The following is a 52514-nucleotide window of genomic DNA, read 5'->3' as shown; positions in this document are numbered from 1 at the left end:
ATTAGTTTAACAATGTTTTTTCTTAGAAATGCACTACTCTTCAATCAAAATTTTCTACCCTTTCTATTTTTCGTTTTTTTTCTTCTTATGTTTTTTTTAAATGAACGTGAACGGAATAAATTGGAAAATATCTTAATTTCATGAAAAGAAGAAGAAGAAGAAGAAGCTAAGCTATTAGCTATATATGGATTTTTAAACACAGGGACTACCTTTATACTATTTTAAACTACAAGGACTGATGGAGCTGGTTTAGCTAAACTAAGGGATGGAGCTATTATTAACTCCCCGGGCTCACGCTCTGCTCCTAGCTGTGAGGAAAAAAATGTCACCCGCTATCCTGTATAAATACACCACACATCTCATTTAGGGTTTGGAGGCTACACTGTAAAGGCAAAAGCATGTATTGTGTTAGCGGCGTCTAGGGTTTGAGAGATCGATCTGTTTTCATTGCAACAATTTCTTCTGTATTTGATATTTTTTTGCACGAGGGCTGAGGCAAATAGGGGAGAACAAGATAAGATCAATCAATGGCTCTCAAATACCGGTAGGTTCTCTACTGGATGCCCTGTCCTTTAACAGCCCTTGAAATCAAAATCCAATGGCATCATAGTACGGGTTTTGTGCTTTGATCGGTTATTCATGAAAGTTATTTTTGAGTTCAGAGTTTTCTTTGACCAAATCTCTCTTTCTGCATAATCAAATCTTTCCCTTCTCACAAGCCCGCCTCCAAACGCCATTACATAACCCATTTCATTATACTTTTCAATTCTCTTTATTTCTTATTTTACTAATTTTTTAAGCTACCAAGGAAGACAAGATTTGGGCATGAGCTTGCAACAACTATAATTTGCGCACCATGTAGAGAGACATGGGTTGTTGTTAGCTAAGAGTAATGTGCCAAAATGCTAATCTGAGGTTTTTTTTTTATTTGAGGTTTCAAGCTTAAGAAATTCCTATGATCTGAACTTTGTAAATTGACGGGGGATTCGTCCAAGGAATCCTCAACTTGATTGGAGCAAACAAGTTTCATGTTTGTATAGTCCAAAGTAAACGTCATATATAAATGCCCGGATACGTTGAGGTCCTCCATGGGGTGCTCCTCCGTTGAAGGGGGGTCTCATATTCCATTGCCTTGTGTAGCAGCGTCGCTGCCTTTACATTTTGGGACTGGCCATGAGACAAACATTTAAATAGGATTTTGCATGCCCATTAGTTCTAGAACTTCTTTTGGTAACAAGAAACTTGGAGAATAGCTTCTGGTATTGTTAAATAATTGCATAGACGGGGATCTCCCCTGGCGGAGAAATGCTTGCCAGCAAAAGCGAATCGCTGCACAAAAAAGCCACTGAAAATGAAACGATTAAGCTAATTACAAACTCACTGAATGATTAAAAGTTTCTGCGAATGATGTAGCAGAATAAAAAATTGTTCTGTAGTTCAGATTTCAATAAATCCAGAAGTGAAACTATAAAACTGTGATTGCGCACCAGACATTTCTTTTGCAGCCATCAGATATTAGAATGGCGAATTTCCCACAAACTATAAGGCTCCGTTTGTTTGTTTGCATCCGTTTGTTTGTTTGTTTGCAGGAAAATGAATTTCAGAAAGTAAATTCCGGAAAAGTATTTTCCAGTGTTTGGTTATATTATAAAAAATGAACTGGAAAATAATTTATTAATGAATTAATTTTTTTTTCAAAATTTATCTAATATATATATATATATAATATTTAATTACTTACAATAAAAAAAAATGAAATCTAAAATGTATAATGATGAATTTTTTTTTTATTATATTCTATATTCATACATAGCTTATTTTATAAAATATAACTATATATATCATATCATATTATAGAAAAATAAGCTTGTGAAATTGTTTTTTACTATTCCATGAAACTATTTATAATTTCATTACGTACGAAATACATCCGATAAAAACTATAGTTTTAATAATATTTTTAAGCATATAATAAAATTGGATAAAATATTAAGGTATAAAATTCACTCTAAACTATTTTTTTTAAAATATTAAAAAAATAGCACACTTAAAAAAAAAAAAAATCTCACAGGCAAGTGAACAGTGCAAGAGAACTACACTGTTCACTATTTTTCAGTGAATAGTATACGCAATACACTGTTCATGTTAATTGCACTGACATGAAAAAATGGTTGTTTTTCATCTTTGGCCACTGTCGGAAAGTGTTTTCCTTTATTTAAAAAAAGAAAACACTTTTCTTTGTTAACACTAATTCATTTTTCATTGATTGAATTTACTTTCCTTTAACTTTTTTTTTATTGTTTGCCAAACATTGAAAACGCAGCAGGAATTCCCTTTCCTGCAATCAAACACAGCCTAAAACTTCTGATGGTAAAAGATGAAATGTATGCCCACCTCGTTTCGTGACAGTTCATATCACTTTTCCAACTTGTTTAGATAGCATGGCAGAGACGATAGAGAAGGAATTGCAGAGGCGACTGGGTAAGATTTTGGTCCGGTTTTGAATGACGTTTTATTCTAATGGAAAAAACAATGGAATTTATTCAAATGCAAAGTCAATGCTGCAACAACAATAGTAGCAGTAGCTACTGATTTCCGACGGCAACCCTGAAATCTGACGCAGAATCCTCTCCTTGCACAATAGCAAAGACCCCCTTGTCTAGGACCCAATCCTCCATCATTGCCGGAGAATGCACTGCCTGGTCAGTAGGGACAAGATGCCCAGCCTCCACCGCCGCAGTATTGCTAAAACTCCCCCACTTGTGCACATACCCAGCAAGCACTCCTTTCACTTTCCATGCCTTTCTCTCAGCCATCAAGTACTTCCCTGACCCTTCCCATTCCATCGTCCTAACCCAGGCCTCAGCAGAAACCACTCCATCTCCCAAATAAAAATGCCCTTGATACAACAACACCTTACTCTTCTTAACCAAGAATTCCACCATATACTTAAACACTCTCCATCACATCTCCACTCAGCTGCAATCCTCAAAAACCATAGATTCATTTGCCCTCGATGCCTTCTATACTTCTGCTATTCGCATCAGTTTAGAAACTAATCCTGTTTGGTAAGGCAAAAAAGAAATTTTATTGTAATTAATGACATGTAAAGCAGTTCAGTAACTAGTCACATGTAATACATGTGATTTGTTGATTGCTTCGTGGAAAACAAATAAAAAATTAAAACTTAATTTTAAATTAACTTGGTGTTAAAACATAAAATTAAGAGAAATAACTAAATTTAAAATTAAAAGAAAAGGATCCTCAAAAATTTGGAGAAACATAATAAAAAAAAATCATGACATTTAATTGCTACAGTAAAATATCAAATTCTTTAGTAAATATTAATAATATAGAAAACTAGCATTGTTATTATTTATTTCGCTCTTTTTTTTGTTCCTTTGAAAAACTACAAGCAAGTAAAATAAGCCCTTATTATAATTAGTGGTTCTAGTTGAGTTCCAGAATTTGAAGTAAAACATTATTGTAAAACTTGTTTGTTTTTATTAAAACTACCGGTCATATTTAATCAAAACTTAATGGTTTTTTTTTTCTACAAAAAAAAAAAAACTATTAGCATTACCTCAATTGTTTTTCTTACGTTTTTTTTTTTGGACACACTCCGGTGCTGAACATACGTTTCGAACAGTTAAAAAAGAAGAAAAATTGGTAGCAGTATTTGCTAGAGAGTGTCAAATACCATGAACAAGCACTGCATCTCCTTTTCACTTCTCATATTACGTCTACAAATTTCGATCACTTCTCATTAATAGAAGCTGCATTTTTTTTTCTGTCAAGTTGTAAGTTTTCAGTCTCAAAACTATTATATCAGACCATGCACGCAAGGTGTTCGATTAAATGTTTCTTTTTTGTTATTCCTTGACCATAACTGGTGTCTCTTCACCTTGCAGCATAACTTATAATGCCGATGCTCTATCATGGGTTAAAAGAAAGATTAAAGATTCAAAAGCTTCGCAGAGTCGTTTCTTATACTGGTTTCTATTGCTTTGTTGCTGTCATGAGCTATGCTTATACAACCAATACGTCAGTCAAATGCTCTTTTACTCAAGTCTACAAATGCACGTGTTGTGATTTCTAATTTTTTTTTTTTTTTTTGCTCCTCTTCTCCGGTGGGTTTTTATATTTAAATATTTTTTTTGTCTATTTTTTGCTTCTTTTTTTTTGTGGCTTTATGGTTTTTGTTCTTCCTGTATTTGTTGGGTTTCTTGTTTTTGGGTATTGTGCAACTAAAAAAGCTATATCTGGACTTGAATCTCAATGCTTATTTTGATTTTCTGTTGTTACCAGAGATTAGTCTGTTCATTTTGGTTCTGGAGTCATACACACACACATACATATATATGTATGTATGTATGTATTATCTGGACCTTGATTCTTTTTTATTTTTTTGGATGTTGTAGAACTAGAGCTGGATATTCTAGAGGTGACCAATTCTACGCAGCTTATCCTGCTGGGACTGAGCTTTTAACTGACGCCACCAAGGTCTGCGAGACTGTGATCGATGGTTGCTGTCAAATAACTTTTGTGGTTTACACGTGCATTTTATGCTTGATTTGGATTTAAGAATTTTTATATGTGCTGTTTGATTTTTGTGATGGTAGCTATATAAAGCTGCACTTGGCAATTGCTTTGAATCAGAGGAGTGGGGTCCAATTGAGTACTCCATCATGGCCAAGCACTTTGAACGCCAGGGGAAATCGCCATATGCCTATCATGCAGTAAGTTTCACAATGCTGGTAATTGAATACAGTTACACTTCATCCTCTCATCTGTATACTCAATGTTGTGTTTGGGAGTTGAATTCTTTATTACACTGCATATATCATATAGTGTTTCTGTGCAAACGGATAGTCATGAATGCCCTTTACAAGATTGGAGTCTCATCAATTTGCACTGATGGTGAAATTATTAAATTGTGTTGTCTTTCCAAAACCCTAAAAACTGGTTATGTGATATAAGTTGTGTGACGTGAACTCTTTTACATCATTCGTTCAAATACTAAACAAAAGAATGTACATCATAGCATGTAGTTTTCTGTGGATTGTTAGGCTGTCGAGATTTATTCTGTAAAGATACTGAAGTATAAGCATTGTTTTTGGAATAAATAGTGCAGAAAGGGGCAATTAAGAGCCTGTTCTACTTGTGACTGCATCTTTTAATACCAGCAGTACTCAATGGATTGATGAATTCAGTTTGGCATTCTTGAGAATGGCTCTTCATTTGGTATTCAGAAAAGAAGGGTATGAATCATGATATCAAAACCCTAAGAACACATATATAACGGTTGGAAACCATCCTGACTGCTCTGAACATCATGTTCATTGCACATTGATAGGTGATGAAAGTTGAAGAATCTGGTGCTATTGAATAAAATTTCTTTCTTCAGCTGTTATTTTAATATAGCCTTCAAGTTTTGACCTGAAAAAGAGAGATTCTCGTCACAATTATAGAAGATATTTGGAGTCGATGTTTTGTAATTGCCAATGCTTCAAGCATTTGCTTTCTCTCTCGAATAGATAATACCAATTATGAGAAAGTGGAAATTAAGCCTACCGAGTCTGCATTAACTTAAGCCTGAAAGTTCTCGTGATCTTTCGTTTTCTGTGTGTGAACTGACGTTCCTGTGCTCTTCTGCTTTTTAACCCAAGCATTTATATCTTTATATTCTTGCAGCAATATATGGCACACCTCCTTTCTCACGGACAGCTTGATGGAAATGGCTAGCGTAGAAATACTACAACACCTCCTGAATGAGTGAAGTTTCAACAGTAAATATGTAGAACTAAAACCATTGCAATATTTAGTTTGTTGAATGATGAGAAGGCCATTGGAATTTCTGTCTTGGGATGCCAGGAACGCGTTCCAATTTTTTTTTTTGAAATGGAGCAACAGCAGAGTTGCTCATTGGATCCATGCTGTATTTGTTCTGTGCCACATCCTGAATCAGGTGGCTTTTTTTTTTTCATCTGGTCTTTTCATTCTTGAAAGCTAGTACTTTGTCTCTAATATGGAAATAGATACCAGTGTTCTCTTCTCTTACTTGTTGGGGTGAGGGAAAACAGATCCTGTATTCATTCACAAAGTTTGTGGGAAATGAATTTATTATCCTCCTGTTTTCATCAGGTATATCTGGATGAATCGGCAATAACTATTCCAGGGTGCATGCAAATGTTGCAATTACGCGAGAAAAAAATGCCACCCTGTTCAACTTTTTTACCGCGCGTTGACATCGACACATTGACATTCTGGCAACGGATCAAATATGGTAGGGTTATTTGGGAGTGTTGCAATAAATTAATTTTTAAAGAGTTTTTTATTTAGAAATATATTTAAATAATATTTTTTTTTATTTTTAAAAAATATTTTTGATATTAGCAAATAAAAAAATTTAAAGTAAAAAAAATAAAAATAAATTTAATCTTTTTTTAAAAAAATACTTTTAAAATATAAAAACAAAAAGACATAATCAGTAAGCAAGGCTGTGAGGAAGGCGGCTATTGCCCCCACAGTACCACCACACACACACACACACACACACACATCCTCAAATCTTTGATAGATGGAACAACCTCACCTAGAATGTGTTTTGTGGATGACATTTTCCAATGCTTTTGGTTTGGTAACAGATCAACTAAAGGTTTTCCATTGATGGTACAGCAATATCATCAGTTTTTCCCAGTTCCACGGATGTGAAACTGCTGTCAGTTCATGTACAGTAACAGAACTGTCCTAAAAAATTACGTGTTGTTAGTCAGTAAAGTAATCTGCGAACTGTAAAGCGCAACATTTGATGCTACTGTGGATCTCCACCCAACACTACAGGTAGAACTTTATCTTAACCATTGTTGGAAAACCATCAAGGAAACATAAGCTAAGATCAGTCATGATTTCTAGGATTCCCTTCTTAACTCTCAACGATTGGGGCAGAACAGTAGCTCAACCTCAATCGTTAGCTTTGCTTGAATAAAATTCGCAACCATGTAAACAGGAAATGTTGATTAAATGGAAGAAGCCAGGGAAAGAAGCATGCACCCGCTGCTACCTAATCAAATACCCAGCGATCACAACCCTTTCGGTTGCAAGGGCCAACCGTTTGTTGTTGTTGTATGTAATCAAACAAATGGAAGGCCTCTCAGGCGATATATTAAAAGAAAAAAAAAAGCAAGTTCAGCCACACACCTTCCGTGCAGGCACCGGGAGCAAGTTTGACCTAGAGCAGAACTTAAGCCTGTGCCTTCCGATATTTTGTCATACCATATCCATGTGATTTAGCTTTAGCCATGCTTTACTAACCAGAAAGCAACTTGTCAATCTCATCTAAGTATTGCAATCACCATGATTCTTAAACTTGATATTTGTATTCTGAAGCATTAGTTTAACGTCCTCTGAAACAAGTGGAGGAAGTTCTCTCTTTTCTTGGAACAATTATATGTCTGCCAAAATCACTCATGTATGGTCTAATCCATTGGTAATGCCAGTTATATTTACTTCCTTGCATTAGACAGGTAGCCTGTTGTGCTATTACCAGTGATTCATTTATATGATTCCGAATTGCCATGAATAACAGCCAAAGATTCTATCAAATCCAAAGCGGTAAAGAGAACAGCACTAATGCAGCTCTAATATCATTTAAGGAAAACAAACTTACACCAGTAAAGAGAAGGCATGCAGCAAAATGAAGCGATCCTATTTTCAGCTTGTCTGATAAAAAAGTACAACATTATACATGCGGAACTGTCGCCTAAAATAAACCAGTGACCATCTATTTAATTTCCCCTGCACAGAGAGGTAACAATAAACCGGAGATGCATACCATGTGGGGGTACATTCTTCATGCCCCTCTTTTTGAGGCATGATTTTCACATCATTTGTAGCATATGCAAATATTATTAGAGAATGCAAGGAATAAAAGTGTTAGTGGTAGTAAATTTAGTGAGGAACATACCAAGTAGTAACCTATACTAAAACCTCCAGCAGTTTGTTAGCTGAATAAATTCATGCTTTCTGAACCACCCTCCAGTAGATACCCTCCAAGATGTGCAAGTAGGATCCCAATACTGATCAGAGAGCATGTACCTGGCGATCATTTGCAATTAGTCCCACAGATGCTGACGCGCAAATGCTGTCGCTTTTCAACAGAGTACGTGGGCTACACTTGGGTTTGGTAGAGCTGGTCTGCATGGCTACAGCATTTCGGTTAGCAGATTGTAGTTCTTCAGTAGCTTGCGACTTTTGGGGGCTCTGCTTAGTTGCACGAGAAAGAGAAGATGTACTGCGCTTTGCAGTATTCTCGGTTTCATCAGCTGTGCAGATTCGCTCCCTACAAAAAAGAAGGGGCACAAATAAATATAAATCGTTCGATCAAGTAAACCATGTAGAAAAAGAATTGTTTCCACCACATTACCTAGGCAAGGATGTTGCATGCTTCCTGTGGTGGGGGCTGTTTCTATCACTTTTACCATCTCCTTCCTCGAGATGAGCAAATTGTTCCTTAAATCGATCAACTCCACTGGACAAATGAAATCCAAATGAAATAATAATCAATGACTGCTCTTTGAACAAACAAGGAGAAACCATGGTATTATCAAATGATGCAAAGTTCTGAACTAATGCAATTAATAAATCTAACTTGCAAATGATATTTTCATTTGGAATCAAGCTTAAAATTGTCTCTCACACAAACTTTTACTGCATAACACACTCTGCTACTTTCTCATGCACACTAGCAATCTTGTTTGGTATCATCATTTTGTTGCATGCTAGTAGTGAAATGGATCTCTCATCTCTATAATGAAGCATCAACTGGATAATATAGTACCTAACAAACATGCTGCAAGAAAAGACAGTATCCGGTGTTTTCCTGAATTCCCAAAAGGAAATTAATAAGTGCTTGTCTCTCTACATGTAATAATGTTGTCGACATCCTAGGGAAATTGATTGATGTTTTTTTAATGACAGCTACAGCAGGTAAGCTAATCACAGATTTGGGCAAGCATGACTGACTCTAAATAGGGTGTTCCATTGTTTTATGCACGTGCATTTTCCTTTTTCATTTCATTTCACTGTAATAACATTTTTGTTATTGACCTTGGATACACAAAGTGAGTCTGATCTGTGCCCTGAAGGTACTCCTTCAGCATCTCTGGATGATACTCCAAAATCTGTTTAATTGAAAATAAGATAAATCACAATTCAAAACTAAGGAAGTAGGGTACCACCGAAACAAGCAGAGTAGCAAAACTGAAGCAAGCATCACCCAATATCATCTTACCTCTCTGTAAATTAGCTCTCTCACATCATCTCTTGTCAATTTCCTCCTTTCAAATTCAAACTCAAGTTTTGAAATGGGTTGTCTAGAAGGTTCTTGCTCCTTATCTGCTAGCCCGTCAAAATACAGATCAGCTAAAGCCTGGAGAGAAAATAGAAACCAATATCAGGATGTAAACTGTATAAATCTAGATAAGAGGATCATGAATAAAAGGGGTGATATAAAAAGTTCTATGTTAAACTATTTTTTTGCTAAATCTTACCTCTTCAGCAGATGGACGGTCTTTAGGATCAAATGCCAGCAACCGCTCAAGTATACATAAAGCTGATCGGTCTACATCTGGAAATTTTTTAGAGAAAGGAATTGGCTGCTTTTTCCTCATGCTACTCAAATACTTCCTAGCCTTTTCATTCCCAACCTGCACGTATCACAAAAAAAAAGGGTGATGAGAACAGGGGCATAACCAGAATTAGGAGAGGCTGCAGTTTCTAAGATAGCAAGCGAAATTGTTTGAGAAAGGTAACAAACTCGTGCAATTGTATCAGCAGCAGGAGTGCCAAGCAAATCAGTTATGAGTTCCAATTGATGCACCACATTTTTTCCAGGAAATAAAGGTTTCCCCGTCAACAACTCTGCAAATATGCATCCTATGCTCCAAATATCAATGGCAGGAGTGTACTGCAGAACACAAATTTTAAGAAAAAATGTCAAACAAAATCTTGAATGCCAATTGAATAATGGCACGAGCAATGCAATTTAGGTCACATCCAAAAGAAAAAAAAATGAACCATGGTGCACCAAACATTATTGAGCATTGGGAAATGCTGGATAGCAGATGAAAAAATGCAAAAAATGAACCACCACAGTTGATCAATCTGTCATGTCAAACTATAGCTGCAGAAATACTTATCGAGTATCTGACATGATTTTCTTAACCAAATTCAAATTTCAAGGATAACAAGCTGCACATTGATGCGATAGGTGATGTTGGAGGGTTGCAAACTTTGCCGTTTGAACTTGTGGAACATCTTTCATTCTTTTAATGATATTGAAGGTGGGAGGGGTTCGAATTAAAACCAATTCATCTACATTCTTGTGCTCATATCAAAAAATTCTCCATAGATAATTAATTAGCATAGCAAAATGCAAGTGTGAAACCTCCAAAACACTAAGCAGGGTTAAAATAATAAAAATCAATAAGTAGACTGAGCAGAACTTAAAAGCTGGATTTCAAAAATAACACATACCGACAATCAGTTTTATTTTATTTTTTTCAATCATGAATGCAAAAATGAACTCAGTAAGAAGGAAAAACAGTTCATATTTACATGCCTTGGAGGAAAACGAGCCGCAGAGTTCAGGGGCACGGTACCATCTAGTTGCCACATAATCCTTAACAAAAAGAAAACATTCTGTAAGCCAGCGTCGATACCATAAAGAGTATAATCTAACTAATGTTATAATCCACGAACATTACAATTAAACGGTATGATATAATACAATTAAGCACTGAAAGGTGAAACCGAGCTTCAAGAAGACACTTACAGTCCAAAAAATAGCAGAAGGAGCATTAGTAAATGACACACGAGCCAGCCCAAAATCACAAAGCTTTACTTTACAATCTGCATTAGCCAGAATATTTTTGGGCTTCAAATCTCGATGAAACACATTTCCTGCAAAAACCAACATGACAAACAAAAACATTTCGGCAACGAGAAGTCCGCAATTAATGATGTTCAAAAACCCAAAAAAATAAACTAGAAAGCAGTCCTTCTAAAAACCTGTATGTATATATTTGAGACCGCGAAGAAGCTGGTACAGGAAAAACTGATGATGTTCAGGAGTGAGATCGTCATTTAACTTGATAACTTGATGAAGGTCAGATTCCATCAACTCAAACACAACATAAACATCTTTAAACTCTCTTGGAGAAGGAGGGAGCATAATATGTTTGATTTCTACGATATCAGCGTGTTTAAGCAGCCGAAGCAGCTTGATCTCACGTAGAATCCGAGTAGCATCAGAGACATGCTCAAAGACATTGTTCATCTTCTTGATAGCAACTCTCTCTCCCGTGTGAGTATCTATGGCGGATGCGACAACGCCATAGCTTCCTTTCCCGACTACTTCTTGAATTTCATACTGGCTTGCTTCTCCATACTCGGTGAAAAAATCTCTGTCAAGCATGATCTGAACAGGCAAAAAACAAAATTGAACAAGACCAGCAATCTATAAGAGAAATCCCAAATCTAAATTATGTAAGGAGAGAGAGAGAGAGAGAGAGAGGAGCTACCTTAATTGCTCGACGGTGAGAGAGGTATGGAGAGAGGCAAGCAAGAACATAAATGGGATTTTTAATCGAAATTCATAAATCTGTTCTGTGTAACACGAGCAAGCGTGTGGACACGCATTTTATAGGAAAGAGCCGAGTCAAGGGAGATTTTTGAACCCGTCAACTAAAGCGTGGAAAAATTATCAATTTTTAGTAAAGTAACACCTCATGTTTACTTTTAATTCCAGTTTTTTTTTTTAATAATAACAAAGCAAAAGCTCGTGTTTATTTTATTTATTTGCCTTAACCAGTCAAACAAGGATCGGATAAATTATCTGGGAACAAAATCTCTGTTTTAGATCACGGACGAAAGGTCAAGATACTTATAAAATTATAATCTCATACCTATAGATTTTCTATTTTCCCTTTTGTAGTCGTTCCATTTCCTTTGTTTTTGCATTCACATAGTTACATTTAAGTGGTTTTAAAGGGTGTTTATTATTAGTTGAAATTATATTAAAATAATATTTTTTAAAAAAATTTTTGATTTAATATCTTGAAACTATTAAAACTATTTTAAAAAATATATTTTTTTTCTATTTTTATTTTTTTATATAATTATAAATATCTGTATCAACTTACATGTAATTTAAATAATTTTTCAAGATCTTAAACAAATTAATTATTTATTCAGTTAAACTACAATTAGAGTTAAAATACATTATTATTATTATTATTAATACTGCTAACTGGACAGGTTTTATCTGACAGGGGAGGGTAAGGAAGGAAAACAAAAGAGACAGGGATGAAATTTAATTAAAATAAATAAACAAGTGAGATGGTTCCTCGAAAAGCGTGCCCTATCTTATCCACCCCTACTTTAACGGAGAATTGTTAAAAAAGAGTATCTAACACGTAAGAGAGAGAGAGAGAGACTATTATATTATGTGGTGATGAATGATGGACTGGGTTGGTGGCAGCGAGGGGTACCGGTCCATGAAGGGTGTGAAGGTAATTGGACCTCCTCAGGAACTCCCTCCACCACCAGATGGAACCATCTATCTAGCTTGAATTGAAAGGACATGTACCGGAGGAGTGGGTTGTCTGGTTTTCTTTAATCTCTCCTCGTATTTATTGTGTCCAAACTAGTATTAATGGAGTACGTCCCTTTTTCTCGAAATTTTAGTGGCGGGTATGTTGATTTTGACCATAGCCACATGCATATTGTGGCTTGGCTACGTTTTATTTTTTAGTTTTATTTTGACATTTCCTTCCTCCCTCGCCATTATTATTATTATTATTAAAATTTAAAGTATGAGTAAAATGTTGTATACATGGTATTTTTTTTCATTTTATCCCTTTCAAAACAAACCAGTGAAATAGCTTTTTTTGGAGTTTTTTTTTTTTCACACGGGTCCATTAATTAATGAAAGAATAGATCATTCTTTTTATGTTTATTGTGCACAATAAAATAATTAAATTATTATTGTGGTAAAAATTTTTTAAAGATAGGAGCATTTTTATCTTTTTAATTTTCTATACATGGTAAAATGGATAAATTAATCATAAAAACTAAAGTCCCATTCACAATGGTCAAGGTATTTTTATATTTTTATTTTTGTAATAATCAAGGCTTTATTGAAAATTTAATTTTTAATGCACATTTAAATTACCTAGCTACAGTCAATAAAAAAAATCCAAAGCTTTCTTATAGGGGCTTTTTTTGTCTTTTAAACTTGACTTTTTATCTTTTAATGAGTATAAAAATATTAATAAAAATAAAAAAGTTACTAGACACAACAATGGACACTGTCTCAGATATTTTAATATTACATATATTTTTTTAAACAAATATCAATTTGTTTAATTATACATGTTAAAGCATTCAAATTATAATTAAGAATTTCTTATTTCCATGAATGCGTTGGAAAAACCTATATATTTATTTTTTTCACTAAAAAATATCACTTAACTAGTTAGATTCTATTTTTTTTTTTTAGTAATTTTTTCTAAAAAAATAAAAGATGCTAATGTGAAAACCAATCTTAAATATCACTTGTGCCAACATGTAAAAAAAAAATGGTAATGTGAATAAAATCGAGTCCTTGTTCCTTTGTTTCAAATTTAGTTTCTGGCAACCGGATGACCTAAAAAATTTCAGAAACAAATTTGAACTCTTTAAAGATGTGGATAAAAATAAGTCAAGGGGCAGCTAGAATCATGGACGTGTTTATAAAAATTAAGAGGCCTCGGTCTCGTCTCAAAAATAAGGACGATGTCGGTGCATGGCGGCCCGGTCCACTCTTCTTTCATTGAAACGGGCGAGTAGATAAATGACCGGTATTACCGGATAAATAAAAAATAAAAAATAAAAAAATACTGCTGACAAAGCGGCTCATTTTTGGCGTTGATATTGAAATTCATTCATAGATATATACAGTGCACATACGACGAGGTTTCACTTAATCTGTTAATGAAGATGCTGAAGAGACACGCTAATTATCAGTATTTTTCTTTTTATAATTTCTCATATTCTCCTCACAACTCATAACCGCTCTGAAAGAATTAATTTTGTTTCAAAGATGTCACGTTCCATGCGTCTTAATGTGAATGATAGTTTTTAGTTTTTAAAATTTGTATTTGTTTTTAATTATTTTTTTGATATTTTTAAATTATTTTAATATATTTAATATTAAATAAAAAATAAAAATAAAAAATATTATTTTAATATATTTTCAAATCAAAATACTCTAAAAAAATCAACACCACAGAACGAAAATCTAGAGTCCTCACGATCTGTTGTAGTGTTACATCAAGATTTCCTGCTTTTCTATCCCACAAGCTCATTCTTGCATTAACATCTTGTGTTTTTTTTTTTTTTTTTTTTCTTACAGGGGGCTTTGGATACTCAAAAGCTCAATTTGCTGCTTACTAGGACAGTAGGACCTGTGTGTCAATTTGGGGGATCGACCACTGATTTTTTTTAGGCTGCTTTTGTGCAGTCAGGCCACAGCCAATGAGAAATTCCCTCTGCCACGCTGATCTTTTGTGGCTGCTCTTCTTGCTTTTTTCTTTGCCAAGAATGGAAAGGAAGATCCCAAAAATGGAGCTCTCAAGTTCACAACACCATCACCTTCACCATCACCTTCAGCATCACAACAGGAGGGCATCTTGGCTCTGATGTCAATTTTCTGTTCCCGCGGTTGACTATGTTCCGTAATCACACTATTTTCCCATCTTTTAAGTTGCCCTTGATCCTCTAGAGATTCCTCTCTTTTAATTTCCACCATTGACCCAAGATTGTCATCCTCGGGCACGTGCACTCCCCTCCAAAACAGTGAAAATTCCAGAAGCTGTTCCTTGAGTATATTCGTCTTCGTCACTGAACCCATGCACACATCCTATCAAGATAAGGAAATCCACAAACACGCACAAAAAAAGAAATATCAATGTGTGACTGCGGTGGGGATTTGTTGATGCATTTTCAGTTAGTTTAAAATGGGGAATGACGATTTTGAGCACATATCTACTTTTTTAGATGGAGGGAGGGGAGGGGCAGTCTTGATGTGACTGCGGTGGAGAAACACTGCTCATGCAAAGCTGAAACTCGCAACTGTGTTGTATTGTACGTACCTGGAAACGAAGCCGGGGCTAAGATAGTTTTTAATGTAAAATATTAATTGAAAATTTTAAGGAAAATCCCTGTTTTTCTCACCGTATTTCTCTCTCTCTTTTTTTAAAAAAAGAAGCCAAGTACATTTCGCTGCATGTTAGAAATTGAATTAATTGCAACCTTATTTGGTTAAGTATCAAATTTTATTTATTTATTTATTTCAAAAACACTTCTAAATCACAAAAACAAACATACTATTAAACTAAAGAAAACACCAATATCTTGCTATCATCCATGCATGCTGGAAAAAAAAAAAAAAAAACTATAATCGCCAGATGCTTTTGTGGAGAAAATCTCGTCAGTATGTCGTGGAAATTCCATCAACATGTTACTAAGTAATATAGCAATTGCGCCTAAACCCCCTTGAAGTTTCATTTAGTAAATTTGTCTGTCCATTTGAGAAAGCGTTTTTGATATCCATTCTCTCTGATGAAGTAACACCAAGCTTCTTGAGCAATCCCCAAAATATTCTGGGATGGACTGTAAGGAGTGCTATTCTGTTCTCCATACTTCTCGTATTTCTATTAGCTGAAATCCGTGTTCATAAACATAGTAACCCCTTCGTGGACGCTTAGGAGAATGAGTACAGGAAAAAAAATTAAAACAGCCCCGTGTTAACAATGAGTTGCAGCTCAATCAACATTAGCCGTTCCCTCTCCGTTCAAGAGACCTCAAATTTGAACCTCTGCTTTGTTTTATTTATTAATTTATTTATTTTAAAAAACAGCTGTATCGGAGTATAGGTGAAAAAAGAAAACCCTGCAAGTTTTAACTTTTTTCCTTCTCTAGGCCTACAGTATCATCATAAAAAATGAAACAAAAATGATTAATCCTCGACGAGTTTCAGAAACCAAAACTTAGTTTTTCTTCGTTTACGGCATGGTTCACTAGAGTTAAAGCTGTACACATTGCTTATCTAACGCCTACCGTGCCGACATTTAAATCACAACAGCTATATTTCTATTGATTTTAGCTTGTTTTGCAATTTAAAAAGATCATGGACGTCAACTCTTCAGTATGCAAGTAACTTACACAAAATTATGAGAATTAATTGAACAAGGAGTTTTATTACAGCTAAGCAACCATCTAATGTTGAAATTCTAACTGACACTTCCATTTACAAAGGACAGAGTCCTACAAAGTCCAGATTTCATGGAGAGACACCTACAAGAGCACACGCACACCATTTACCACTTTGAAGATTTACATTTAGCAGCTATTCCATTTTCATTCAAGTAAGGCCTAAATGTCCTCATAACTTCTTCATAAGTTGGCCTCTTGTAGTCCACTGCCTGTGGTCAATCGCTTTCTTATCTCAGTGAGGATTCAAATGTACATAATATAATGTTATAACATCTTAACTGTTTTCTGCTCCATACCTGCTCAATAACTTCTTCGGGGCTAGCCCATTTCCACTCTGCAAATTCTGGGTCTGCTTCGCCACTTGCTAAGTTGATCTCACTCTCATCTTTTGTTAATCTCATGAGAAACCTGTCATACAAAACTTTTTAGAGAATTATATAAATTATATCTCGAGTCTTACCTAAAAGTTTAAGTTTTTTGGTTGAAATAGTTTTCGGACAAAACTCATTGGTACCCCTGAAACCATATGCAGAAGCAGCAAGATAGAACATTCCATTTCTCTTATACTATATTACTCCAACTATTTCAAAATCATCATTATTTCAGACACACAAATAAATCTAGTTGCAATTAGCTTAACAACACATGTATGTAATCATAGGATAGAAATAACTGAGTTTTTTCCCTCCTTTAGATTCACAAGATCAAATGAAATTCCCGATCATCAGAAACATATTGGGGTTCAGGTTCATTTAAATATAGTTAGATACTCACAATGATAAAAAGAGATTTATAGTACTAAAAGGGATTGGATTTGGGATCAGAAAAATGAGATGAAAATGTCACGAAAGAAAGGTCCTGATATTTTGGTGCATTTTGATTGCAATTCACGAAAATTGTGATAGTGCAGTCATCTTAGATACTGCACATTTAATTGCTCCAATTTAAACCTAATGTTATATTCTTTCACAGTTGTAGAGTGTCTAATCGACGAGACAGATAAAGAGGTTCACCACTTTTGTGCCTGTCCGTGCCATTCACCTCCCCAGAGACGATTCACCTTGGCCTTCACAGCAGGGGGGAAGTCATAAGTCAACCAATTTGGAACCTGTGATTACAGAACCAACAAAACAGAAGGATTGATCGTGAATTCAAGATTATAGCTTAAAAGATGCATTCTCAAGGGTACTTGAGAGAGTGTTTGTTTTCAGTGCATGAAAAAAATAACTAGTTGTCGTTCTGTTAGCAAAGTTGATCACAAACCTCGGCAACAATTTCAGCAGAGACTATCCCTGTTTCTTCCATCAATTCCCTGATGGCTGCAGACTTAGGCTCCTCACCATCTTCAATGCCCCCCTGTCATGGGAAATCACAAAGATGAACACATAAGCATGGCTGAAGGGTGGAAACTATAGTCGAACGAGAACTAATGTAAATTCAGAGATGCTGATATAATAATTCTTCTTGTCAGACATCTGCAAAGGTTGGTTCAAATGAATCGCGTGAATAACCTACTCAAGTGTCAGGGCCACTCATTATCTAAACTCTAGGAAGTTACCTGCAAATAGGTGGAATCCTATAGCATCACAAAATATTTTCATCACATTTATCAAATAATCTGAACTTGGAACAGAGTGCCGGATCTTGTCCGAATGTAAACCAAGACTGTGATCGGTCGGAACACTCCCTTCGGTGGTCAAATTAGAAACTAAGCTTACTTATCATTATAGAAGAATTGGAATCGCAGTTTTATTCTTCCACTCACTGAATAATAGTAGAAGATACGCTCGAGGGCGGGAACAGAAATAATAAGAAGTAGAACAATTCCTGCACATTTCTTAGGAATTAATTACCATTTCAGAAAAATCAAATCCAACGTGGTATTACCTGAGGCATCTGCCATGCTCCTGGAACATTTAATCTTGAAGCCACAAAAACCTGCAAGTAAATAATTAACAAAGGAACATTATCATGTCTTCTCATCAAACACCAATTTCAGAGAGCGAGGGACATTTGGAAGGGGGAAAAAAAGAGGTCAAGTAACAACTAATAAGTGATCAGTTGTCCAAAAATCGAAACAATTTTTTTTTTTATCAATTAATTAAAAGAAAACAACCAAGGTAGTAATCAGCATAAGTTATAAATCAGAAGAAAGAAAAAAGTGGGATGAGCAGACCAGGTTATCAGAGTTGATGAGACAGACACCAACGTTGGGGCGATATCCAGAGGGCAGACCATCCATTTTGTGCCTGCCTTGCCTTTCTGATTGGTGATGATGGTTGTCGGTAATAGTATTGATTATAGAGAAGAAACACAAGCACTGAAAGCGATTAAATGCTTTCTTTGCCCAGTGTCGTCGAGAGGGAGGGGGAGAGAGAGAGATCTCAGGGAAATGATAAAAAGGGTAGGTTTTATGGGAACAGGTGACGCTGACCATGACAATTGGCTGACTCTTTTTTTATAATTTATTCATGGACAGACTGGGACTGAGGGAAGTTTTAGATTTTGTCCACTCTTCAACTTATCCTGCGCACCCCACTTCTACCCACCCAGGTTCTTTTTTGTAGGGCCATTGTTGATTCATTATTTAAATTGGCTTCATGTTAGCTCTGCTATGTTAGGCTGTCGCTAACCTTATCTACCTTCTTGTAAGCTCGCACTTCGATTCTTTGATGCCTTTCTCATGGAGTGTTTGATGACTTCTATTTTTTATTTAACTACATGAAAAAAAAAATATTTGATTAGTTAGATACTTTAAACATATATAATGACATTTTAAATTTTAATTGTTTTAAAAATAAAATAATATGTTTTTTTTATATATGAAGATTTGTTTTTCATTTATTTTGCATGTCAAATATATATTTTTAAAAATTATAATTGTAAAATCTATCACATTACTAAAACGGATATTTAAAAACAATTATATCATGAAAGTTGCTATGCTTTATGTTAATATATAATATCATGCATCATCCCTTGCGACATTAGCTACTAATATACAATTTCGTACCACATTATTTTCAACTAATATAGAAATGGGATGTATAGGAAGTATTGAAATTTCTAACCTTAACTAGCAAAAAGTCTCCTAGTCAAAGGAGAAGTGGGTTGAAGTTCAGACCAGCAGGCAATTAACTTCAAAAAATACAAATTTAGAAACAAGATGTTGAATGGGATGCTTAGGAAGTTATTAAAATAGTATATATGTTGAATATTTTAGACTCTTGCTTTCCTGTCTTTTTTATTATCAAAAAATAAAAATTCACAAATGGACATTTATACAGGGTTAGTTGTTATTTGTTTTGTGTTACTGTCCCATGCAAATTGATTTGTAAATATATTGGGAGTGTGGTTATGATTATTTTAAAAAAAATTATATTAAAATAATATTTTTTATTTTTTAAAATATTATTTTTTAGATTAACATATTAAAATTATTAAAAATATAAAAAAAAAAATTATTAAAAACACAGCCAATCGACTTTTCCAAACACAGCAAGAGAGATCACGTTCTATCCAAACTCCAAAGAGATTGAAAAGAAAAGAAGGGTCGGACACATGACGATTACTGTGAGGGCGGCTACTTTTCATGAAAACTCACAGAAGGTGATGGAGGCGCAGGATAGCAGATGGACGAAGAGGGTGACGTGGTCAAATGAGTGAACACGCGGGGAAGAAAACCTGTGAAAAAGCACTAACTGACAAGACGCAAACCAAAAAGTAGTGGGCGAGAGAAGGCGTTGACTTTCAGTAGAGAGAATGCCCAGTAGTCCTACAACTAACGAAATAAGTGGAGGCAGCATCTTTTTTACATGAACCACGTTAATCATTATCATCAAGTGCAATTTTTTTTACCAATTAAATATTGAAAATGGCCATAGGTGAACAAAACCGACCTTTTTTTCGAGGATAGGAGAGAGAAGAAAATTGGAAAAACAAGACTAGACCCGGCTTGGATATTTTTTTAGTTATATGGATATATCGAGTGTTTTTTAAATTTTTTTATTTTCATAATTGTGTCTTTAAATTTTTTATTTATTAAATAAATTTTTCGTTTATTAATAATGATACAATTAAATGTCTTTATAAACATCGTTTTTCAAAAATATATTTCTTGAAGCCGTGTTATAAATATAAAACCTAGGTCGTAGATGTATATTTTTTTTTTTCTTCATGCGTGATGCGACACACCTAGAACAGCATCAATCTTTTTTTTTAATCATTTAAATGATCATTTATTAATAGATCATTTATCTGTTTTCTTAGAGCCATCGTTTTTTTTTTTTGTCTTACTTAGTTTTTACATGATCATTCAGTAGATAAGGCAACAAATTCTCAACGAATATTTATCAAGATACTCGATTGTATGTCGTTTAATGATCTAAATAGTAAAAATTGAAGTTAATACGTCCCATTATAAAAAAAAAAAAAAAAAAGTTAATTTATCTTTATGTATCCCTGACAGGATGAGCATTGCACAATGTGATTATACATCTATTTGTGCCGTTGGATTTGAATAGTGTAGTAAAAAAGAAACCTTCTATATATTTAATTTTAGTTTCTTTAAAGTGTCAACTTAATTTGCATGTAGCACCCTATATATATATATATATATATATATATAATATATATATAAACTTCTCAGCCGAATCCAATGTGCTATATATATGGTTTCACCTTTATAGAACACGTTATTTGACTTGAGAGAGCTTGGGAAAGTTCTGAATTAAAATATATGATCAAGAAGCTTTCACCGTAGTCACCGGTGGTTTAAATATATTTTTGTAATCCCGGGGACTTTTTATTCTTTTTAGATGATGGCCTGAAAGGAGAAAAAGTTTGACTTCCGTTCGACGATAGTGGAAAAACAATTTTGCTAGTGCATTTAGGAACGCGAAAAAAGCCGTTGCACCATTGAGTTAGCATGTTAGATCAATTCAATGCATTTAAAAGCTTCATTTGATTTTTTTCTCTTTTAAAAAAAATATAATTTCATTAATAACATAAATTAAAGAGATGCATCATTGTGCGGTGTCAATGGCACAATGACATCAAAAACCAATACACGAATTGCAATTTATTACATTAAAATAGCTTGAAAGCTATTCATGATATTAATGAGTCACGAGAGATAAATAATATTTTCATTAACATCACCAAAAAGTTCACTGTAATTTTTTTACGAGAATTGTTCAAAAAGAGGGGGTTTTTTCAAATCATACATGCAACTAGGCTTAACATCACCATAAATTAATCGAGAAACAATCACCGATCATAATCATGCAATGGATACTAAAACCTTATTTAATGGACCAAGCATGCATTTTAATAGTATACAAACTTCATGTACAAACCAAATTTTGATGAACATCCAAGTCCAAGTTTTAACTAAAAAACAAAATTAATAAAAAAAAAGTTGTCGGGTAAAGTCACCAATAAAGATTACACTTTTCTTTAACGATAAGCTAATAGACAAAAAGAAGGAGAGAGCTTGGCTCATTTTATTATCAACGAGTTAAAATTTCATTGGATTTAGTTCTCTTGTAATGAAATCAGATCAAGGTGTTGTTCTACGTTGTAAGTTCTTCATGTTTTATTGATTGAGTTGTGATTGATTATTATTTTTTAGATTAATATAGATATCCGGGCTAGTTTGCGAACACCTCGATTAATCCTACGAACTTTGAAGTTAACAACCATGCAAGCATCTAGTGGTTTTGGGGTTTATGAAACTCGAATTGGTGATCTCTAGAGAACAAATCCAAAACTTGACCAATTAGGCTACACCTCTTGAAGATAAATTGTGAGTTGTGATTGATTTTTACCACAGGAGCATAGTTTTTAAACCTGGCCCGACCCGGTAGGTCAACCCGGGACCCGGTCGACCCGGTGGCTGGACCGGTCCAGGTTTACTAAAAAACCGTCTGAGGCAACAACCCGGAAAAACCCGGTCGACCCGGCGGTCGACCCATGACCCGGGCGACCCGGCCAAACCCGGACGAGACCTAGTTGGAGTTGGGTCCGCGATCTGAGTTTGGAGATCTCAAGGGTAGGCGTTGGTGATCTCCTTCTCATCGCCAGCTTGCAAGTCATAGCAATATCCTTGGAGTCGGAGAGTTTCAATATCTAACCAGTCCATATGGGTCTTAGGACTCCCTATATGGTGATTTCTTCCTTTCCTAGTATTCAAGCGAGCTCCTGTCTCATGGAGATCGTATTCTCTCTCTTGCCTCTACTTCTTTCAGTGACACCTCTGTAACTGTCCATGGAAAAATCCCTCTCATGCATTCATGGTACAAAACACGCTCGCATCCTTCTGAACTAACAACCAGCTTCAATAACACTGTCAATAGAGATGGCTATGAAGCAGTTGCAGAGATATTTGCAAGGAATTCATGCAAAATGATCTTGCCAGGAATGGATTTGTCGGATAAGCATCGGCCTCAGGAGTCCCTATCCAGCCCAGAGTCCATACTAGCACAAATTAGAACGGTTTGCAGAAAACACGGGGTCGAGATTTCTGGGCAGAACTCGGTGGTTTCTAAAGCTCCTCACAGGTTTGAGCAAATAAAGAAAAACATATCAGGTGAGAGTGTTGTTGATTTATTCCTCTCTCACGTTTTGCCGGTCTCACTCCACCCCTTCATTATTACCTCCCTTTTTTATTTTTTATTTTGAACTACACATACTCACCCGGGGTTGACTCATGAAACCCGAAACCCGGTCTCTTGGCCGGGTCACTCCCCAGGTCGGGTTTAAAAACTATACATAGGAGTGTGATGGCTTTAATATTTTAATAAAACATTTCTTAAACTTTAGAGCATGTTCAGTGTTTTATATGTGCATTTTTCATTCAACTACCTGGATGCATTACAATTGAGAAAAGAAGCAATTTTTCATGCAATTATCCAAGCACACACTTCAAAAAAATCATGATAAACACAAAGAGCAAACAATGTATTTTTCGAGTAATCTAAGACAAAGGATCATGGTTGAATCAAACAGAAACATGATTAAAGGCCTGTATTAAAATGCTATCATTACCCCTGGCCCATGTCCATGGGCCTGTGGTGGGGTCAGGTACCTATTGTTTATTATCAAATTTCTATTCAATTATTTAATATGGATTATTACCTTACCTTTCTCAACTACTGTATGGAACAACGTAAAATAAAATGTGATATTATTTTTTTAATACTGTTTTTTTTTTATGTTTAAAAATGTTTTTTAAAAAAATTATATTTTTTTTATTTTAAAAATATGTTTTTAGTGTTTTTAAATTATTTTGATATGATAATATATAAAATAATTTTTTAAAAATAAAAAAAATATTAATTTTGATATATTTTTTAAGTAAAAAATACTTTAAAAAAACAATCACAAATCACACTCCAAACAAATATATAATATATATATATATATAATATATATATATATTATATATATATATATATATATATATATATATGCAAAAATCATGCTGGTAAACTTGCATAAAAAAATAAATTACTTCGCTAAAGAAAATTCTCAAACAAATGAATATAAAACATAAAGATTAACTGGTATAAAACTTTCCGAGCTATCATAAGCAAACAAGGTTTTTATGTTAACGAGCAAATAAAAAAAACAGCACAAGGAAATGTTGAGCTTGCTAACACGATAAAATATAAAAAGAAAGAAAAAAGAAAACTTAAAATTTCTCAAATATTATTAAATATAATTTAATCTTGAAAAATTAAAAGAAAAAAAATTACACCCACCCTTTATTTATTTATTTTTTTAATTTCCTCTATTTTTAAAAACCAAATCGTGATTTAATTTAATTTTTAAATTTGAATAAAGATACCTGTCAATTTTTATGTATAATATAACCTTAACGACATCTACAGATATTAATCTATCATGTTCCATAAACTATTTTATTCTCTCTCAAAACTACTCCTCCCTAAATTATTCTTATTGTAGATTTGCATCTCTTTCCGGCCACAAAAAGCCTTTCGCTCCTAAATACCTCTGCAGATCTGTCAAACACAGATTTTTTTTTAAAAGAATATAATTTGATCGGCCAGACACCACAGCCTCGTCAAAAAAAAAAAAAAAAAAACATTTCTTCTTACACCCATCGATCAGCATCTCAAAAACAACCCCGCAATTATTATTGCCACCTCGAACAGCGGGTGGGCGTGGGTACCATTACCGAGCGAGCGTGGAAGAGGTGGTCTGGGCACACAAAGGGGCCAAGGTGGCCGGACTCCATTGGGAAGAGGGGAAAATATTCCTCCACCCTTTGATTTGACGGAACTTTGCCGCTACTGCGATTTGCAGATCATATAAATGTTTTTTTCTCTTTCCTTTGTCTTATTGCAGTGTATATGAAGCCTGGTTTCAAGAATATATTTAAGGGTTTTCTTTGTCAAGCTTGAACATGGTTTATTTTTATTTTTTTGGCTTTCTTTCTGGGAAGATTTTACATCCTGGTTTTAAGATTTTTGATCGACCCGGCTTTCAAATTCAGCGAAGAGATCAACATTCAGCAGGAAGGGAAAACCACTCGATTTATCATTTAAACAAAGATTTTTATGGTGTTGGCCATCGTGATTCGTTGATTCTTAAAGCAAGATTAAAATTCTCAATTGAAATTAGAATCTGGTCCAGTAATCTATTCCTAAAGTGATTCAAAGTCTAGGACTTGTTATTTAAAGCAAGATTAAAACTTTTTATTTTACCTTTTTTGGGAAGGGCTTGTTATTTAGTAATGCCTAACATTGTGATTCCATGTTTTTTTTTTTCGATGACAAGGGTATCTTTAAGCTAATTTATATGTTGATCAGGACTAAGTTTATTACTGGATAAATTTAAACCCTCCACATAGGTATGGACGTATGGTATATCAAGAAAAATAAATTAAATATTTTTTCTCGGTGCCTCTCTCAGAGTCTCAACATGAAAAATAAATAAAGAAAGAAAAAACTTCCTTAACCAAGTTGTTTATGGATGTTAAAAATATCATTTCACATATAATATTTGTATTATTTAACTTAATCTAATCTTTTAAAATGAGATGGTGTGAATGTTATAGATGATGGTGAATAATTAAATCTAATAAATAAATATTATAGGTCAAGATTTTTGAAATTCCATCAAAATATACTTTTTTTATTTTTAAATTTGATAGTTCATCAACTAAAAATATATTATTTTTTAAATATTTTTTTATCTTGCGATTATATTATCATAAGTTTTTTTTTATTGAACTGTATTGGTTTAATAAAAAAAACACGTGTAAATAGAAAAGTTATACTTGCTAGGTCAAATTTGTAATGTTTTTAGTTTTTACTGTTTTTCTATGCAAGTGAGCTTAAACATTTATTCTCTTAAACAGTCATAGTTTTCAATTCAATTACAAGGATAAAAAAAAAAATTGAAATTCAAAGTAAAACACCAAAAAACTAACATAACCGGTCAAGAAATGTTATACGTGCAGTAAAGGTTGTTACACCTTCTGTGATGTGATGTATGGGTAGAGGGTGTTAACCGGGGTCTAAGGACATTTCTCTAGAAGTTTATATGCCTTTTATATATATATATATATATATATATATATATATATATATATATATATATATATTAACTTTTCAACTATTTATTTATAAACGTTAAATTTTTTTAAGTGGGATATAATTATTTTAAAGAATTTTAAGTTTCATCAAAATACATCAACATAAAATTTAATTTTTCATTAATTCAAAATATACTAAATTTTAATATTAAAAAAATTAAGTTAAAAATTGAATTTCAATAAAATTTTAATTTTAAAAACAATTGAATTTAATTTTTATTTTCATCCCAGCGGTACATGTTAACCATGTTTTAACAAATTTCACACCACGCTTTATCATGATGAAATATAGTCCAAGATAAGATGTAGGCTATGTTTGTTTCTTGAAAAGTGATTTTCGGAAAATTATTTTTTAAATTTTCCTGTGTTAGTTTGCCAATAAAAAAGTTGGTCAATAAAAAACACTTTCTAGTCAAAGAAAAATTTGACTTGGTTTACAAGAAAGTGTTTTCCTGAAAAATTTGAACGGAAAATATTTTCTGAAAGTTATGAAAAATTTATAAATATTATATTATTTGCTGATTATATTAATTTTAATTCTCAAACTTTTAATTGCTATATATATTTTGTTTTGAATATTTATTTTTGAATTTCATCTTTTAAAATTTAATTTTTATATCAACTTTTGTCTTTATTTTTATAATTGTTATTTGCTTTTCCCTTGTCATTTTTTTATTGAAATCTTTTATCTATCAAATTTGATCCTTATTCTTTTGATTTTTACTTATTTTATTTGAAATAATTTATGAAATGTTAATTATTATTATTTTAATTTCTTCATCTTGTTTTTTTTATATTTTTTAGATTTGATGTCTATTATCTTGATTATTATTTATTTTATTTGAGATAATTTATGAAATTATATTTTTTTCAATTTCATTCCCATTTAACTTTTTAATTTGTAAGATTTGTTCCTCATTATTTTAATAAACTTGAGAAAAATAAAACATTAATAAGTTATTTTCCAGCTTATTTTTCATGATATAACCAAACACTGAAAAATATTTTCAAACTTATTTTCTATTACACTACCAGATATTAAAAACTAATTCACTCTCCCATAATTCATTTTAAAAAAAAAATTACTTTCTAGCAAACAAACAGAGCCGCAAAAATTCCACACAACAAACTCTCCTAAATTTGCAACTGGGACATGAACCAAAGGGGTGTCAGCCTTAACTTGGCAAATACAATGCCAAATTGACCGAGTGAAATCCCAATAATTTTTTTTTTTTACTGGGGATTTCTAGATCAACTTATGCATATTTCAATTAATTCTTTAAAGTTTTAAAATTAATAACTATATAAGTTTTTAGTGATTTTAAGATTTATAATATTTGAATTAATAATTTTTTAAAAATAAATTTAAAATATAACTGGTTAAACTATCTTTTCATAATTAAATGAACAATTTCACTGGCAATCAAGTTTGCGTGGTAGAGAGAGAGAGGGTTTAATTTAAATAATCAGATTACCCACCAAACCACTCAATCATTGCTTTACCAAAAGTGAATGGAAATCCCTGAGTTCGCCGTCGACTGGTTTGAGATGGTAACCATTCGCCGTTCATGGCTGAGCCTGTTGTTTAAGCCTGCATTCGCTAATATTGCAAAGAGTGAAGATAATGTAATTGACAAAGAAAACTTAGGATTTCATTTGCCATCTTTGAACTTTGAAGAGCAAAAGGAAACTGGACATTAAAAAAAATGAGTGCAGGGATTGTCAAACAAAGGACAATTTTGGGGACCTAAAAATAATTTTAATGGTTTCTATATGCTTTTTAAATATATTTTTAATTAAAAATATATTAAAATAATTGATTTTTAATTTTTAATATCAATCCATCATAATTATCATAAAAAACTAAAACTAATATTAATATAATATTTTTTCAAGCCTAACACCTTTTTAAAACATAACTCAACTCGGTTTCAAATATAAAACAAATATACTGAGGATGAATTTATAATTTTCAAATGACAGGTGGGTGCATAAGTGAAACCGCCGCAAAAATGGAGGATGGTTAGTGAAATTTACTACAAGAATTTTAAAGACAGATATAACTTTTTTTTTTTAAATCATAACTAGGACTTCAAAAAAAATCACGACACGAATTTTAATTAATAAAACCAAAATAGAGTTAAAAAAATCGAAGAAAGAAAAGAGAGATGAACAAAGTGTAGAAGAGAAGGAAAACAAGCGGGAACGTACAGAAGCAAGCAAGGAAGCAAGGGTAGAAAGTTAAGGCACCAGAATAATAAAAAGCAATACTACTACTTAACTAATAAAACCGAGTCTCTGTCTCTCTCACTCCTCTAATAGCAATATATATTCTTCAGGGCTCCTTAGAGAGCGAAAGAGGATTGGTGCGGTTGTTGACAATGGACCATGAGGTTGTTCAGCGAGTATTCCAAGAAGGAGGCCGCGATTACTTCCAGCAACAGCCTTCTACTTCCTCCTCCTCCTCCTCCTCCATCCTCCAAGCTCTCCCTCTTCACGTGGTATGCTTTTTCTTCACTTTCATTCATCCATGTCTTCTAATTTTGAATATTAGTTAGCTAGATAATGATATCTTTTTTTTTCTTAAAAAAATTAATTCTGATCAAAATTAATTGATGGATTGGAATGATGCAGTCTTTTGATCATGGGTATTATTTATTGGTAAAATCTATTCAAGAGCTCAGAGAGAAAAAAGAAGGTCTTGTTACTGTTGGCATTGGTGGTCCTAGTGGTTCAGGCAAAACAAGGTTGAATATCTATTTTTTTTTTCAGTTTCAGAATTTCTATGGTTGTATTTCTGTTGCTTTATTCGATACTTTCTGATTTTACTTTTTTTTTTGTTTGATGATCTGTGAAGCTTAGCAGAGAAGGTGGCTTCTGTAATTGGTTGTGTTGTTATATCAATGGAGAATTATCGCATGGGATTTGATGAGGGGAGTGATTTGGATTCAATTGATTTCGATGCACTGATACAAAATCTTGAGGTTTGCATTTTCTTCTCAAATTTTGCTACTTGATTGGATTGGATTTTGCATGTGGCAATTCTGTAATATATAGTTAACTGGAAAACTGGTTTTCCAATTCTTAGAAATACCAAAGTGTAATCATTTAGACACCTATTCTGGTCACGTGTCAAAAAAATTTCTCTGAAGTAAAAGTTATGCCAATGCGTTCTATATAAATTTGGTTTTGTCTATCTTTACACGGTTGTTTGTGTTGGCAATAGGATTTGACCAAAGGAAAAGATACTTTGATACCAATGTTTGATTACCAACAGAAAAGACGCATTGGTTCCAAAGGAATAAAGAGCACATCATCTGGAGTGGTAAGCCAGGGGAACTAACAGTTACTGTGATTTTCTTAGCTTCCATGGAGTTAATTTCTTTAATGTTTCTTTGTTCTTAGGTAGTAATTGATGGTGCCTATGCTCTGCATGCAAGACTGCGCTCCTTACTGGATATCCGGGTTGCTGTGGTAACTTATGCTCTGAAGTTATATATCTTGATTTGAATAAGGGGCTGTGAAGCTGTCATTTTCTTTACAGCTTCACATACGATGATTTCTAAATATGGTTGGTGGATCAGGTTGGCGGAGTTCATTTCAGTCTTCTTTCTAAAGTTCAATACGACATTGGGGAGTCTTGTTCATTGGATTACCTTATTGACAGCATATTCCCACTGTTTAGGAAACACATTGAGCCAGACCTTCACCATGCACAGGTTGGGGCTTTTGTCCTTATCTTATACAATTTTTAAAATGCTGGTTTTCATCTCGGGGTTTTATTCTGCAGATTAGAATAAACAACAGCTTTGTCTCATCATTTAGAGAAGCAATCTACAAGCTGAAATGTAGAAGTGAGGTATGTACATCTTTCCATGGTTCATTGCCAAATTAAATAGTTGAGAACTAGTTTATTTCCTGTGCTATGCTGCGCGTTGGACTTTGAACGTAAAAAAAAATATTCAAGTTATAAGGAATTCTTTGATATTGCCATTAAACTTGGTCTAGTAAGTCAAACTTGAAATTCCTGACTCGAGTCCTTGCCAAGTCCGAGTTTCCAATTAAATAATGTGAGAGTTGTCTCGATGTGATTTAGTCAATTTGCGGGTTCCAAGGCAAACAAATCAAAGGACAAAAAAACGACATAAAAAATAGAGACCAGGCATGCGAATTTAAAAGCAACTTGGATGACCGTTCAAAAGGGGTTTGACTTTTTTAAAAAAAATTGAAGTCAACTTTTTTTTTTTTTTAAATATTGAGATGATGACATATTGGATCGATTCCGGTCAACCTGGTTTGCTCTCCAAACCCGTGACCTGAGATGTGGATTCCAATGGGTTCAATAACATTTTTATCTTATTTATTTTATTATATGGTAAAAAAATAAAGACCAATTCAAAATCAACACAATATTATAAGATGAAATTGAAAAAAAAAACAATAAAAAAAATTCATCAAAAATCCAATGCTAAAGGTTTTTTTTTTTCTTAAAAAAAGTTAGGCTAGCGCGCGAGCCTAAGTGGTTTAGTGTATCAGGGCCTTTAAAAAGCCAGCACCATTGAAATCCCATCGTCGATTGGAACCCATCAATACCAAGTTTGACCATTTTTTGCTATCAGTATCGCGACAACTAATTATTTTCTCCTGCAACCTTCTCTTTCCTCTCTAAATAAGGGATTGAAAAAAAAAAGAATCAAAATAAAAATTGTCCCAAATTTAGGGTTTGCCATGTATTTTATTCTTGTTTTGATTTGGCTCTTAATTTCATATAATTAGAATGTAAAAGTATGCAATTGAAAAAAAAGTTTGGAAATTAAAAAAAAACTGGGCAGTGGGTTCACTGATGTTCATATGCACAATGGCTGACCTTATACCTTTTTAGTTCTTGTTAATTGCCTATGTCCTTCATGTTCACTACGTGAGTGAGATAGTTGTGAAAATTCTTTTGAAGGATGAGGATTTCTTGTAATCTTCAATTTTTGTTTTAATGGTAAAGAAAATCTGCATATGGTGCAGACCATGACAAAACACTGCTTCTTAACAGTGGATGGGTGCGTAATCAATAACAAGTGTGTAATTTAAAGCATTGACCAGTGCATATGTTGTCTTGTTGATTTTGAATGATATTGAATGTCAATTATCAAATGCTTCTCAGGAATTACGTTGAGTTGCACTTCTTGTTATTGCTCATGGAATTACCTTTCCCTCACTTTTTTTTTTGCTGTATAGTTCATTATTAGCTACTAAATTAATATGCATCACCTGCACCCTTTGATTGAATGTTACTTAAATGCTAACTTGTTGCGACAGTCACCAGATGGACATCCTGCTTATGCCTTCCAAGGAACAGCACATACAGATAAGCTAGTGATTCTTCACCCTCTGTTTCTTACCATAATATCAGTGCAAAACCAAGTGGTTTATTCTCCGAGCTTCGAGTGTGAATAATTGTGATTGGAACTTTATCTTGGTTGCAGTTTTATTGAGATGTACCTTAGGCCTCCTTCAGCAAGTGAAGAAGCACTGACAAATGACTGGATCAAGGTTCGGCAGTCGGGCATCAAATATTATCTATCACTTGGGGACCAGAGAATTGTTGACAAAAATTTTATTATCAGGCCAAAAGCTGAGTTTGAGGTAAGGGGCTTCCAAGATTGCAATTATAGCATAAACGTGGACTTTGAAAGCAAAGTTTATTATCAAAATCGAATTCTAGCTTCCAGAAAGAAATTAACACCCGTGGCCAATATAGAGGAATAAATTCTTAGCATTACTTTTCAGATGGAAATGAATGCAAGTGGGCAATTTTTTGAATGTAATGGTTCATTTCTCAGCCTACACAAAAATGTTAAATTACTGCTCTACAACTTTCCAGAAAAGCTGCAAGACTAATGTCAGTCATCTTAAAAGTACAAGGGAATTCATGGACCTTCATTGCAGTGCGTGATCATTAGGACCATGGATAGGTAGGTACCTGTGAAATAATCATTCTTCCTCACATCTGCATATGGCTGGGCACACTATTCAGGCATCTTATCAATCAATCAATCAATGAACGTAAACTCTTGATAAACAAATAAAAGGGAAAGAATTCCTAGGGAAATGGAACCTTTGGCAAGTTTCTTCCCCACACCCGTCCAGTAGTCTACTGCAGTTACTAACAAGGACATTTTGTTGCTTCTGGAAGCTTCAGCACAAGATCCATACTATCTAGACAATTGTATTTGAGACATGTTCCCTACATTCAAGATGCATAGGCTTCTTCCATTTCCAATCAATACTGTAATCCTATCCATTATTGAAACTGGTAGCTTAGAGGTCTTAAATGCATCTTTTCTTATGTTGTTTGGAATCTGTAGTCTCTTTATTTTATATGGTGTCTGTTTTTATAGGACAACATTAGTACAACTTGAAATGTAAGTTCAATTCTTTTAAAAAATAGACTCTAATATTTCACAGAATTTGTAATCTTTGGTGGTTTTGCTTACCTATTTTATCATTTAATGTTGAGACAGGTTGGGAGAATGACTCTTGGTGGGTTGCTGGCTTTAGGGTACAATGTTGTAGTGAGTTATAAACGGGCATCTTCATCTGTTAGCAATGGAAATCTTTCACTGTCGTTAGAGACCATCGATACTCTTGGTGAGACATTCGTGGTGCTGAGGGGCATGAATAGGAAAGTATGGATCCATCTTTTTGATTAAGATAACATGTAGGAGGCTCACAATCATTTATTTACTGTGTTCTTATATTTTTCCAAGCAATTGAGTAAGGTACTGGATAATTAGTAGAACAGGATGGCTATTAACCTTTATTATTATTATCATTACCCACCTGCCAGCTCACCCACCCACCCACACATTTTGTGGGATAGAAAATTTTTTTTTGGAAATAATAGAATCTGCAAAAACCTGAGGGTGAGTAACATATCCACCAGCAAGTGACAGGAAGAAAGTGAAGGGGAAAATGCGACAAACAATAAGAGTGCTCCAATTCTAAGTTAGTGATTTTCCCTAAATGCCCCTGGATTGTTACATCACAAAAATGCAGGAAACACGATCTTGTTCCATAATTGTTTCTACAAAAAATTTATGCAAATAACGATTCTTGATAACTTTTTGCACGAGTGCATGAAGCATCTAGTTTTTCAGTTTGCTTTAGGGAGATTGAATGAATGGAAATTTTTTCTTCATGATGAGTGTTGTGCATGGGGGACATTAGCACACAAGTTCATGGATCTTCTGATTGCCAAATGTTAGTAGAAATTTCCTAATAATCATGATGGAGATTTCTTATTTTGTTATGCTGTGTGCATGATTAGCATGTAACTGAACAGGCTGATTCTAGTTCTGTATCTTCACTCATTACTCCAGCTGTTGGACGGCATGTTTCATGACTCAGCTTGAGTGTCCACTTAATCATATCATCCAATTTTTGTTTCGTATTTTCCTCAATCTATATGATACATATGATAGTAGCTGGGCCAACACTTTCCATTCTCGTAGTAAATAGCTGATCTTTTATGTGCTATTTTTTGTTCAGTACCAGAAATTAGATTGGTCCTTGGACTTCCACTTGGGAACTATGGCCAAAGCTTTCATTTATCTTGGCTATTCTACTTTTATGTAGACTGTTGGAGCAGAGGCAACGAGGATGGGCGTTAATGGACCTTGGATCACCAAGTCATATCTGGAAATGATTCTTCAGAGAAAAGGTTGGAACTGGCATGATAACTATCAATACTCTTTGTCTAAGCATTTTGGTTGGTTTGTCTGGTATAGATCAAAAGTTCTCCTTTCTACAATTTGCTACTTCACTTGTAGGTGTACCACGTCTTAACACACCACCACTATTGCCTAATACTTCTATGACAAGCAATCAAGAAAGGGTCATTGTTGCCCCAAGGCCAATCCGTACCTCTCCAAACCTTGTTAATCGGCTTGAGGATTTATCTCAACCATGGACTCGGTCTCCAACAAAATCTAAAATGGAGCCTATAGTAGCAACATGGCATTTTATATCATCAGATACGTCACATGGGAGTTCAGTCATAGGTAAGTGTCCTCTACTTGGAAGATTGTTACAAATGTTCATTAAGTGTTCTTGGTGATGAACTACATTGTTAGAGTGTTATCATTACGTTTCGTGGATTCTCTCATGAAGCAACCACAGATTCTTCCTCTTTCAGGGATAACATGAAGATTGCTCCTATGCCTGATTCATATGATTTGGATAGAGGGTTGCTTCTTGCTGTTCAAGCAATACAGGTAATGAGTTAAAAAAAAAATTTGAATGTGAGATTAGTGTAATTATACACGTTCAAGTTTAAGAAGCTTACCAGTACAATCAGTCTGGTTAAAAATTATGCAATTTTACATATTTTTTCAGGCTTTGTTGGAGAATAAAGGCCCCCCTGTCATTGTTGGAATTGGTAATACATGCTTTAAAAGTCTCTCTCTATCATAGACACAGACATTTCAGAAAAAGAATTTTTGACCACGTGCTCTTTAACTATGGAATATTCTTGAAAGTAATCCAGTTGTTGGTGCAAAGTGTTGTGTCATTCAAGTTCATAAATGTCATGGGCAAGTGCACAATTAAATCTCCTTATGTCAATGTTTTCAGAAGCATGAGCATAGTAATATGTTTGTAATTGATTTGATTTGATTGTAATTTTAATTGCAGACACGTATTTGTGCACAAAATAAAGAATTTTAATCTCCTTATGTAATTTTTTGTCATTATGGTTTCAAAGAAGACCATGGCATTTCCTATTACGGTGCTCAAATGATAAAAAAGAAAAAACTTATGGTACCATAAAATTCCTCTTGGAGGAGAAAATTTCTTTTAGGAATCAATTTCCCGTGACATTGTGGTGTTTGCTTTTAGCAATTTACTTTGTTTAAGTTCATAAATATTGCCTTTTCTAATCTCATTGTTGTTACAGGAGGACCAAGTGGATCCGGAAAAACTAGTCTGGCTCACAAAATGGCTAACATTGTTGGGTGCGAAGTAGTTTCCCTTGAAAGCTATTTTAAATCTGAACAAGTGAAAGATTTTAAGTATGATGACTTTAGCTCTCTAGATCTGTCTTTGCTTTCAAAGGTAGGGAGACGCTAATTTTATTCATCTTATGCAGATCTTTTCTACATCAATAATGCTATCATTTGTTAGATGGCTGTTCAGATAAGATTGCTTGGAAATATTAAAATATGGTAGAGCAAAGAGTTGGAGTAAAATGTAAAAATGCGTTTATTTGGTCAAGCATTTGTTTCATACTTTCAGTGTTTAGTAGAGGTTTGTACCCCAGCATCCATCTCCATCATCCAATCATGACATGTGAGAATTCTTCAAATTCTTGTATTCCTGATCTCCATTTTTTATTAAACATTTCTTGACCTCCTTTATCGTCTCAGCAGTTAAGCATTTATCAGAACCCTTTTGGTTTGAAAATAATTCTGTTTTCTCATGCTACAATCCTTTTCTTTCCCTCTAAATGGTTTGACTTGGGGAAAAGAAGGGTATTTTTAAAGAAACTGTTCTGTTTACTACTTTGACATTTTCTTAGAAGATTATTGCCAGATTCCTCATTCATTGGGGTTTTTTAATTGTCAAGAATATACATCAAACCGTCTGATCCTTAGCTGGCCCCTTTGCAGTATTTAATCCTTCATCAGAGCAACCTGACATTACTTGTTTGTGAATCCTTCAATGCATGCAACAAACTTCTGTTCCTTTTGATTTGTCAATTTTTCTTCTTTTAATGCTTCGGGTTCAAAATGCTATATCATTTACCTACTTTGTTATGTACAGTATATCTTCTGTAAATAGGCTTATTATAGATTCCGTGACATCAATTCTACATTTTCTGGTAATAATTGCAGATTATTGCTTTGAAGAAAAGTCACATTCATTTCACTTGGTTTGCCTTCTAAGTTCCTGGAAAAAATATTTGCATTTGACATACAGTTGTTGTTCCATCATTCTTTTACAGAATATTGGTAACATAAGGAATGGCAGAAGAACAAAAATACCCATGTTTGATTTGGAGAATGGTGCTCGTAGTGGATTTAAAGAACTTGAAGTTTCTGAAGATTGCGGCGTGGTTTGTTATCATACTTATACAGCTCCTGGAACTTGCTATCATGGGTTTATTTTTTTTTTTTTTGCAGTGATGTATTACACAATTACATTTATCTGTCTTTATTTTAATCAAACTTCTATAAAGAAGAAAAGAAAGATACCACTTGATAATATTCTGACATAAAGCCCAAAGGGTTAATGGGGAGGCAGAGATGGGCTTAAGGTACAGTCCTACTTAAGTCATTTAACTGTTTGAGTGTTGTTTCAATTAGGAACCTTATCCTGTGATTCAGGGTATCACGATAAGATTTAGCTTATGGTAAGCTAGAGATCCACTAGATTCCTTTACAGGACAATTTATCCCTTTAGTGTGGCTTTAAGGATTCATGTTATTCTGCAAGTAGGCATATATATACAAGACAATTTATCTCTAGTGGAGCCTAGTATGATGTGTTAAGCAAATTGCTGGTGCTAGGGTGCTAACCTTTTCAAAGTAAGAAATAAAGAAAGTTTTCCTTTACAGAGATGGTGCTGTTGGTGAAGTTTTTTTTGGTGCACTTGGATGGAAGAAAATGCAAGGATTTTTAATAATCACTTCACATGTAGGCTGGTTTTGTGGGATAAGATAGTTTTCTTCGCTTCTTTGTGATGTCATCTGGCAGGTGCATTTAGGTGCTCTTTTCTAGTGGATATTCAAAGGGATTGGTCTGCTTCATTGTTTAGATCAAGATTGTTCCTTTTCCCTTTCTGGGAGGATGTCTTGTCCTCAATTTGTGCTGTTTAATTCTTTCTTTCTAATAATAGTTTCTCCTTTTTTTTCTTTTTTCTTTTTTTCTGAAAATCAGAATAACGATAACAACAACAATAATAACTTTAGAAGGGGGGAGAGGGGGAAAGCATGAGAGACGGGGTGCACAACATTTGTGTTTATCAGTCTATTTGAGAATGATATAACATACCAAAAAGAGGAGAGAGTGGAGAATACAGAAGTGGAAAGATTACAAAAGCTATTTCTGACTAGTTTGAAAATTTGCCAACATGTTTTAATTCATGCCTTCCATCATTAAGTCCTGTCTGGAGATTACACAAGGCAAGCCTTCTAAAAACAGTATGACTACCAGTGACTAAATTTCTTTCCTCAAAATGCTAAACCTTGTTTTAATATGGGGCATATTTACTACAAACTAGCAGTGAACCTTACAGAAATTTGAATGTGAACTGTTTCTCATTAACTTAACTGAGCTCCAAATGCTGTGTCACTGGTTGCTGTTCCTGTGTTGTTAAGGATATGGAAGATTGATGCTATATGCTCTTATTTTAATGCTACATTTGTTTCAGCAGTTTTTTAGATAAATGCTTAGTGGTGTTAGAATTTTGTAAAAAAATGAAACCTGGAGATGTTAAGAAGGGTCAAACATTTTAATACAAAATTTTTTGCTTACTACTTTTCAGTTTCTCATTATATGCACGCTGTTCAGTGTGTATCATGTATAGTAGAATTGGATCCACACTGGCTACAAGTTTTTATCATCTTCATGCAGGCTAGTTAGAAAAACAAGTGTTCATGTAATGCATCTTTACAGTTTTATATGATCATAGCAATTGATATTTCCACTTATGAAATCCTTTGCTAATAGTGGTGATTTAAGTTTGTGCCATGTTATTTGACTTTTTTTTTAAATCAATGTTTCTTTTTTCCAGATCATTTTTGAAGGGGTGCATGCTCTGCATCCTGAAATCCGAAAATCACTTGACCTGTGGATTGCTGTTGTAAGATGAATTTGCACTCCCTTTTTTAGGCTTTATTTTCAGAGAGGCACTGTGTGTGGATGTTCTGATTTCTAAAGACATTTTCTATTGATGATGAGAAAGTTTAGTTGTGAAGTAACTTCATCTTTTGTGAAAACAGGTTGGTGGTGTGCATTCACATCTTATTTCTCGAGTTCAAAGGGATAAAAGTAGAGTGGGGTGTTTTATGTCCCAAAATGAGATCATGATGACAGTGTTTCCAATTTTTCAGCAGCATATTGAGCCGCATCTTGTTCATGCGCATGTTAGTAGACCCCTACTGTCTGATCTTATTATTGTTCTTTATGTTTTACTGTGAAAGGTATTTCAATGTTTTCCATGTTTTAAAAATTGTTCTTGTCAATAGTTTTATTTTCCCACAGAGACACATGTATGTGCTACTGAGATAAGCCTTCTTTTATTGAGACAACGTCTTGAAAAGTTCTGAAAATATCTATAACATTCGTAGAAAAGGTTAAGTTCCTTGACCGCCCATGAAAAAAGAATAAGGTCACTTTGTCACATTAAAAATTGAATGCCATTAATCACATATTTTTCGATCAACCAAAGATCAAAATTATCATTGTCAATATGTTAATAGAAGTTCAAGTCATCATCAAAATGGATTGCATAGAACCTCTGAAATGCCTTTTTTTCAGATATTTCAGGAGAAGAATACCATTCTTGATTTTTCACATTTATATTGGTGCACTTTCACACTCATTTGTCTACATCTTTTATGTTGGAAACATACAAACTATAGTTAGTAATGATACGTGTCCCTTCATGTTTCTTGAAAATATTGATGTTCTGTAACAGTGCATTTCTGAGGACTGATATTCTATTTGCAAGTTTAACTTGGAGTTTTTTCGATATTCTTATATTGTCGCAGCTCAAAATTCGAAATGACTTTGATCCTGTTCTTTCCCCTGAGAGTTCTTTGTTTGTTTTGAAGAGTAATAAGCCAGTAAGTGCACTTTCATGATTTGGTGGAAGATTATGTACCGTGGTTTGTGTCTGATCTACTTTTATTGTTTGTGATCAATAACAGGTGGCTTCTCAAGATATTTTGAAAATCTTAGATCCTGTGAAGTTGTGCAGTTCTGTTCAGAATTTCATTGATATATATTTAAGGCTACCTGGACTTCCTACAAATGGGCAGCTGGCAGAGAGCGACTGCATACGATTCAGAATCTGTGAGGGTAGATTTGCATTGTTGATACGAGAGGTTCGTATATAATGTATTGGAGTTATATGACATGTTTCCTTGTCAATTTATAATGTATTTTCTATCTTCAATATCTAGTGAATGCTTGATTTTTATTTTCTAATGTTTTCAACAATAGCCTATAAGAGAAGGGAATTTCATTATTCAACCAAAAGTGGATTTTGATATCAGCACCAGCACGGTCGCTGGCCTTCTTAACCTTGGGTAAGACCATGTGTATAGTTTTGCTTTCCTTTTCATATGAACTTATCTTCACATTTTTGTTCCTAGTTGAGACAAAATTTAAATGCTATAGCATGTGTGTATATCTATCTTGTTGAGTCCCGTTGTTTTTATAATTGAGGAGTTGACATGCTCAAAACCCTTGATTAAGTGGACACTATTCCATCCTCGTGCTTTTGGATCACAGCATGTGAGCAATCCTTCCATCTTCTGGATATCAGTGAAGAACAATTTGTTTCTTTTAGGCAGTCACATAAATTTAACTGCTGTAAACAAGCAAACAACTGTTTTTCTAGCGTTTATTATGTCATTATTTTGGAAAATACAAATGTATCATTTACTTTTGATGGGCTTTATATAGCATTTTCTTCTTGTTTTAAGCATTCTAGTGTTCTTCCTTTTAATGCTTTACAGCTGAACAACTGATGGATTTTACAATTCATTGATGTATTTTCTGTTATCATGCAATATCAGGTATCAAGCTGTAGCATGCATTGAAGCATCTGCACATATCTATCAAGATGGAAAGGTATGATATCACTGGATTTCTCTTGTAATTTATACGTCCGATCTTCCAAATTGTGTACAGTCCTTGGTTCTGTTTTTGTAATTAAATTTGTCAACTTATTCTATAGTTTTTGGGCTTTTTTTTAATCAGTTGAGCTGTAGCTTATCTTAAAATTGTCTTAAAGGAAATTTCATATTAAGTACTAACCATGGATATTGATTAATTAAATTAAGAAGCACGACCCAGGTCTTCGTGGTCCAAGATAATTAAACCATCATCAGTGCCTGATGATTATTTCCATAACCTTAAGCACTAATGCTGGATGATGCCAGGTTTTCATGTATTCCATGTTTCTTGTCTTCTGTTTCCTGTATATAAGCTTCTCATATGTGGCTTTCTGAATGAGTTTCATTTTTTATTCTGATTTGTAGATTCTCATTGAGGTTGATCATCTGCAAGACACCCCTAGTCCTTACTTACAGATCAAAGGGGTTAATAAGGAAGCTGTGGCGGCAGCTGGTTCAACACTTAAACTGGATGGTTCATATACAACTAAGGTTTTGCCTTCAGTTCTGCTTGTGTAGTTTTATCTTCAGCCCCGGGACTTCTTCAGCCTCTCATTATTTGGATTGGCTCTTTTGTTTTACTTTCAGAGTTATCTGCAGATCATTTTGGAAAGATTACCAGCAATGCAAAGAAGTTACAGTGGAATTCATGCTCAACAAGCTGCAAGGTTGCAGGAACTTGTTGAATTTATACAATCTCAGGTATTTTACTATTATTGAATGGGATAGCAGCCATCTGGTTGACATTTGATTTTACTTGAGGGAAAATTAGTGTAAGATATCAGTCCTGTTCAGTCTTCTAAGTTGAAATAGGCAGCATGTATTGATAGAGGGCCAGGACATCTTTCCAGTTAACAAACTGCTCAATGAGAGACAACCTTACTGTTTGATCATCACGGGGCACCTTATAATCCCTTTGCCCGGCCCGCTGCTTTCCAGTTAACAAACTGCTCAATGAGAGACAACCTTACTGTTTGATCATCACGGGGCACCTTATAATCCCTTTGCCCGGCCCGCTGCTCATGCCCCCCCCCAACCCCACCCCCTTTTTTTTCCGGATTCTGATTCGATAGGTAATCTGTTAAGTCCAAAAGAATTAACCATTATTTGAGAAATGACCTTTTAATATATATTCAAGGTTGAGCCGCTGAGGAGTTCACTGTTTTTATATTACTGTGGCCAAACTGACAGGGAAGCAGCTCAGCTTCAGAATCCTCTCCAGGTAGGGACGCTGCTCCTTTAGAAGTGGTAATTGAGGACATGCAGTCTAGAATCAAAAGGCTGGAAAGATGGCATGCTATCAACACGGTACCTAAATTCTTTTAGTAATCCATGTGTCTATGTTGACTTCATTTGGATTTTTATTCAAATTTACACTCTTTTTGGAACCTTAAATGCCTGCTTTTCCAATGAAATTGATTTTTTGAAAATGGCAACTATGGACCATGTTAGTAACTCCAAATCTCTTACCATATGTTGCAACGATGGAATTGGCATTCAAGATGGATGTTCCCTATTTAATTTTCTTTATGGTATTGTTTTTTCTTCTTTCTTTTTGGAGAGAAAAAGCAACCTTGTATTGTTTCACTGGTTTAGTATCTTTGGAATTGGAACTGGATGGTCTCTATGCCATCTGGTAAAAAAGAAATGTGATACTGTTCCAACTGCATAGTATCCCTACATCACTGGTTAATGCATTCACTGTGCAGGTGCTATGGACTTTTCTAATGTCTGCCCTTGTTGGTTATTCGCTTTACCAAAGGAAGCCCCAATGACATTTCTCGGATATGCTGCGAGTTTTTAAAGGTAACAGAGTCTCATTGCATTGAAGCGCGCAATGTTGGGCTAACAGAAACTTCTAACAGTTGCATGTTTCTCCTGATATGTGACTTTGAGTTGCAAAGTTTTTACCTCGAATCTTATTTTCTTTTCAACAAACTTGGAGCCTGCTGTTCAATTGCTCCACTTTGTAAATACATGAATTGGGTGGAAATTTGAATAACTATTTGACGTTAGAGTGTAAACATGAGTTCTCTTGTAATCGAGCTAAGAGTTCTCTTCTTTTTCTTCGTTTGGTTCACAGCTTTAGCATTTGATTTTATGTGTGGCGACTCGGTTAAAACATTAAATAATTCCTCAAATATAAAGTAGGACAGCTGATGGGAAGAAATGAATCGCAGTTTACGCGACAGTTCTCTGTATCCATGCCATGCTACCAATCTGGTTTCTGCTTTTTTTTCCTTCATAAGCATCATGTCCATTCGGGCATTAATTGCCAAAAGTTTCTTTTTAAAACACGTACTTAGTAAAAGAGGAAGATCAAATTCTCGCCCTCTTCTCTACGTGGATTGAGATTTCAAGCAACATTACGTAAATAACAGCTGAAATAAACGAGATTTAAAGGGAGACGTAAAACAATAACTAAACCGGGTCCGACGAAGGAGAAATAACAGGTGTAAATATGACAAGCTCTGATATGCTTGACTGAACTAGAGAGGTGAATTTATCCCTGATATGCAAAATTTGGTCCGAGGGATCCCACCGTAAAGCTAAAAGAATATGACAAACTCCATCAATATTGTTGGATAAGCCTAATGCTAAGTAGGATGATCTGATCCAGGAGTTAAGCAAGCGAGATTTTCTAAGTCGACGTTCTGGGCTGGAAGATGACGATTAATTATATGGAAATTAGTTTTGTATAAATAAATCTCGATCACATCTAAACCCTTGTATTCGCCATGCCATCTTTCTCTTGTTTTTTTATAAATGTGGTTCCCAACTCTCTGAATAAAAAAAGAAAAGAAAAGGCGAGTAATAAACCAGGTCACAAAGGGGCCAACGCACTCAGACTACAGCCTAGAGGCCTGGCATTCGGCTAAGCTCCCTTCAACCACGACAGAATCTAAAATACATCCACCAGGCCTTTTCCTTCTTCTTTTTGGTAATTAATGTTGATTATTAGTGAAACTGTATTTACATGACAATCAATCATCTCAACTACGGGAAATTAAAGTAACAAAAAAAAAAAAAAACTTACAATTACGGGATTTGGACCGAGGAAAAGTCAATGGTAACAAATCATTAACATGAGATGATAAAAAGAAAAATAACAGCGACATGATAATTTGGTTAGTGAAAAAAATAGCAAGATTTGGGGATATTCAACATGATGAAAGCCAAGCAGGGTATCAATGATCCTATGTTGACATGGGATCTTATACCAGGGTCGGAGTCCATACAAGTCAGTATCAATCCACATCCCAACAAGTAAACTAGCCAAAATTTAGTGGCACAGTTCAAGTACAGGCCTTCCGTCCTACAATAACAGGTAAAACTACATTCTCAAAACCACGTCGCCATTATTGGACTGTGATGCTGATAGGCTCCGACCTACCATTTAGAACGTGGCGGCCTCTATTCCATAAATCATAGCAAAATTCAAAATAATTTGGTATAGCCAATATCTAGACGAGAAAAGGAAGAACTTCATTCTTCAAGAAATATGCAGCAATTGCAAGTATAATGATGAATATAATGATCTGCACGCTTGAGCCCCCTGCAGCTAAACAAGAAACAAAAGAAAGTTCCTTATGCTAAGAAATGAGAGAACTAGCATGTCAAGAACAAGGAAAATGCCCAAAAAAAAGTTTCCCAATCAATTTTATCTTTTATTTAATCTCCATTAACAGTCCATACCCCTTCACATATCAAACTAATTCCCTCCAAAAGACCAATTATATGCCTAACTTTTCAAAAAACCTTAGGAGTATTAACTGCTTCCTTGACCAGTATAATTCCCCTTTTTTTTTCCTGTCCAACATTCTGTTTTCTCTAAACTATCCCTTTTAGTAAAATACTCCAAGCGTGTGTAAATTATTGGTGAAATACCACAAAATTGCAAGCATAAATAAATATAAAGAGCAAGTTTTGATACAATGGTACTAGCACGTAAAAGTCATCACTGAAAAGATCACCATATTTGGCAGTGTGCATTTTACTTTCTGAGTTCACAGTCCACTAATACCAAATATTCAGTTTACCATATTATTTGGGAGTCATATCATGATTGACCTAAATCAAAGTCCCATAGAGATTTTAGTCTGTGATTGAGTTATCAGGCCTATATCCAACCATTGCAGAGACATCAATGACAGGACGAAAAATCTGAATCGCAATGTACATACCACTTTTGTTGTCCTCAATTAGTGTCACCCTTGCACTCGAGTCCATAGAGGCAGAGACCAAAGCCCTGTATTTGCATAACACATGCTTAAAACTCAGATGTCATCCCTAGATGGGAATGACCTGATTAAAATGTTGATTAAAGTGTACATGTAGACACAGTGTTGTCATCTAACCTTGAATCATGAGAGAACGCCAAAGCAGTTACTATGCCAAGATGTGCTTTCCTAATTATTGTTTGAACACGCAAGTTGGTTGAATTTACAAGCAGCACATCTCCTTGAGTCATACCCCTGTCAATCAATCACAAGAAATTAGAATATCTTAACATCAAGGAGCTTGCTAAATGAGCTCAAGGACTTCAAATTAACAGTGGAGATTCTGTACATTGCAAGAAGCTTTCCATCAGGTGAGACATTGAAGGACGAAACTGGTTCACGGGCTACATGCTTTGAGCTCACTCTCTTCCATGAGCTTGTGTTCCAAGTCACAATACTTGCACCTTTGTCTAAGTAACACGATATCTAGGATGATTAATAGAGAACAACAAAGGTGAAAGGGAGCATGAAAAACTTGGCTTTCCCGTATGAATATTCACCTGTTATTGCAGCAATATAGAGAACCTGAGCCTGATCACTCCTTTGGGAAAATCTGCATGATGCAAAAATCTCATCCTGGAAGTAAAACACAGTAAATCCAATTAGCTCAACACTCATTTGATAGAAATAGAGTAACATATTACAAGTTCCAGCCATGAATTGTGAGACCATAAGTAACCTAGAATAATTGAGTCATGGGATTACTCAAATCTACTTTCTAGTAATTTGATCAAGAAGTTTTTTTTTGCTGAAACCCAAAATGAAATCAATAATAAGTACAATGACTATGTTAGAGCGAAGGTATTAACCACTTTGACATGGAGGGTTAAAGCATTTGCTAGTAAGAAAAGAACTTAGTCAAGAACTAATTATCATTTACAGCTTACGTTTTCCTTTGGTAAAGAGGCTACAGCTGTTGATGAAGTTACATCCCAGACTCTACCAAGGTCACGCTGTCCCATTGAAACAAGAAATTTTCCATCAGGGCTGCAACACAATTAAGCTAATCAGCATAAACAGATTACAAATTCTTCATGCTAAAATCTCCAGGAATTTAAATTTTTCCAAATATCATTGCCAACCTGAAACACAAGTCCTTTAAAGATGCATGGGCTTGAGTCTCATTAAGAATAATTTCCATGCCAGGCCACTTGAAAACCCTTAAATTGCCATCCTGTACTGCACCAAAATTAAAGCATCATATAGCATGTTATCTTTCAAGAAGGGATCCTGGCTCTCTTCCACATCATCATTATTAAAAATAAAGACCCAGTTGGGGAAATTTTGATACTGAGTGGTAGGTGAATGGCCAAATGGCAGGTTCTAAAATCTGATATTGGAAGATGGAGCGGTGGAACATAACTTAAATCCTCACAAACTACATCTACATACCAGTCATCTTTAGCTAATAAAATTACAAGTTAGAATGCAATAAAATAATTAGAAGCTGGAACACAACCATCAGAAAACAGTGAAAGTTAAAGGAGAGAAAAATTTGACCAAAAAGTTTCATCTTTTTGTAAAAAATCAAGGAAGAAGAGTGATTAGCTTCTCATGCTACCAGACTGGGCAGGAGATTTAAACAAGTTCAATTCTTTTAATCCTTTATATGATTGTAGGACAACCACCTTGTCTATGCACGAAAAAAAGAAGACAAGAAAAGAAAACAAAGCAATATCTTTTAAGCATGTCTTCCTTGTGTTCAGAATGCCTTTTCCCTTTACGTCATGCAGTGATTACATTGAAATTAACGGAAGGAAATGCGAAGAACTCTCTACCTCGCCTCCTACAGCAAGTACAGAGCTGTCACTGTTAAAGGCCAATGCTAATTGCTGTCCAACATCTTCTAATTGTGTCAGTACTTTTTTGGATGGTTTAAGGCCCAATTTATGGTCTTCATTGTCCTTGACTTCATCCCAGTCAAAAAATCTGCAAAGAGAAAACATAGTAATAAATTGATTATCCTTTTGCTTGGTGCAAGTAAGGGTGGGAATTTTCTAAAAAAATAAATAGGCACAATGTTTGTAATGTGTATTTAGTGAATCGGACCATAATATAAATGCAAACAGCAGCTGTGGTGCATTTGGAACTAATAATCAATGGAGTTTTAAAAATGCTCCTGACTAGAAAAGGATCGCCTTATATGCCAGTATATCCAAAAATCATTCAAAGCAATTGGAGGAATTCATCTGTTTTGTCTCCGACATAAAAGATAAGTAGCAGCATACTACTTTTTTGGTTAGTACAAAAACACTACTCTCTCCAAGCATTTAAAAACAGGAATTTTACCTGGCCACAACACGAGAAAATTATAGCTGTCACGCTAACTCCTATAAATGCCCAGCCAACACAAAATGTAATAGTAAATGATTAACAATCCCATCAACTGCTTAAAGAACCCAAGGTGCCTCCAAAAAAAACAAACAACTTTAGTCTTTAAATTGTAAATTGATTAAGAAAAAGTCATGGAAGGATCCAATCTCCCAGTTTTGCACACTGCTATCAGAAGCAGCATTCCATGATGTTCCCATCATTGATTTCCAAACATGAGCATATGAACATACCTTCATTTTTCTCATTTTATCCACCTCAAACTCGAGGATTTTGGTCTTTTGAGGTGAATTACTACAAAACATTACTGTCAGAGCAAGAAAATTTCCTCCTTCCAAAATCAACATCAAATCCAGCAAACAAGAGAAATCACTTCAAACTTTTTTGTAACTTTCCAAATACCGGTTAAATGCAAACCCATTGCTTTCTTAAAATACAAGCACAACTTATCCCCAGACCAACCACTTTTAAAGGGTTTTTGTCTAAACCCATTTCTCTGGGTGAAACTTACAGTCCTTTATAATCTCCATATTGAACTATTTATGACCTCAAATCTACAAGCAAAGAACAGGGATAGGGAAGTTGTGACATTAAGTAAACTGGGAAGCAACACACAATGATGTTAACTAGAAGCAGGGTTGATTTCAATCAGACATCAGGTTTCACATCCACATAATAAGCACTCCAGATTATGCAACACATAAAATCTGCACCTTGAGATTCATCTTTGAAAAGAATTTCTGTATCTATGTACATTTAGATTTTATCCAAGTTACAATTAGTAATATGTATAGCACCAAAGTCTCCTAGCTCTCGTCATCATTCATGTGAATCCAACCTCTACATTACCAGTCTTCTAATTACATTGACTCTTCTTCGTTCCCTGATTACACCAACTCAACAAGGCTAGAGTAAAATTATGTTTGCCTGATTGAAACTTTCAGAAAAACAGTGATCTTAGTAGATTGACATGAATCAAAGTAGGACGCAATAAGGTCAAAATAGTTAGCTCTAGTAACAACAATCAAGAAATGTACTAAATTGGCAACCTCAGAGCGATGTTGCTCTAGCTCACCATTGTTAAATATTTTTTTCGACAGAAAAAGCAGTGATTAAAAAGAATTTGAGTACCGGCAACTACTGGGGAATGCACAAATGACTCCATCTCCACCGGGGTGAACCACCATTCTATAGGGTAATTGAGAACCAAGGCCAAGCTTAGCTACCTGAAACGCAACATAGAAATACATACATCAAAACAATAAAAATTATAAAATCAATCAATTCACAATCTAATTTCGGCTATCTCATAATTATACAGAAGAAATAAATATATCCCAGCTAACACTCCAAGATATAAGCAGACTGAGAATTTATTTATAGAGAAATCAGAGAAATTTTAAACATGACAAACAGATGCAAAATCTATAAAAAGAATAGAGCGTACGGGCTGAGAAGAGAGGGAATTGGAGGAGAAATCAAAACAGGAGAGAAGGACGGCGTTGGGAATGCCGCTGCTTCCTTCACCGCCACCGCCGGCCAAAACGACGTAGTGTTCATGAGAAGAAGCAGAGGGCTTGGGGGTCTCCTCCTCCTCCTGCTGTTGTTCCTGTTGTTTAGAGGAATCAACGTGATCGTCATGGGATTGTAGGTTGGATCTGAGCTCTTTGTATGGAAGCCAAGCAACAGAGTATAAAGGAACGCCGTATTTTTGCAGGCTTTGAGGATCTGCCTCTCTGCTCTTTCCCATTGGTTTCCGTCTCTACTCCGGTAGCCTTGTTGTTTTTTATAATATTTTTTACTTATAAACATATTAAAATATTAAATATTTATTTTATTTTTAAAAAATTATTTTTACCATTAATATAAAATTAACAAAAATCAAATTTTAATGGAAAAGAGTATTTTAAAAGTGCTATAATCATTATTTTTTAAAATATATATTTTTAAAAAATTAATATAAACATATTAAAACATTCTAAAAACATAAAATTAATTTTTTTTTTAAAATTTAAATGTTACTCACACACACACACACACATATATATATATATATTTATATTTTTTAACACCGATTCTAGTAGATATCTTGTATAATGAGTAATTTGTATCATAAAAGATTTTTTTACTATTAAAAGCTTTGATTAAAAATAATATTATTTTTATTTTTTAATCAGATATTAATAAAAAAAGCTCACATCCTTAAACAAGAAAAATAATAAATCTCTAAAATTTATTAAAAAATCTAAGATTTAATATACACGTGTATATATTTGAACACCTAATTCTACCATCATTGAATCGTTCTCGTTCAAAAGATAAAAACAAGATGGTATTTTACAATCATCATCATAATAAACCCAAACGAAAAAGACAGTCTCATAAAAGAAAAGGGAAAAAAAATACTCGCAAATCAACAAAACAATAGCCAGAGAGAGATCTGGGGGCCTAAATTCAACCCTTAATGTTGGAATATAAGAAGACAATAAAATTTGATAGTAGAGGTCAGATGGCATTGGAATTGTCCTATTCCTGTAGTGGAACCTTTTTTATGAATTTTTTGGAACCAATTCTTCTGAAGAATTCAATTGAAAGCATGCATCGGCTGTGTTCGTGTTCCGAGTCATGCTATTGTGAAAGAGACGCGCATTTGAAAGCATGCTGGTTTTCCTATTTCTGGCAATCTCCTGCTTGATGATGTTAATTTACAGATTCATGTAGTTTAAGATGCAGATTCAAATGTTTTCAAAATCTGAGTTCTAGATATTGCCTGCAGGGTATAACTGTTTGAACTTTGATGAACTGCAATACTGTAAGAAACACTAGCATAGAAGATGCCTAAGAAATACTACGTCATGCCATTACATTAAAGTTGCTGAAAATAAAAATGCTTTTCTTTTCTCTTTGCACTACTGATACAATTGATGATTTTCGTTGTCGAATAAGAAATCAATGGGGATCAAACTTGTCTGGATTCTTTCATTGTTACACATGGCTCGATGATCGACCCTTCACTGTTGATGAGAGTGCAGCCACAGCTTCTCCAACTGTCAAATAAAGGGCGTCAGGGCTCATTACATCACGGACATCATCGGCCCTCTGCAGTTTTTCCAACACTTCCCCCACAGGATTCACCAACACAAGCTGCGATGTCAAGGATAAACCAAAGTATTAGTTGCAAACAACTAAAACTCAAGACAGTTGAAAAGAAAAGGCAATTTAGAGCTGCTATGTGCTTGCCTCAGCTCCCGTATTTTCCAGTGCTTTCTTTAAATCCTTCAAGAGTGAGACTCCGCTTGTGTCGATGGAGCTGACAGCTGAAACAAGTACAGGGACTATTTGTAATCTGTTTAATTACATGGTTGATAGTATGACTATACTACATTGCGATTAGGACTTGATGAGTTAAAGTAGTCAACCATAGCAGGAAATGGTTCAAATATCAATTCCACCAATATAAGCTCTAAGAGAAAACCGGCTTTTTCAGATGCGCAAGATATAATTATGCAATCTATAAAGCTTATAGTTGGAAACAAGAACAATGAACAACACAAAGATTTTCTGTTTTTAGACTGTTTCAAGATAACAATGCTAATTTCTGCAAAATATTAGCGGTGAACTTACCTGACAGGTCTAGGATCAGAAAATGAATACTTGACTGTCTCTTTGTGTCTTCTTCAGTTTCATATTCATCTATCCATCTCAGAATCCTGTTAAAAAGTTAAAGGAGAGTTACCCTCAAAAATAAAAAATAAAAGAAGGAAAAATTAAAGGAGAATAATTAGAGTCACGATGGGAACTGCAAGTATGCTTTATGAGCTACGGAATGCACAGACAAACCTTTCTTTGAGGTAGGTTGTATTAGCAAAGTTGATTGGAGCTTCAATGCTTAAAATGAGGAAACCAGGGATCCTCATAGCTTCCTTGTAATGATGAAGATTACGGAATATATCTGTCCCAGGTATGTTTCCCAGAACCAGAGTCTTTGGCCTTGTGACCTGAAGAAGGATCTTGAATATTGATATCCCTACCTGTTCATCAACAGCGTCATGGTTGTTTTGTATCATCAATAGCATAAAGCAGGAATCACTTTATAGTGTCTTTTCCCAAGATAATTGGAAAAAGGAAAAGCAACTTAAATCCTAATTAATAAGTAATTCCTGTTTACTTTTTCAAGCCTGGACAGGTTTAGTTCTGGTAACATTATCTAAAACTTGAAAACTCACCGCAATGGCAAGGCCGTCCTGGACAGAGACAAAAATAACACCAAAGAATGCACACAACATCACAACAAAATCAAATTTGTCGATCTTCCATATCTGGCAAGCAGCTGGGATGTCTATGAGGCCAATTACTGCTGTTACTATGATGGCACCCAATACAACATTTGGGGTGTACTGGAATAGAGGCATTAGGAAGAGGAGGGTCACCATAACTGTCACTGACATTATAATGTTGGAAACTGCAGTTTTGGCTCCTGCATTGTGATTGACAGCAGAACGAGAGAAAGCTCCTGAAATTCAAAGTTCTGTTATAATACCATAGACGTGTCTTCTATTTTCAAGCACTCAATAGCATAGCAGAAAAGAAAGAAAGGATAGTAGACTGTGTATGTTAGCACCTGTTGTAACATAACAGGAGGTGGAGGAGCCAATCACATTCATCAACCCAATTGCCATCATTTCCTTGTTACCATCTACCTGGTAGTTCTTCAAAGCAGCAAAGGTCCTTCCAACTGCTATGCCTTCCTGTAACATAACAGGATTTTGAAGTGGTCGATCCATGTATTGTTAATCCCATTAAACTAGCTATAGCTTCTAGATAATCTAGCTATGAGTCCAGAAGATATGAAATATAATTGCAAGGCAGATCAGCTGTATCCATGGTTGCTCGTTTAAGTTTAAAAAATTCAGAGTCCAGCTTAGCCGCGCAAACACTATAGATGGTATGAAAATAATTGCAAGAAAGCAAAACAGAAACTTACAGTGAGGGAAATAATGCCAGTAACAAGGCCAGTTTTCACAACTAGTCCAAGGTAGCTTCCATGAAAATGCAGCATGTTCCATGAGGGAGGGTTTAGCCCTTCTTGTAACTTTCCAATCTAATAAATAGCAAAAGGGTCTAATGATAAGCAACATGTATCCATGCATGAAGGGGTGTTATGTTAATGTGGGACTTGAAAACTTACAACACTGATTCCATGACGTTGAGCCTTGAATGCAAAAACCAGGATAGTAGATAGTATCACCGACGCAAGAGGGGCTCCAGCTGAAACCCAAAACAGCTTTGGTTTTTTCATGCTCTGCGGGGAACACATTCCAATGCAAACAGTCAAACACTGTTTCAAATGCCATTCGTTATGTTTGGTTTTTTATATAAAAAAAGTAAATTTAAAAATATGTAATTAGTTGAGGTTTATTGGACTTAAATAGATGTGTTGTAAAAATTATAATTGAAGTTTACATGTAGCAAAAAACTTGTATAAAATATTTGGTAATTATGTGATTATGGTTGATTTTCAAAGGATTTTTTACTTGAAAAGGCATTAAAATAATGTATTTTTATTTTTTAAAAATTATTTTTGATATCAGCACATTAAAATAATTCTAAAATACTAAAAAAATAATAATTTGAAGTAAAAAAAATTCAAATTATTTTTAAAATAAAAAAATAAATAATATTTTTCAAAACTATATTTTAAACTCAATTTTTTTATATTTACGGTGTAAAAAATACCGCAAACAAACACAGGCTTGATCGAGGATCATATCTTTCTTTCATTGAGGATACTAATTAAAATGCATCGGACTTCTATATCACTGTAGATAAAGAGAAGGGATGTTTTAAACTAGTCATCCATCTATTTGCGAGACCATCCCATGCATACGATTAGAGGAAAATTATTCACAAACAAATAAATTATACTAATTTTTGTCCTTTAACAGTCTTTTCTTTAGTGTTGATGAAAATCTTATTTCTTTGATCATTTACTGGAAATTTTATTTTAAGTTTTTCTTTTTTCTTTTTTGGAATCCATTTTATGATTTTAAGCTGTTGAGATGAAAAAATC

At 34.3% G+C, this 52514-nt stretch overlaps 7 protein-coding genes across 13 annotated transcripts in view; 2 read left to right on the top strand and 5 right to left on the bottom strand.

Annotated features, from left to right (window-relative positions):
- Positions 1–2585: 2585 nt before the first annotated feature.
- Positions 2586–2945, bottom strand: LOC140956026 (serine carboxypeptidase-like 50). The gene has a single exon (XM_073411919.1). The coding sequence runs from the start codon at positions 2943–2945 to the stop codon at positions 2586–2588; it is 360 nt and encodes a 119-aa protein (XP_073268020.1).
- A 480-nt stretch (positions 2946–3425) lies between these two features.
- LOC118046382 (uncharacterized) lies at positions 3426–6126 on the top strand. The gene is made up of 5 exons (XM_035055256.2): positions 3426–3800; positions 3912–4044; positions 4422–4503; positions 4623–4739; positions 5695–6126. Exons 2-5 carry the CDS (start codon positions 3923–3925, stop codon positions 5743–5745), a joined length of 372 nt encoding a protein of 123 aa, XP_034911147.1. The 5' UTR covers positions 3426–3800; positions 3912–3922; the 3' UTR covers positions 5746–6126.
- Positions 6127–7615: 1489 nt separating this feature from the next.
- LOC118046383 (mitogen-activated protein kinase 17) lies at positions 7616–11738 on the bottom strand. Its single transcript, XM_035055257.2, has 10 exons — positions 11583–11738; positions 11071–11479; positions 10835–10962; positions 10622–10681; positions 9818–9967; positions 9552–9707; positions 9293–9430; positions 9109–9182; positions 8426–8530; positions 7616–8341 (listed from the first exon to the last, which is right to left on the bottom strand). The coding sequence occupies exons 2-10, from the start codon at positions 11474–11476 to the stop codon at positions 8083–8085; spliced, it is 1476 nt and encodes a 491-aa protein (XP_034911148.1). The 5' UTR covers positions 11477–11479; positions 11583–11738; the 3' UTR covers positions 7616–8082.
- A 4524-nt stretch (positions 11739–16262) lies between these two features.
- Positions 16263–18763, bottom strand: LOC118046384 (nudix hydrolase 25). Its single transcript, XM_035055259.2, has 6 exons — positions 18494–18763; positions 18205–18255; positions 17581–17673; positions 17331–17425; positions 16614–16725; positions 16263–16526 (listed from the first exon to the last, which is right to left on the bottom strand). The coding sequence occupies exons 1-6, from the start codon at positions 18752–18754 to the stop codon at positions 16422–16424; spliced, it is 717 nt and encodes a 238-aa protein (XP_034911150.2). The 5' UTR covers positions 18755–18763; the 3' UTR covers positions 16263–16421.
- Positions 18764–28062: 9299 nt separating this feature from the next.
- On the top strand, positions 28063–41903 carry LOC118046385 (uncharacterized). 6 transcript variants are annotated; one of them, XM_035055261.2, is made up of 26 exons: positions 28065–28440; positions 28574–28686; positions 28797–28923; positions 29166–29264; positions 29345–29413; positions 29524–29658; positions 29730–29798; positions 31250–31302; positions 31417–31576; positions 32455–32619; positions 33569–33653; positions 33763–33993; positions 34112–34206; positions 34328–34370; positions 34887–35044; positions 35934–36044; positions 37724–37792; positions 37932–38075; positions 38703–38777; positions 38862–39038; positions 39157–39242; positions 39735–39789; positions 40200–40325; positions 40422–40535; positions 41025–41141; positions 41543–41903. In XM_035055261.2, exons 1-26 carry the CDS (start codon positions 28321–28323, stop codon positions 41606–41608), a joined length of 2862 nt encoding a protein of 953 aa, XP_034911152.1. In that variant the 5' UTR covers positions 28065–28320; the 3' UTR covers positions 41609–41903. The 6 variants fall into 6 exon arrangements, with proteins under 6 accessions (XP_034911156.1, XP_073268284.1, XP_073268285.1 ...); XM_035055265.2 differs by lacking the exons at positions 41025–41141; positions 41543–41903 and adding an exon at positions 40685–40886 and having other exon boundaries at positions 28063–28440; XM_073412183.1 differs by lacking the exons at positions 41025–41141; positions 41543–41903 and adding an exon at positions 40664–40886 and having other exon boundaries at positions 28063–28440.
- A 998-nt stretch (positions 41904–42901) lies between these two features.
- On the bottom strand, positions 42902–48220 carry LOC118046386 (SEC12-like protein 2). Of its 2 annotated transcripts, none has more exons than XM_035055270.2 (10): positions 47892–48220; positions 47576–47670; positions 45892–46042; positions 45196–45287; positions 45001–45100; positions 44614–44689; positions 44403–44523; positions 44192–44308; positions 44018–44082; positions 42902–43395 (listed from the first exon to the last, which is right to left on the bottom strand). In XM_035055270.2, the coding sequence occupies exons 1-10, from the start codon at positions 48192–48194 to the stop codon at positions 43298–43300; spliced, it is 1218 nt and encodes a 405-aa protein (XP_034911161.1). In that variant the 5' UTR covers positions 48195–48220; the 3' UTR covers positions 42902–43297. The 2 variants fall into 2 exon arrangements, with proteins under 2 accessions (XP_034911161.1, XP_034911162.1); XM_035055271.2 differs by having other exon boundaries at positions 42902–43389.
- A 990-nt stretch (positions 48221–49210) lies between these two features.
- The window catches only part of LOC118046387 (probable sulfate transporter 3.3), a 5663-nt gene continuing 2359 nt past the window's right edge, over positions 49211–52514 (bottom strand). The window contains exons 6-13 of the mRNA XM_035055272.2: positions 51633–51746; positions 51429–51545; positions 51066–51192; positions 50671–50957; positions 50285–50475; positions 50069–50154; positions 49685–49761; positions 49211–49588 (exon numbers count right to left, since the gene is read on the bottom strand). Of these exons, the coding sequence (XP_034911163.1) occupies positions 49430–49588; positions 49685–49761; positions 50069–50154; positions 50285–50475; positions 50671–50957; positions 51066–51192; positions 51429–51545; positions 51633–51746 (1158 nt within the window). The 3' untranslated portion in view covers positions 49211–49429. The remainder of the gene's footprint in view (positions 49589–49684; positions 49762–50068; positions 50155–50284; positions 50476–50670; positions 50958–51065; positions 51193–51428; positions 51546–51632; positions 51747–52514) is intronic.

This window comes from Populus alba, chromosome 10 (genome assembly GCF_005239225.2).
Source record: "Populus alba chromosome 10, ASM523922v2, whole genome shotgun sequence".
Lineage (NCBI taxonomy): Eukaryota > Viridiplantae > Streptophyta > Magnoliopsida > Malpighiales > Salicaceae > Populus > Populus alba.
Note: the sequence above shows the minus strand (reverse complement) of the source record. Positions and strands in the feature narration are given on the sequence as shown.

Bases quoted from the DNA above. Each gene is read 5' to 3' on its own strand.
- LOC118046384 (XM_035055259.2), bottom strand. From the start codon at position 18,754: ATGGTCAGCGTCACCTGTTCCCATAAAACCTACCCTTTTTATCATTTC. The intron at 17,674-18,204 runs GTAATACCACGT...TTCCCATGACAG, and splicing joins GAGCATGGCAGATGCCTCAG to GGGGGCATTGAAGATGGTGA. The intron at 16,527-16,613 runs GTATGGAGCAGA...GATTGACCACAG, and splicing joins CCGAAGAAGTTATTGAGCAG to GCAGTGGACTACAAGAGGCC.
- LOC118046386 (XM_035055270.2), bottom strand. From the start codon at position 48,194: ATGGGAAAGAGCAGAGAGGCAGATCCTCAAAGCCTGCAAAAATACGGC. The intron at 44,690-45,000 runs GTAAGCTGTAAA...TTTTACTTCCAG, and splicing joins CCTCTTTACCAAAGGAAAAC to GATGAGATTTTTGCATCATG. The intron at 44,083-44,191 runs GTTAGATGACAA...ATGCAAATACAG, and splicing joins GCGTTCTCTCATGATTCAAG to GGCTTTGGTCTCTGCCTCTA.
- LOC118046383 (XM_035055257.2), bottom strand. From the start codon at position 11,476: ATGCTTGACAGAGATTTTTTCACCGAGTATGGAGAAGCAAGCCAGTAT. The intron at 10,682-10,834 runs GTAAGTGTCTTC...CTTTTTGTTAAG, and splicing joins CTTCTGCTATTTTTTGGACT to GATTATGTGGCAACTAGATG. The intron at 8,531-9,108 runs GTCAATAACAAA...TCATTTGTCCAG, and splicing joins ACTCACTTTGTGTATCCAAG to TGGAGTTGATCGATTTAAGG.
- LOC118046385 (XM_035055261.2), top strand. From the start codon at position 28,321: ATGGACCATGAGGTTGTTCAGCGAGTATTCCAAGAAGGAGGCCGCGAT. The intron at 28,687-28,796 runs GTTGAATATCTA...TGATCTGTGAAG, and splicing joins AGTGGTTCAGGCAAAACAAG to CTTAGCAGAGAAGGTGGCTT. The intron at 39,039-39,156 runs GTTCGTATATAA...TTTCAACAATAG, and splicing joins TTGCATTGTTGATACGAGAG to CCTATAAGAGAAGGGAATTT.
- LOC140956026 (XM_073411919.1), bottom strand. From the start codon at position 2,945: ATGGTGGAATTCTTGGTTAAGAAGAGTAAGGTGTTGTTGTATCAAGGG.
- LOC118046382 (XM_035055256.2), top strand. From the start codon at position 3,923: ATGCCGATGCTCTATCATGGGTTAAAAGAAAGATTAAAGATTCAAAAG. The intron at 4,045-4,421 runs GTCAGTCAAATG...TGGATGTTGTAG, and splicing joins TATGCTTATACAACCAATAC to AACTAGAGCTGGATATTCTA. The intron at 4,740-5,694 runs GTAAGTTTCACA...ATATTCTTGCAG, and splicing joins CGCCATATGCCTATCATGCA to CAATATATGGCACACCTCCT.